This window comes from Lactuca virosa, chromosome 7, assembly GCF_052849685.1.
Source record: "Lactuca virosa cultivar CGN04683 chromosome 7, Lactuca_virosa_CGN04683_v6, whole genome shotgun sequence".
In the NCBI taxonomy this organism is placed as follows: Eukaryota; Viridiplantae; Streptophyta; class Magnoliopsida; order Asterales; family Asteraceae; genus Lactuca; species Lactuca virosa.
This window is the reverse complement of record NC_136432.1, coordinates 212,624,491-212,696,579: the sequence shown is the minus strand read 5'-3', so window position 1 is coordinate 212,696,579 and position 72,089 is coordinate 212,624,491. Positions and strand designations below refer to the sequence as shown.

The 72,089-nt window shown below is 40.0% G+C and overlaps 1 protein-coding gene across 1 annotated transcript; it reads left to right on the top strand.

Moving 5' to 3' along the window:
• The first annotated feature begins 45,687 nt into the window (after positions 1-45,687).
• Positions 45,688-46,305, top strand: LOC145127526 (uncharacterized). The gene has a single exon (XM_079062709.1). It carries the CDS (start codon positions 45,688-45,690, stop codon positions 46,303-46,305), a length of 618 nt encoding a protein of 205 aa, XP_078918835.1.
• Positions 46,306-72,089: the final 25,784 nt, after the last annotated feature.

Sequence of the window (72,089 nt, the reverse complement as noted above, 5' to 3'; positions counted from 1 at the left end):
CGATGCCCAACCTCACCCTAACAAACTGGAGTCCTACACCTCCGACCGTACAACATCTCAAACGGGGGTTGGTGAGTACTAACATGATAACTATTTTTGTATGAGAATTCAGCTAGCGGAAGTTAAGTATCCCAAATCTCTAAAAAAATCCAATACACATGCCCAAAGCATATCATCAAGCGTCTGGATCGTCCGCTCACTCTGACCATCAGTCTGGGGGTGGTAAGCATTGATGAAATGCAATTGAGTACCCAACTCCTCATGAAACTTCCTCCAAAATCTGGAGGTGAAACGAACATCGCAGTCTGAGACCACAGATACCAGCACCCCGTGCCTGAACACCATCTCCCGCACATAAATATTTTCTAATTTCTCGACGGATATACTCTCGGAAATCAAAATAAAATGTGCACTCTTAGTCAACCTGTCCACAATAACCCAAATGGAATCCCCACCCCACGTTGTCCTAGGTAATTTCGTGATAAAATCTATGATGATCTCTTCCCATTTCCACATGGGAATAGGTAGCGACTGAACCTTGCCGTGAGGCCTCTGATGTTCGGCTTTAACCTTCCTGCACGTCAAACATCGCTCAACAAATCACGCAACCTCCAAGATCTTTTGCCTCACTTCCCCAAATGTCGGAACCTAAACTCTGCCACACTAAGTTAATAAACCCCGGCTGTCTCGAACAAACATTGGAATCTGCCTCGGAATCTGCTCAATCTTCTACTTCTCCTTTTTCAAACCCTCCACCTATGTTCCCTTGATCATATCCATCAATGGTGATGTGACCATCGTCCTCAAACAAACATCTCGGATCGTAACACTAGTTGCCTTGTGACTCAAGGCATCGGCCACCACATTGGCCTTCCCGGGATGATACAGAATCTCGCAGTCATAATCTTTTACCACATCTAACCATCTCATCTGCCTCATATTCAGATTCTGCTGGTGCATCAGACCCCATATAAATAATGCCTCCAAATATTGAGGGGAAACACTGCCGCCCCCAATTCCAAGTCATGAGTGGGTTAATTCGCCTCATGAGGCTTCAGCTGCCTCGAGGCATAAGCAATCACATGCCCCCTCTGCATCAAAACAGCTCCCAAACCTGAAATAGAAGCGTCAAAATACACTAAAAATCAGCCAATCTCTCGGGTAGCGCTAGAATCGGGGCCTCAGATAATTTCTGCCTCAAGGTCTCGAAAGCCAATTGTTGATCTGGTCCTCACCGAAAGGTCACACTTTTCTTGGTCAAATGGGTCAAAGGTACGACAATCTTGGAGAAATCCTGGATGGACCTCCAATTTGTCCCAAGAAAATTCAGATCTCGGATGCCTTCTTCAGAACCTCCCAACGCATTACCGACCCAATCCTGGCCAGATCTACCAAAATACCCTCTTGGTCGATGATGTGCCCCAAACACTGCACCTCACGTAACCAAAACTCGCATTTGGAAAATTTGGCATAAAGCCTCTCCCTTCTCAAGGTCTCCATCACCTCCCTGAAATGCTGCTCGTGCTGCTCATTGGTCTTAGAATAGACCAAAATATCATCAATGAAAACGATGACAGATCGACACAACATCGGTCTGCAAACCTGTTTCATGAGATCCATGAATGCTGCTGGAGCATTGGTGAGCCCAAATGGCATTACCACAAACTCGTAATGACCATAACGATTTCCGAACGCTGTATTCAGTATGTCTTCATCCCTGAGCCTCATCTGATGATACCCTGACCGAAGATCAATCTTGGAAAACGAAGATGCACCTGAAGCTGATCAAATAAATCATCAATCCTCGGAAGTAGATAACGATTTTTCACCGTTAGCTTGTTCAACTCTCGTTAATCAATACACATCCTATGTGACCCATCCATCTTTTTCACAAACAGGATCGGTGCTCCCCACAGGGAACTGCTCGAACGAATGAATCCCCCGTCTAGCAGCTCCTGAAGTTACGTATACAACTCCTGCAGTTCACGCAGAGCTAGACGATAAGACGCCTTGGCTATCAGAGCCGCACCTGGCACCAAATCAATACGAAACTCCACTTGCCTCTCGGGAGGCACCCCAGGAAACTCCTCTGGAAATACGTTTGGAAAATCTCGCACAATAGGTACCCTGCTCATCTTTGACGTTTCCTCTACCCTCATATCCGAGACATAAGCCAAAAACCCAGAACAACGTTTCTAAAGGAGTCTCCTAGCCCTCGCAGCTGAACAGAGTGTTGACCCATGCGAGGCTCTCTCACCATGGATAACCAGTTCTCCCCCACTTGGGGTTCAAACTCTCACCAGCTGACGCTCACAATCTATCATGGCCCCATTGGGCCCCAACCAATCTATCCTGATGATCACCTTCAATCCTCTCAAAGGAATCGGAACTAAATCAATAAGAGACCTCTCCCCGAACATATTCAACACACTCCTCTAAAATACCCTCGCAACACTCACAGTACGATCATCAGCAATCTCCACCTCAAGTAGGAAATCCAAAGTCCCCGGAGCATCTCGAAACTTCTTGCTGAGCGCAAGAGATACAAATGATCGGGTAGCCCCCGAATCAAAAAGAATATGAGCCGACAAACCATTGACCAAAAAGGTCGCCATGCAAGATCATAACCATATAAGCATAAACAATAAAATAAATAAGACATAAATACATCACATACCGGTCACGACGTCTGGCGCTGCTCGAGCCTCCTCTATAGTCGGTTGAAATCCGCGACTCTTCACCGCAGGAGCTTCCGCCTTGAATGGGTGGCCAACAGTAATCCTCATTGTCGAGGGCGCAGGCGCCGCCACTACTTATCCTCCTCTAACCAACCTCGGACAATCGACCTTTTTATGACTGGTCTGGTTGTAGTGGAAACAAATTAAGTCCTTTTTGGGGCAATCCCTGCTCACGTGGCCCGGCTGGCCACATGCATAACATGCCGAGCCTGCTGCTCGACAGGCTCCACTGTGCGGCTTACAGCACTTGTCATATCGGCTACGGCCCTGCTGGCCCCTGCTGGGAGGATCGGAGGTCTTAGTCTTTTTAGTGTGACCCACTGCTGTGTCACACCCCCAAACCAGAACGGCGGAAACGTTCGGGGGCGGAGGACGTCATGCTCAGTATCATAACCATAGTGAAGAAAGTAAAACACAACCATCATAGATATAATTTAAAAGGTTACATTGTTTCCAAAATACATGTTTCCAAATAAATTACATATGATGTTCAAAATGTAGCAAAAGAATCTACGCCTTAGCGTCTTGACTTCAGAAATCTTGTAGTTACCTGTATTACTGATTACCTAAGAATACAAGTTGTTTTGAAAGAGTGTTAGCATAAAGCTGGTGAGTTCATAAGTATTTTATGAAAAATGAATGTTGTTTCCTTAACGTTTGTTACAAGTTTGTTTCCAGAAAATCCAATATTTTCTAAAAGGTTTGTTGTAGTTTAAGCTGAAACAAGGCTTAGTATGTGTAAGTAAATCGTCATACTTATGTGTGTGTTTTATATTTAAATAAAACTCCTTTGTATAAAGCCTTAGAATTTCCGTGAACTGTATGTTTTGTTAATATTCCATGTGAGATGTTATAACCATACTAAAGACTAGATGACCTTGTATGCGACGTTCTTCAGGCGTCAGAATGTTATGACACTTGTCACCCCAGACCTGCCGGTCTAGCTGTGTCAAGCAGCTTAGGTGCGGGTTTGTCGGACCCAGTATAGATCTATACACAACTATCACGTTCTCCCTCCAAAAGATTCTGATTATAACTAAAGGACTTTTCTGTGGTACTTAGAGTACCACGAAGGAGAATGTCTCACATATATTCATTAACAAGTTCACATAGCGTGTAGTGAAATATTCATTTTGTAAACCGATAGTGTTACCGTTTTCTTTGTTAAATGACGTGTTCAAAACTATACCTATTATAGTTTATCAAAAGTGTTGTATGATGGTATGAAACCTTGTTATGCATGTTTATTTATTTCAAATAAATGACATTGGAAATACTAAGTGTAAATCTGTGACAACCCAAAATTTCTATCTTGTACAAACCATTCATTTCAATCAAAGTCAGACTAGTTTCTGCTAACTTTTAGCACTGTTTAGAGTCTTTTGAGCATTCTGAGCCTAGTGAATCAAAGGAATCAGTGTTTGGATGTATCAGTTAAAGTTCCAAACCACCTAGCAAACTGTAAACCTCCTCAAAAGGAGTTTACGGTCTGGAAGCATAGAGTTTACGGTCATGGTGACCGTAAACTCCCCATATATGCATGAGTCATGATCATTTTGATCATTCCTTTCCTTTCCAAGCCAAAATCTCGAAAACTCTCTCAACTATCATCCAACTTTTCTCTTAGATCTTCAAGATAATAAGTATTTCTTCTCTTGATTTGTGGATATCCTTCTATATCTAGTGATTATACATAATTTCATCCATGAAATCTCTTCATTTTGATAGATCTTCAAGTGTTCTTCATTTCACCAAGAACACCAAGAACACACACTAGTGTTCTTGGATCCTAATAACCCCTTTCAAGCTTCTAATCAGTAAGTATACTATCCTTAGCTTGATATATGCTTGAATCACTAGTTAATCACCTAGAAAACATCAAGAAAAAAATGTGTTCACGGTCTAAGTGTATCTCCTTAGACCGTAAACCCCTATATAATGGTGCGTTATGACCATTAAGCCTTCCTAAAGCCTAGAATGGAACTTAGAACCCTTCGAAACGCTTGGAAATCATCCTATACTCAAAAGTATGTGAGATTACGGTTGGATCTCTAGACCGTAAGGTCATAGGACCGTAAGGTCATATGACCGTGAACCATAAGAACCGTGAACTCTATGGACCATGAACCACCTAGACCGTAAACACTTATGGTCATGCCATTTTGACCGTAAGCTCACTTGGTCATGTCATTAGCACCGTAAACTCTTTAGGGTGTTAATATACCCTAGTTATGCAATCATATGTGATTTTATCCCTTCAATCTAAGAGCTTCCTAGTCTATTAGGGTGTTATCCCTTATAATTAGTTATGTATACACTAATCAAATAGAAATACATGTCATTATATGTTATTAGGATCTGTGTGTGCTCAAGGTTTCACCTGACACTCTACATCCTGTTTCCAAACATACTTCTGTATCACTCACTACAGGTGAGTTCATACCCCTTAATCTATCTTTTAAATGATTTTAAATGCTTTTATGGGGGGAATACAAGTTGAAACATTATAGTTATTATATCAATCACATGTGATTAATAACTATCAAACAAATGGATTTGCTATTCTGTTAGCTGTTTTATCAAACAAACTACTTCAAAATGTTTATCAAACTCTTTTTACATGTTAACCTCTTTTTAAACTAATATATTGTCAAAACCATGTCTAATGCATGTATAGTTATATAATTAAGGTTGGAAGGACTTAGGACTGATAACACACTTTATTTCCTGTTCCTTGTTTTTTTGTGGACTTAGAGTACCCTGTTGTTTGTCCGAGTGTCGTTTGATCCTTAGTTATAAATTATGTATATATGTATAGACATAAAGGCTTTTATCTCAGTTCAAAACATCCAGTTATACAAACAACTTTGCTAGTAAACTATAATAGGTATAGTTTAGGAAGATACTACTCATTACTTCTAGTACAATGAATCATACAAAGAGTCAGTTCATACATGAGTCAGAACATACTATGATGAGAAACAAACATAACATACTATGATGAGAAACAAACAGAATATACTATAATGAGAAACAAACAGAACATACTATGATGAGAAACAAACAAAACATACTATGATGGGAAACAAACAGAACATACTAGACAGCGAGAACATACATTACACTAGTACATACAATACATATACAAGAATACTATAACATAATGTGAGCCACGGTTTCGGGGCATGGCATCACCTATCATGGTCCGATTTGTAGCCAGACTCTCCTTGAGGGAGAGCGTTGAATTTGTGTATAGATCTATACTAGATTGACTATCCTACACCTTGCTGCTCGCTACAGTGGGACTTGCAAGTCTACGGGTGCCAAATGTCATTTCTTCCGACGTCTTTCATCGTCGTGTTTTTAGTCAATAGTATGGTAAAATCATAGCACATTATACCTTAAATAACAATGGGTTTAAGGTAGTTGGTAAAACAGTAGTTACTTAATACAACACTACACTACTATTTTATTTCCCCATTGCATTCACATTGTGATCTTCTCACAATGAGCAGTAATGCAAAAACTATATTTTTGGTTAATGATAGTCACCCATGGGAAAATACGCACTCTTAAAAGAGACAAACATACAAAACATTTGATGCCTTGGTAGAAGGCTACGTTTAATAGAAAACATAGGGTTTTCTAGGAGATTAAAACATTTACAAACTTATACATCAAACACTTACAAACATTTTCATACAAACAATGACACTAAAATGCTTATGAACTCACCAGCTTTAATGCTGATAAACTCTTTCAAAATAACTTGTATTCTCAGGTCATTAGTAGACAGGTACCGATGCCAGTTTGGAGAAGATGGAGATCGTTCAAGACTCACCTCTTATTTTGATTTACATTTTTGGTGTCTTGTAAACTTCACATAACACACTTGTATTAAATTATATTATTAATGCAATGGATGATGTTGTTGCTTGTTTACTACTATCCTTAGTTGTGATACTGTACATGACGTGCTCCACCCCCGAACGTTTCCGCCGTTACGGTTTTGGGGTGTGACAAAATCTTACACACCTTGCTCAACATGTTACAAGGTGTGAATAATCCCTTTTTGTTTGTTTTGACAGTTTTACCCTCAACTGTCACTGTTTTTGAATATTTATAGAAAAATCATCGTAAGTGGAAAACTGCATCCGTAAACTTGGAGAGTTTGGAAAAAGTGTCTACTGTGTTCATAAATTTTCCCATAATTTTTGGTGGTCTCAAACCAGTGTGAAAATATTCATCTTCACAAACTGGTCCGATTTTGTTGCTGCAGTGATAGGCTGTTTTGTAAAAATAACCATAAATTGCAGAAAAATCGTATGGAGATGTACAAGTAGTCATTTTAAGGGTATAAACCTGACCTATTTGTATATTAAAAAGTTTTTAAAAATATTAAGTTTAAGTTGGGTAAAACAGTTCGTGAACAGGTCACAACTTTTCTGTCGTAATCTGTCAAGTTATGTTTTGAATATGTTTTGGTGTTTTAACTTGTATTCCCCCCTGAAAACTGAAGAAAACTAGAAAATGTAGGGGTATGAACTCACCTTGAGTGCTTTCTAAAGGAGTGGAAGGTTGAAGTCGAGGAGTATCAAGTCAAGAACACTTGATGACACACGGAAGCTCGGATGATCCTAAGAATGATTTTGGTGGTAAGATATGAGTCGATGATCCAAGAGTGTTATGAAATTATGGAATAACAATTGAGTTTAGATGTAATACTTACCAAAAAGTGTAGTAGCAACTCAAGAATACTAGCACAAGGTGGTGGGAAGTAGAGAGAAAAGAAGCTTCCTTGAAGTGGTATGAGAAGTGTGTAAGTGTTTGATTTGATCAAGGTGAACAAAGAAACCCTCCAGGGATTTCTTTATATAAATATTGCTGGAGCAAGTGGCAAGGTTGAAAGGATGTGTGCCTTGGTTTGTGTTATGTGGATAGGGTTGGACTAATGAGGAGATGACACATGGAGGCAAGTGGGCACACTTGACCCACTTGTGGGGTAGAATACTCCTCTTAATATAAAATAATAATTTTAATTAATAAATCCTTGAAAAACAAATAAAATATGAGTTTTGGGGGTTAATAATGGTAAAAATATGAAATTGGTGAAAAAATCCCGTCAAAAACGTCAAAAACGGGCTTAGGAAGCGAAAGTAGTCGAAAACCGGCATTAAGGACCGAACCTGCGAGGTTCGGCTCTTAGGAGAGTGAGAACCGAGAGGGAAGGAGAAGGAACCAAGAGAAGGAGAAGGGACCGAAGGTGCGAGGGTCTCGGTCCGAAATGGTGAGGGAAGCGAAATGGACCGAGCCCTCGGTCTATTTGGGTTGTAGGGTGGCTTCGGTCCTGCATGCCTTGTTCGGTCCGAGAAGGCTGTTTCGCTTCTGACACTTCGGTTCTGACATCTTCGGCTCTAATAGGAGGGTTCGGCTCCTAAGAGGTTCGGTTCCTAAGAGGTTCGGTTCCTAAGAGGGGTTTCGACCCTAATTAGCTGTTTTTCGATATAACTCTCCGTTTTAAGCGGTTTTTGGCCAAGTTAAGGGTCGGGATGACTATAAAAAGTTGAGAGAGATTTTGAGAGAGATTTGGGAGAGACTTCTCATACTTGGAGAGATTTCACATACTTGGAGAGATTTGGGAGAGATTTCACATACTTGGAGAGATTTCACACACTTGGAGAGACTTGGGAGAGATTTCACATACTTGGAGAGATTTGGGAGAGATTTCATCTTAGCCATTATTATCGTATAATCTCGTAATGCACGGTTCGTGAAACCCGTTATGTTTCGTTTATGATTGTTTTAAGTCCCCGAAAGGGTCCTTAGTCGTGTTTTGATGCATTTAACTGCCTTATTAGGCTTTTACATTGCTAAACACATAGAATATCTGAAACACTTGAATTCTTGACATGCAAATGCACATTTTTATACATAGAATAAGTTTTAACATACAAGTATTGGTTAAGTTTGACCGGTTTGACTTGTTGACTTTGACTTGAATTTGATGGTTGTCACATTATCCCCCAGTTAGAAGGAATTTCGTCCCGAAATTTGCATTTTGAGTGGGACTTCAAGGGTTGGGGAATAGATGTGGGTACTTTTGTTTCATTTGGTCCTCACGTTCCCAAGTAAATTTGGGTCCTCGCTTGGCGTTCCACCGGACCTTTACGATGGGAATGTGGCTTTGTTTCGTCGATTTAACCTCTCGGTCCATGATTTCAACAGGTTCCTCTACAAAGTGGAGGTTCTCGTTGATCTCAATTTCTTCCAAAGGAATGACGAGGGTCTCATCAGACAAACATTTCTTTAGGTTTGACACTGTTGGGTTTTGAGCATTCTAACACTCCTAAGTGTACATGCAACCCTAAATACCTTGGATCTATGTTTTCTCTATTATACATGCAAATATGAATATCCAAGGCATTATACTAACTAGCATACAAAAACTTTGATTCGTATGAAATATAACAAGTTAGAATACATACCTCTTTGATGTAGAATGACTCCATGAAGCTTGAGTGCCTAGTGCCCCAAGTGTGACACCTCAAATGGTTCACACAACACCAAATCCACTTGGAATAACTTTAGAGAACATACACACTTCATGAAAATCGGCTAGCCCTTATTATCACTCTAGTGGCCGATTTTGTCAACAATAAGATGCTTATATAGTTAGTGACAATTAGGGTAAACCCTAATTGTCATGGCTTTCCATTTCCTTGGATCCATGGGTTCAAACATACCATGGAGCATCTTATGGGTTTTAGCCCAACTTGACAATCCATGGAGCATTAGCCCACTATACAAGTATGGGTGATTTACACAATCAACCTATATATTTAATTAGTCTTCTTTTGATCACTTAATTAATTCTAGATTAATTCTTGATCAATACTAATTAAATAATCTTATTAATATATTATAACTTATAATATATTAACAAACCTTAAGTGTTATTTCTCTCATTATAGTCTATCCAAATGCATGATGCCATGCAACCCAAATGGACCATGCCGGGTCGGGTCAAGTCTTACCAATTATAGTTATGGACTTAGACATTAATCCAACAGTCTCTCACTTGGATAAGTCTAAAACTATTATTGCGTATGACTTCAAGAATCGACTGGCAATCGTAGCTCTCAAAAGCTTCCGTCGAACTCTGACCTTGCCGATGATCTCTGACCTTTGTCAATGACTTGTCCATTAGATAACTGATCATATATTCCTCCATTCTAGATATCATATGGACTGAGACATGGATTATAAATCATTCTCTCTGTCTATCTGTTGTTTCCCGATTTCCGATTTATGATGACTGACTGATTGAACAAATCAAATCAGTCCTGGCTTGGCCAAGCACTCACAAGTGTCATCGCTAAATCATCGAGGGGCCCACAGATATCGCTTTTATCCCGAAGGTAAAAGGAATGGATAAACTTCGACTCATATGGCTTGTTCTACTACTTGTTGAATCATACACAAAGACACGTTTTATAACATCGAGTTACCAATGCGTTTTCGTGCAATCAATGTATAACCAACTCATAGTAACAACTCATATATCTAGATTTGAAGAATATAAGATATTATCGTCTCATGATAACTCGTGATAAAATCCATGAAGTGATTCAAATGAGCGTGGGTTGAATCCAATACTCAGAACTTATGAGCACTCATGAGTGTTGTAGCACCACTTTGTCTAACATCTTAGACCTCTACAAGCCAACCCATGACAGTCTTGATCCATATCTACTTCCAACATATGACCGACTGTGGATGGTTTGAATAACTTAGTCATTCGGGAAGAATGACCTAGTTTATTATGGAAGTCAAAACATGCAAAGTGAAACACAAGAATAATTGAATCTAATATGGTATCAAAACCTATGAATATAAATAAGACACTTTTATTTATCACCATACTGATTACTCATTATTCCTTGTTTCGGTTTTATCAACTTTATACTTGAATTAAAAACACTAGTTGTCCCATGCTCCAAACAAGTACACTATGTTTTTCAAAACAATAGCTTTGACATACACCAAGTATGCACTCTATGTTTTTCTATGATCCTTACTTTGTGAATTAAACCAATTGAACATAATTTCAATGATTCTAATTTCACACTTCCAAACCCTTATCGAAAAATGTGAGAATTTCAAATTCCTATCATTTATCGAAATCTGTTTAGATTTTAAACTTATATGCACTGACCCTCCTGTAATGAATATGTACAAAGTCACAAAGACTTGTCAAAAGACATTATAAGGTCTTCCAATGGAGATCAACTCCATGGAAACTAAGTCTCATATTCAAAGTACATTGCTTTGAACATGCTTCTTGCATTAAATTTTCTAATCTTACACAGATAACTTCCACCTATGGAGACAAATCCATATTCTCATTTTGACTATCACTTCTGAACAAGAGATGCCTCTTTTCAGAATATGTCAATATGGTCCTTCCAAAATTAGCAGTATACTTCCAACTGTCCATGAGCAACCAATCTTTGGTAAACCTTAGATTGTCCTTGACAATTGCTTAATCCTTTTAGTCATATCCAATTCTAGACCTTCTCCCTTCTTAATGCCCCATGCATTTGGAAAATTTTAGAAAGGATGAATATTATAGCACATGCAATCGATCCTATATCCGAAGCAAATGGGACACGATTCATGATGTCTCACATAAAGACATGATTCTAGACCAGTCTTTTGCTACAATATTTTTATTTGCCATGTTTTCAAAATTTGACTATGAAGAGGGATGCCGTAATCATAATCGAATTTTGAGAACGCAATATATAGAATTTCCTTAAGTTGAACCAATCCAACATGAAATTCATATATATATATATATTCTTGACTAAAGATGATTAAGGTCTCAATCTAAGCCTTTAGAACTGAAATGAAGTATATCCTCTCCCTTAATTATAGTAAAACAACTTTTCAACCCCTGCAACTCTACGAATTGAAACTTTTGTTTTCTATAATTAACATTAATAATGTAACATACACGTTTTGAGATCGTGTTTTATATAAATAATATTATGAAATATTATGTGATATTGAGTACTGAGTTCTAACAGATAGTTTTTACTAGAAATAAGGTAAAACTATGTTTAGAATCACTCATAAATTATTGGAAGTCTTATGAAATTCCTATTAAAAGCTAAATAGTGAAATTTAGCGAAAATATAAAACTTGAAATAAGTAAAATTTAATGTTGAAAGTTGTAGATAATCTCGTTAGAAACATTCAGGCGAAAACCTCGTCGAAATCCGAGTTATAACGAAGAAGTTATGACCAATCGAAGATCCGCGATAAAACCGGCACGGTGCCGAATGACGTAAAAAGTGAGTTTTTGATAAACTAATTTTTAGCCTTAGTGATCTAAATGAAAGTCGTTGTATTCGTTAAACCGAGAAGTTCGATAAAAAGAATGCCAAAATCTGACTTCGTATGAGGAAGTTATGATTTTTACAAGTTTCAGCTTAGCAGTAGACAGCTAAAAACTCGAATTTTAGATCGAGTGATTTTTAGCCGACACAACCTAAACAAGAATTGAAGGTCTCGTCATTAGTAGTACAATGGTAAAAAGTCTGACGAAAACGAACGTCGGATTAAGAAGTTATGAATTTTTAACGGATTTACCAGTCCCGGTCTGTTAAAAATAATAATATAAAAATAAATTCAAAGTTTTCCGACGAAGTGTAAACGAAAGTTGTAGAGCATAATTTTCTCTACGCGTGCATATAAAGAACATCAAAAACGGAGTCCGTATGAGAAAGTTATGGATTTTACAAGATTGGGCACATTTTTCGAGAAATTTCGCATGAATAGTGATTGCCACGTCACCCTCGCCAGGAGTTGGCCACGTGTCCGAAGCTGCTGCGTGGCATGTCCGAGAAGCGACGCGTGTCGCACAGGTGTCCGAAGAAGCACGTGATCCTCGCATGCCACACGTGATCCTCGCATGCAACACGTGATCCGACCCTCGTGTCCTCCTCCCATTGGACCGAAGCAGCCGACCCAATCCGAAGTAGCCAGCTCTCCGGCCGACGCTTCGCCCTGATGCCGCGTGTTCTGAGCCTTGCACACATGCCCTCCTCTCCTCGCTTCGGATCTGAGGCTCGCACCTATATAAAGGGTGCGAGACCTCCCGGTTACATGTTTGAATTTTGCTCTTTTTCACCCCTTTCCAACATTTTCTTGCATTCCGACTTCCCCCGAAGCCCTGGTACTTATTCCAAAGCCCGAAGCGCACCCCGAGATTTCCGAGAAGCCCGAAAAATTTATCTTTTCGGTTTCGAAGCTCTACCTTCGCAGAGCCCGGTTTTCAAGAAAGCTCCCGGTTTTCAACGAAGAAAGTCATATTTAAAGCCGAAGTGCTGCCCAAATTACTATTTTGACCCCCGATTATTTCTCGGTGAGTTTAATATATAAGAACAATTGTTTGTTATGTGTTATATGTGCTATGTACTTTTCCATGTTATCATCTCAAGTTGTTGTATCTGCTATTTTATAGCAAGGCTGTACCTCTGACTTGAAGTGTATGACATAAGCATCACTTGGGTATTGGTATGAACCGTTGACCATGAAGTGTATGACATAGGCATCACTTTGGCTTTGGTAGTATACTAAGATAAGGCTGAAAGCCTAAATATTCTAGCAAAATGATATTCCTGAGTATTTACTGTGCCATTTGTGCTGAAACTTTATTGATTTTATATCAAGTATGGAATTTGTTATGTCTCATTGATTAATATGGGAAGCTTTTTGCATTATGCCTTTGTTGTTCCTTGTTCCTCTTTGCTTCTGGCATATTACAGTATATATATGGCATGACGTTATATTGTATCTATTATTGAACTCACTAAGCGTCACCGCTTACCCTCTCAATGTTTAACTAATTCGCAGGAGATAAGCACCCAGTATAGTGATATACTGGTAGAAGATTTTTGAATAGTTTGAAACTACTGTTTTGATAGAAGATTTTCGAATAGTTTGAAACTATTGTATTTTGCACTCCCATATGTATAAAACTATAGTATCATGGGGAGTTATGTAATATATAACACTATGAAATAGTGGGTTTGTATCCAGTAGTTTGTAACCGTTTTATCAATATAAAATATTGTTTTATGAATATGCATGTAGCATGTTTCGGAATAACAATTGTCAAATATGAAAATTTGGGTCTTTCATAAATATGAAAGTATAGAAAGGGGTTCTTTCAATCATGGTATCAGAGCAGTGGTTTAAGTGAACTAAATTCCACGGATTGGTATTTAGACTTAAACTATTGGAAGTTCAATATATGAACTTAATTATTGTAAGTATAGGGATACAAACCATAGGAAACATATATATAAAAGTATTAGGTAATAGTAAACCCTAATATTCTAAAATACAATATTACTCCCTATTTCAGAGCAATGGCTGAACAGGTTAGTAGCCATACCCCCGAGGTTGGTGAAGGTCCTCAACCTGAGGAAGGGAATACTCCAGTATCTCCTCGTGAGGAGCGACTCTTGGGTAAACTTACCGGTGTTATTCGACAGACTCTCGAAGAACACAAAAAGAGTGGTGATAAAGGAAAAGAGAAAGCCACTGGAGAATCTTCGAGTGGAGAGGTGAAGCGTCACTCGTTTAAAGATTTCAAGAGTAGCGGTGCTATAGAGTTTTCTGGTGTTCTTAATCCAATTGTTGTTCTTACTTGGATCCAGAACACATAAAAAGTGTTTCGTATTTCTCATGTAGATGCTGAAGACAAGGCTAACTATACTTCTGCAATGCTCATCGGAGAAGCCTTGGTCTGGTGGGAAGCAACCTATGAAGCTCTCAGCAAGTTTGACCAGGAGAATTTATCCTGGGAAATGTTCAAAACTCGTGTGCTAGAGAAGTACTGTCCTCTAGACATAAGGAGGAGGTTGGAGAAAGAATTCCTCGAGCTTAAACAGGGAGGAATGACTGTGAATGAGTATGAAACTCAGTTCAATCAAAAAGCACGGTTTGCCGTAAAGTGTATTCCAACTGAAGATGAGAAAATTCAGTTATTCTTAGAAGGACTACGGCACGAAATTCACGATTTCGTTGCTAATCGGGAAGTACTGTCGTTTGATAAAGCTGTTGAGTATGCTCGAAAGCGTGAGCATGACTTAGAAATACGTGGTGCCACTCTTACTGTTCCAAAACATCCACGTACTGAAAGGACTGCTCCTGCTTCCCCTATTCCACCAACTCAATCCGTTCGATCTGAACCTAGCAAGCAAGTACAATCTTAGAGTGCTTTTCGTGGCCGCGGCAGGTCACAATCTTTTTCTCTTCAGTCGCCAGCTTGTCGAAATTGTGGAAAGAATCATCCGGGCGAATGCAGACTAGAGGAAAGAACCGTGGTCTGTTTTGGATGTGGAGAAGTAGGACACAAAAGGCCCGTGTGTCCAATGAAAGGTGTTACATGCTTTGCATGTGGTGTTACTGGCCACAGGAAGCGTTTTTGCCCCACCTTTACTAATCAGATGACGGGAAGTCAAGCTTCCGTTCAACAACCGGCGAAAAGTCAAGCTTTCGTTCAACAACCGGCGAAAAGTCAAGCTCCTGTTCAACAATCAAGGGGTACTCCAACTTAAAAGGAGGAGGTTCCAAAAGCTAAGGATCGTGCATTCCAGATCACCACAGAAGAGGCACGCGAGGACACGAATGTTGTGACGGGTACATTTCTTGTTAACTCTAGACCTGCTCACATCTTATTTGATTCTGGTGCCTCAGATTCTTTTGTGTCTTATGAATTTGCGCATTCTTTTCAAATTGCTTGCTATGCGCTCGCGCAACCCTTTCACGTAGAGACTGCTGGAAGTATATCATTACTTGCCGATAAAGTCTATAGGAATTGTGTTATAGAAATTGAAGGCTACAATTTTCTTGGTAATCTAATTCCTATATCCTTGCCCAACTTTGACATTATTCTCGGCATGGATTGGTTGTCAAAGAACCACGCAGACCTTTTGTGTTATGAAAAGATAGTACGTATTCCCATTGAAGGGGAGAATCCTATCTATGTCTATGGTGAACAAGGAACCTTAAAAATAATATCTTTCCTCAATGCCCGTAAACTCATATCGAAAGGGTGTTCTATCTATCTGGCCTACACAGTCGATGTCTTGAAAGAAGATAAGAAAACGGTGAATGATGTTCCCATTGCTAAGGAATATCTAGATGTTTTTCCCGAAGAATTGCCTGGACTTCCTCCGGACAGGCAAGTAGAATTCCGAATTGACCTTGTGCCTGGTGCTGCTCCGATTGCTAAGACTCCTTATCGTCTTGTGCCAGCTGAGACGAAAGAAATGATGATCCAACTGCAGGAATTACTTGACAAAGGCTTTATCCGACCAAGTACCTCTCCATGGGGTGCTCCTTTACTGTTTGTCAAGAAGAAAGATGGATCGATGCGGATGTGCATTGATTATCGTGAGCTGAATAAGGTGACTATCAAGAACAAGTATCCACTACCTCGCATCGATGATTTGTTCGATCAACTTCAGAGTGTTAGCTATTTCTCAAACATTGATCTAAGATCTGGCTATCATCAGTTGAAAGTTCAAAAGCAGGATGTACCGAAGACTGCTTTTCGTACTCGATATGGGCATTACGAATTCCTTGTTATGCCGTTTGGTTTAACGAATGATCCTGCTGTATTCATGGATATGATGAATCGGGTATGCCGCCCAATGCTCGATAAATCTGTCATCGTATTCATAGACAATATTCTAATCTATTCCAAGTCTGAAGCTGATCATGCCATTCATATTCGTGCGGTGTTAGAACTTCTTCGAAAGGAGAAGCTTTATGCTAAATTCTCGAAATGTGAATTTTGGCTTCGCCAAGTTCAATTTCTCGGCCATGTTATTTCTGGTGACGGTGTATCCGTAGATCCTACTAAAATTGAAGCTATTCAAAATTGGGAAGTGCCTCGTAATGCATCCGAAATTCGTAGTTTCTTGGGTCTCGCGGGATATTACCAGAGATTTATTAAGGACTTTTCTCGTATAGCCATACCTCTCACGAGTCTTACACAAAAGGAAGTGAAGTTCGAATGGGGTGAAGCCCAAGAAAAAGCTTTCTCGACTCTAAAAGATCTTTTGACCCATGCTCCAATCTTATCACTTCCAGAAGGTGATGATGATTTCTCTGTATATAGCGATGCTTCAAGATTAGGACTCGGTTGTGTGTTGATGCAACGTGGTAAAGTGATAGCCCATGCCTCAAGGCAACTGAAAGATTATGAAAAGAATTATCCCACTCATGATCTCGAACTTGCTGCAGTGGTATTTGCCCTAAAATTTTGGAGACATTACCTCTTTGGTACAAAATGTCAATTGTATACCGACCACAAGAGTCACAAGTATATATTCAGTCAGCAAACTCTGAATATGAGACAACAACGAGCCATGGAGCTGATCAAAGACTATGACTGTGAAATCCTATATCATCCTGGAAAGGCTAATGTAGTTGCCGATGCACTTAGCAGAATGGTTTATCGTAATAGTATGTGTTATGCTATTACTCACACCACAGTAAAGTTCACTATCCTAGATGAACTAGAGAAATGGCAAGTAGAAGCCCTAAAGCAAAATGTGAAGAAAGAAGGGATGGTACATTACATCGATGTTTTACTTGATGATCCCCAAGGACTGAAGGTATTCAAGAATCGGCTGTGGATTCCGAAGATCGGTGGATTAAGAAAGAAGATTTTAGATGAAGCCCATAAGTCTAAACTGTCAATAAATCATGGTACAAGTAAAATATACTATGATGTAAGAGCTGATTATTGGTGGCCTGGATTAAAGAGAGACATTGGAAGATATGTACAAGAATGCTTAGTATGCTTACAAGTCAAAACAGAGCACCAAAAGCCTTACGGAACCCCAGAAAGCCTTAGTGTACCTGTATGGAAATGGGGAGAACTGTCCATGGATTTTATTACCAAATTGGCAAAGACTGCTAGACAGCATGATAGCATTTGGGTAATCGTCGACCGCCTGACTAAAATTGCTCATTTTCTTGCCATGCGTGAAACGGCTCCAATGGAGAAATACGCATAAGTATACTTGGATGAAATTGTTGCAAGACATGGTGTGCCACTAAAGATCGTTTCCGATCGTGATACTCGCTTCACTTCTCACTTTTGGGCGAGTATGCAACGTGAATTGGGATCTCGAGTTGCTCTCAGCACAACCTATCATCCCCAGACAGATGGTCAGACGGAGAGAACAATCCAAACTGTAGAAGATATGCTTCGTGCATGTGTCTTGGAGTTCGGTGGTAACTGGGATAAATACTTACCTCTTGTCGAATTCTCGTATAATAACAGTTACCACGCTTCAATCAAAATGCCGCCATATGAGGCATTATATGGTCGCAAGTGTCGTACTCCATTTTGTTGGCGTGAAATATGACAGAAAATCCTTGGAGGCCCTGAAATGATTCAAGACACCACCAACAAGATTCAAATTGTACGAGAAAGAATGAAAGCCGCATAGGATAGACAAAAGTCCTATACGGAAAAGAGGAGGCGACCAATAGAATTCCAGGTGGGGGATTTCGTAATGTTAAAGGTATCCCCATGGAAAGGTCTTATGCGATTTGGAAAGAAAGGAAAACTAAGTCCTAGTTTTGTTGGTCCTTTCAAAATCCTCCAGAGGATTGGTAAACAAACATACCGCTTGGAATTGCCTGAAGATTTGGCAGGTATTCATGATGTCTTCCATGTGAGTTATCTACGTAAATGCTTGAGCATCTAAGATGAAGCAGTTCCATTATCCGAGGTGAAACTGGATAATAAGTTAACTTATGTAGAAGAGCCTGAAGAGATCGTAAACGAAAGAACGACTAAGCTACATAATAAAGAAGTAGAGTTGGTGCTTGTCAAGTGGAAACACCATCGAGGCCCGAACTATACTTCGGAGAATAAGAATGAGATAAGAGCGAAATATCCCCATTTATTTTAATCGATGTAATTTCGGGGGCGAAATTCTCAAAAGGAGGAGGTATTTGTAACATACACGTTTTGAGATCGTGTTTTATATAAATAATATTATGAAATATTATGTGATATTGAGTACTGAGTTCTAACGGATAGTTTTTACTAGAAATAAGGTAAAACTATGTTTAGAATCACTCATAAATTATTGGAAGTCTTATGAGATTCCAATTAAAAGCTAAATAGTGAAATTTAGCGAAAATATAAAACTTGAAATAAGTAAAATTTTATTGTTGAAAGTTGTAGATAATCTCGTTAGAAACACGGAGGCGAAAAACTCGTACAAATCCGAGTTATAACGAAGAAGTTATGACCAATCGAATATCCGCGATAAAACCGGCACGGTGTCGAATGACGTAAAAAGTGAGTTTTTGATAAACTACTTTTTAGCCTTAGTGATCTAAATGAAAGTCGTAGTATTCGTTAAACCGAGAAGTTCGATAAAAAGAATGCCAAAATCTGACTTCGTATGAGGAAGTTATGATTTTTACAAGTTTCAGCTTAGCAGTAGACAGCTAAAAACTCGAATTTTAGATTGAGTGATTTTTAGCCGACACAACCTAAACGAGAATCGAAGGTCTCGTCATTAGTAGTACAACGGTAAAAAGTATGATGAAAATGGACGTCGGATGAAGACGTTATGAATTTTTAACGGATTTACCAGTCCAGGTCTGTTAAAAATGATAATATAAAAATAAAGTCAAAATTTTCCGACAAAGTCTAAACGAAAGTTGTAGAGCATAATTTTCTCTACGCGTTCATATAAAGAACGTCAAAAACGGAGTCCGTATGAGAAACTTATGGATTTTACAAGATTGGGCACATTTTTCGAGAAATTTCGCATGAATAGTGATTGCCACGTCACCCTCGCTCGGAGTTGGCCACGTGTCCGAAGCTGCTGCGTGGCATGTCCGAGAAGCGACGCGTGTCGCACAGGTGTCCGAAGAAGCACGTGATCCTCGCATGCAACACGTGATCCGACTCTCGTGTCCTCCTCCCATTGGACCGAAGCAGCCGACCAAATCCGAAGCAGCCAGCTCTCCGGCCGAAGCTTCGCCCTGCTGCTGCGTGTTCCGAGCCTCGCACACATTCCCTCCTCTCCTCACTTCGGATCCGAGGCTCGCACCTATATAAAGGGTGCGAGACCTCCCGGTTACATGTTTGAATTTTGGTCTTTTTCACCCCTTTCCAACATTTTCTTGCATTCCGACTTCCCCCGAAGCCCCGATACTTATTCCAAAGCCCGAAGCGCGCCCCGAGATTTCCGAGAAGCCCAAAAAATTTATCTTTTCGGTTTCAAATCTCTACATTCGTAGAGCCCGGTTTTCAAAAAAACTCCCGGTTTTCAACGAAGAAAGTCATATTTAAAGCCGAAGTGCTGCCCAAATTACTATTTTGACCCCCGGTTATTTCTCGGTGAGTTTAATATATAGGAACAATTGTATGTTATGTGTTATATGTGATATGTACTTTTCCATGTTATCATCTCGAGTTGTTGTATCTGCTATTTTATAGCAAGGCTGTACCTCTGACTTGAAGTGTATGACATAAGCATCACTTGGGTATTGGTATGAACCGTTAACCATGAAGTGTATGACATAGGCATCACTTTGGCTTCGGTAGTATGCTAAGATAAGGCTGAAAGCCTAAATATTCTAGCAAAATGATATTCCTGAGTATTTACTGTGCCATTTGTGCTGAAACTTTATTGATTTTATATCAAGTATGGAATTTGTTATGTCTCATTGATTAATATGGGAAGCTTTTCGCATTATGCCTTTGTCGTTCCTTGTTCCTCTTTGCTTCTGGCATATTACAGTATATATATGGCATAACGTTATATTGTATCTATTATTGAACTCACTAAGCGTCACCGCTTACCCCTCTCAATGTTTAACTAATTCGCAGGAGATAAGCACCCAGTATAGTGATATACTGGTAGAAGATTTTTGAATAGTTTGAAACTACTGTTTTGATAGAAGATTTTTGAATAGTTTGAAACTATTGTATTTTGCACTCCCATATGTATAAAACTATAGTATCCTGGGGAGTTATGTAATATATAACACTATGAAATAGTGGGTTTGTATCCAGTAGTTTGTAACCGTTTTATCAATATAAAATATTGTTTTATGAATATGCATGTAGCATGTTTCGGAATAACAATTGTCAAATATGAAAATTTGGGTCTTTCATAAATATGAAAGTATAGAAAAGGGTTCTTTCAGATAACTTGCAACCTTTATCATAATTATCATGCTCCCACTAACATGATGATTATTAGCATAACACTTATGCTCCCACTAGCTTTGACATGTACTCATAAATCAGTTGAACTTCTAGAAATCAATACTTTATTGACTTTCTTACCAAAGTTCAGATTTTTGATACGAGATGCTTTGATAAAACCTTATCAATATCACACACCTTTCCTTAGATAGCTCACATGTGTGTCTAAACAATTTCAGAACTATGAAAAGGGATGTCGTAATCATAGTCTCAATTGTTTAGACCTTTTTCCATCTGCTTCAAATCTACTTGGTGGAAGTGTTTCCTCACCATCATTTTCATGAATCGGAGAGAAACCTTATGACCCTTAGATTTTATGGTGTATGTGTTCTTATCCATGTGAATTGTCAAAACCATAGTCACAAGACAAGGATAATGACAAATCCAAACTCATGTGGACTGAACTTATGCAATCTTAACTTCTTGCCACCTGGCAGTACAGGGCCTGCCATTGCTTCCAAGTTGTTATGCAACCAACTGAGAACTCTAAGAAGTCATATGCAAAGCCAACTTTAACTGGAATGGGCACAGAATATGTCAACACGATAGGTTATAAACCTCAAGTCGTGTGCTAGTGAAGAACCTCAGGTTTTATTCTTGATTAGTTCTTGAGACTTTCAAGACCTTTAAGACTCCCACTGTCCTCTTGACATATAAGACTATCTTGCCAAATATTCAAGAGATAGTTTGGATTCTTTATCAAGACAAACACTTCACACAATTGGCCTTAGTTGGTCTTAGTTTAATCCAAAACATCACAAATTACCAATTTCAAATGTACAAGAGTAGGACACTTTTACTCTTACATTTGACAAGTGTTATAAACCTTTCTTTAAGATATGTCACTCAGCTTATAGTCTTGGAGTATGACTCTAAGACTTGTTTTGAAACGAAGTATGACTCATCTTCTTGATTTAACCATTTCAACAATTGATGACTCCTCTTCTTAGTCATAAGAATGCACTAAGATGTCCTTAGAAGACCAATTGTGATGTGGTTCTTTAATCATTAAGATGATCACAAAACATGATACTAAAGTACTCTCCCATCTTTTCAGATTTGAGAAACTTTTATCTGTCTGCCTAATTTGATTCTTCCCATTCGTTCTGCCATACATTGAGACTTTTCCAATGTTTCAGAATTATACTTAAACTTATAAGTATAACCATATTTACTAAACTTTAGTAAATCATGACGAATAGTCTTATCGATCTTTGTGGTGGACTTGATCAGTGCACAAGAATGTGTACTCGATCCCTTTAGTCCTTCACTTTACTCACATATACATGTGAACAAGGAATTAGTCTTAATTTTCCAAAGATGAAAATTCTCGTTCATCATACTATACAACTTGCATGATTCTAAGTTTCTATCCAACTGAAACTTGGGTGATGAGAATCTTTCCTTATTTGGTAAATTTAGACACTACCACAAATGAAAGAATCAAATTCATATTTCCACTCTTGCTATTAATGGAATCATATAAACAACAATTTTTTTTCACAAATGCCATTGTAAGGATATTTTAAAATAAATAAAATAAAAAATTTTCCTTTTATTTTAAACTTTGCGGAAAAACTTATCCTTACAGTGCAAAAGCATATGAAAACTTGTTGTTATCTATTCCTAAGCAATATATCATAACTCCTAAACAACAGCTCAAAATTCTGATCACCGAACCATGCGATCGAAATCCATCTTCGCGACCAGAATCAACATATACTTCCTTTAAGTTTCTTCACTTTCTTTGATTCTTAAAACATCACCATGTGACCCAGTCACATCATGTAACAAGAATCTCATAATAGAAACTTAACAGAGTTAGATAGTGGACTTTACCTGAAGTAGAGTCAAACTTCTTGACTTGATCAACCTTATGATCTTTCAGGTAAATAGACAGCTTCGCAATCAATGCCCCTTCCTTTGGCAAGATAAACATATGGACTCTTTGGTAATGGGACTATCTCAGACTTAGCCTTTCTCTTTACCATTTGGTCAACCGGGTTGACTATGGCAAATCCCTTTCCTTTGGGAAGAGAATGCTTTTTCTGGGTATCCAATGTTACCATTATCAATGTCCATTGAAGGTTTTGGGAAGTTGATCTACTAATCAGATTTGCTCTGCCAGTGCTCCAAATCATTGCTGATTAAGCACCCCAAAGCAAATAGATAAGATCATTATGGATCATGTCATAGTCTTTTACATGGTAGTCCATAAGGAACTTACTATGTGACTTAGAAAGTGATTGAGCATCCAACTTTCTTAAGACTTTGACACCCAACTCTCCTGGCTTGTCAATATGTGACTTCATCTCCAAGATGTGATCACACATAGACCTTGCTTGCCAATAGGGCTTGAGTGACCTTGAACTTGTGGGTTAGGGAGAATAATTGGAGGAGGTGGAGGAAGAGATGGAGGAAGAGAAGGATGATTTCCACGCCATCTTCATTAGGAAAACTTGTTTCAAGAGATTTGGGAAGATCATAGATGTCTGAGCTAGACATCTTTTGGGAGATATTCAAGATAGTTGATTTAAAGTCCTTAATATAACACCCAATATGAAATATTAAGGCTAGGATCCAACAACCAATTTATAACTGGAAGAGGGATTCCTTAATATGAGTTATAAAATAGTTGAAGGTAGGTAAATGACGATTCACCAATTTCCACCATGAAAAACGAAATAATTTATTAGGTTTTTAATTGGATTTGAAACTCCTAGATCTTTTGAGATTCATTGAACTTTTCAATGGCATGTTTCAATCTCGAGTGTGCCCTTCAGGTTTTATGACTGGGATGCCGAGGATCACAAAACAAGGTGTGAAGTAACCATGCAAATATACTTGGTACCCTTAATATTTACCCCTCAATCGATGTGATGGTTAACCACACGAGCTCCACCGATACTATGATAAATATTAAGTTACCCTTTTCCTACCTTGTTAAATCCAGGTTAGTGTGCCGGTTAACCACACACGCTCCACTAACGGTTTAAGCAAAGTGCAAAGTGTAATTTCATGGATTAGCACCTTATTCACATTTTCCTAAGTACCTAAGATTGGGAATTAATAAAAGGTTTAGTTACTTAGTATTTATCATTAATACTTTTAATGAAGGGAGAATCAAAGTCCTTGTCCTACCTGTTCGGCTAGCGACCCTCCACCAGTCAAGGAAGCGGTCGGTGAGAGTGGACACCCATTAAGCTGCTATTTTATAGGCAACAACCTTATACCCCCCTTATAGACCGGCTTCGTGAATGAGGCATACTAATGGTAAGACTGACTTGCTCTTATACATATATATATATATATATATATATATATCATTAACTTATAATATTATAAAATATAAGGGTTGAATTTTAACATTTAAAATTCTAAGGGCTTAACTTGGAATTAAAGTATTCTTGAGGGAAACTTTACAAATTCCAAAACTTGAGGGCAAGTTTTGAAAATATTCAAAACCATTTAATTCCATAACTTATGTGTTTAAAGTAGTTTTTAATTAAAACTCTTCAAGTTCCATAACTTGAGGACAAGTTATGGAAGACTTTAAACCATTAAAGAATGTAACTCTTCTTCTTTTGTAACTTATGGAACTAATTAAGGTTACACATTTTTATTATTTAATGAAGTGACTCTTGAACCTCCATAACTTGAGGATAAGTTATGGAGTCATAAAACCATTTAATGAGGACAAGACTCTTCATTTTGTAACCTTTGCCAACTTTTATGAGTTTTAAGAAACTTTAATGTGACTTTTCATGTAACTTGAGGACAAGTTACACAAACACATTTTAGAATCCACTCTTAGATTAAAATGGATCAAAGACACATAATCAATCAACCTTTTCTATTAATCTAAGCAACTCATATGAACAAGATAATTGGAATCAAACTTTTTCATGTAATTAGCATAACACTTAAACTAATACAAAACATGAATCTATTGACAATTATCTTTGAAATTGGATTAGCATGAACATTACCACATCAAAAACAAGTTTATAGGTTCAAAAATAGCTTATGGTAATGTTCCTAGTCCATTTCTAGCCAAAAAACTCGAAGATATGCTTACAGGGGGTCCAACTCGTCGAGTGCATGAACCAAATCGACGAGGTAGATCGTTTTGAACACTTTTAAGGCATGGACTCGTCGAGTCCCTTTATGGACTCGGCGAGTCTGCTGTTCAGACAGCAAAAAACTTCGATTTTTAAGCAGATTTTGCAAGTATAACAAGAAAACAAGCCTAGGCTCTGATACCACTGTTGGGTTTTGAGCATTCTAACACTCCTAAGTGTACATACAACCCTAAATACCTTGGATCTATGTTTTCTCTATTATACATGCAAATATGAATATCCAAGGCATTATACTAACTAGCATACAAAAACTTTGATTCGTATGAAATATAACAAGTTAGAATACATACCTCTTTGATGTAGAATGACTTCATGAAGCTTGAGTGCCTAGTGCCCCAAGTGTGACACCTAAAATGGTTCACACAACACCAAATACACTTGGAATAACTTGAGCGAACATACACACTTCATGAAAATCGGCTAGCCCTTATTATCACTCTAGTGGCCGATTTTATCAACAATAAGATGCTTATATAGTTAGTGACAATTAGGGTAAACCCTAATTGTCATGGCTTTCCATTTCCTTGGATCCATGGATTCAAACATACCATGGAGCATCCATGGAGCATCTTATGGGTTTTAGCCCAACTTGACAATCCATGGAGCATTAGCCCACTATACAAGTATGGGTGATTTACACAATCAACCCATATATTTAATTAGTCTTCTTTTGATCACTTAATTAATTCTAGATTAATTCTTGATCAATACTAATTAAATAATCTTATTAATATATTATAACTTATAATATATTAACAATACTTAAGTGTTATTTCTCTCATTATAGTCTATCTAAATGCATGATGCCATGCAACCCAAATGGACCATGCCGGGTCGGGTCAAGTCTTACCAATTATAGTTATGGACTTAGACATTAATGCAATAGACACATGAAAGGTAGGATGAACGTGATTGAGTTCCTGCGGTAATCATAGCTTGTATGCCACCGGCTCAATCCTAGCGAGGATTTCGAATGGCCCGATATACCTTGGATTTAATTTCCCACGTTTCCCAAAACGTATTAATCCCTTCCAAGGTGATACTTTCAGAAGTACTCGATCCCCAACTTGGAACTCCAAAGGTTTTCGTCTCTTATCCGCATTGCTCTTTTGTCGGTCTTGGGAAGCCTTCATTAGCTCTCGAATTTGGACGATCTTCTCGGTTGTTTCCCTTATGATCTCCGGGCCAGTGAGTGCGCTGTTAGGGACTTGCCCTTTTGCTAGTTGCGTATCGCCCACCTCAGCCCAGCACAGGGGTAATCTGCACTTACGGCCATGGAGGGTTTCGAACGGAGCAACTTTGATGCTAGTTTGATAACTATTATTGTAGGAAAACTCAATAAGAGGCAAATGAGTATCCCAAGCTTTACCAAAGTCTATCACACAAGATCTTAGCATTTCCTCTAACGTTTGAATGGTTCTTTCACTCTACCCGTCTGTTTGTGGGTGGTAGGCTGTACTCATGTCCAGCCTAGTTCCCATAGCTTTCTGCAGTGACTGCCAGAATCATGATGTCAATCTACTATCTCTGTCGGAGATAATGGATATCGGTACTCCGTGAAGGCGCAGTATTTCTCTAATGTAGATCCTTGTCAGCTTCTCCATTTTGTCTGTCTCTTTTATTGGTAGGAAGTGTGCGGATTTGGTTAATCTGTCGACGATTACCCAAATGGTGTCAAGTCCACCCGTGGTCTTAGGTAACTTGGTAATGAAATCCATCGTAATCCGCTCCCACTTCCACTCGGGTACCTCTGGTTGTTGAAGTAGTCCCGAGGGCTTTTGATATTCTACATTAACCTTGGCGCAAGTCAGGCACTTGCCCACAAAGGTAGCTATTTTGGCTTTCATGTTCGGCCACCAATACATCTTCTTGAGGTCTAAGTACATCTTGTCTGAGCCGGGATGCACGGAGTAGCGAGTTTTATGGGCTTCGTTCATGACAACATCCCTGAATCCACCAAATTTTGGTGTCCAGATCTGGTTCATGAAACAACGAACTCCGTCATCCCTGACTTCAAAATTTTTGTCCATTCCTCTCAATGCTTCACCTGTCACGTTTTCTGGCTTCAAGGCTTCTTCCTGAGCTTCCTTGATTTGTGCGGACATGTGTGAGTGGATGGTCATGGTTAATGCCTTTACTCGGCGGCCCGAGTACTCCTTTCTGCTTAAAGCGTCTGCAACCACGTTGGCTTTCCCGGGGTGATAACGAATCTCACATTCGTAATCGTTTAGTAATTCCACCCATCGTCTTTGTCTCATGTTGAGTTCTTTCTGATTGAGGATATGCTGGAGGCTTTTGTGATCGGTGAAGATGGTGCACTTGGTGCCGTAAAGGTAATGTCTCCAGATTTTTAGGGCGAAAACTACTCCTCCCAATTCGAGGTCGTGTGTCGTGTAGTTTATCTCGTGCGTCTTTAGTTGTCTTGAGGCGTAGGAAATGACTTTTCCTCGTTGCATTAACACACACCCTAGACCTTGGTTTGATGCATCGCAATAAACCACAAAGTCTTCGGTTCCATCCGCTAAGGACAAGATCGGAGCGCTGCACAGAGTTCGTTTTAGTGTTTGGAATGCAGCCTCTTGCTTATCTCCCCAGACGAAAGTCACTCCTTTTTGAGTCAAGGTGGTGAGTGGTTTTGCAATTTTGGAGTAGTTCTGAATGAATCTTCTATAGTAACCGGTGAGTCCTAAAAATTGTCGGATCTCCGTGGGTGTTCTTGGTGCTGCCCAGCTTTTAATCTCCTTGATCCTTGAAGGGTCCACATGGATTCCTTCCTTGCTGACTACATGTCCGAGGAAATTCACCTCTCGAATCCAGAACTCACACTTTGAAAACTTTGCGTACAATTTCACCGCCCTCAGCGTCTCCAGGACTCGACGTTAATGTTGGCTGTGTTCTTCCTTACTTCGGGAGTAGACTAGTATATCATCGATGAAAACAATCACGAACTTGTCTAAGTAAGGTCGACACACCCGATTCATCAGATCCATAAACGTTGCGGGTGCATTTGTTAAACCGAAAGGCATCACTACAAATTCGTAGTGACCATAGTGTGTTCTGAAAGCTGTCTTGGGAATATCCTCCTCTTGAACTCGTAGTTGATGGTACCCAGATCTAAGGTCAATCTTTGAGAAGAAACTTGCTCCTTGTAGCTGGTCGAAGAGGTCATCGATTCGAGGGAAAGGGTATCGGTTTTTAATGGTGAGTTTGTTTAGTTCGCGGTAGTCAATGCACATACGGAATGATCCGTCCTTTTTCTTGACGAATAAGACCGGTGCTCCCCATGGTGAGAAGCTTGGTCTAATGAAACCTTTGCTTAGTAGTTCGTTCAATTGACTGGTCAATTCCTGCATTTCGGCTGGGGCTAGACGATAAGGCGATTTGGCTACGGGGGTAGCTCCAGCAATTAAGTCGATTCGGAATTCGACTTGTCTAGCAGGGGGCACTCCTGGGAGGTCTTCCGGGAATACATCAGGGAAATCACGGACCTCCGGAATGTCCTTGATGTCTTTCATTTCTCGTTCCTTGTCTCTGACGTGGGCTAGGAAGGCGTGGTACTCCTTATGGAGATATTTTTGAGCCTTAACGCAAGAGATGATCTGAAGGTTTGAGCTAGGTTTGTCGCCATAAACAACGAGAGTTTCGCCACTCGGCAGATTAAGGCGAACGGCCTTTTCGTGACATAGGATTTCAGCATGGTGAGGGCATAACCAATTCATGCCAATGATAACATCAAAACTTTTTATGGTGACCGGTATAAGGTCGATTTGGAAAGAGTGATTGTTTAAGGTGAGGGTACACCCAGTGTAAATATCGTTAGTGTTCTCTGTTTTTCCGTTTGCCATTTCTACGGTGAATGTGTCTTTTAGTGTTTGTGGTGTTTAATTAAGCAAGCGTTTAAATTGGTGGCTCACGAAGCTTTTCTCTGCGCCACTATCGAAAAGAATGCATGCGTATGAATTGTTGAGGAGAAACGTACCGATAACCACAGTTGGATCTGCGACGACTTCCTCATGACCTATCGCCAGAACTCTGCCCACTTCGCCGGGGTTGGGGTTTCTTGCCTTCGGGCAGTTACGTTTGAGGTGTCCTGTTTCTCCACATCCATAATAGGTTCGGCTTGCTCCAGCATTGGCAACTTGTACGTTCGGTTGGGCTGGAGTTCTACAGAATCGGGCGGTGTGCCCCTTTTTGTTACAGTTGGTGCAATGCATTTCACGGCATGCACCGTTGTGGTGGTAGCTGCATTTTTTGCACTTGGGCAGGTTCCCGGCGTATTGCCTTATCGGAGTGGGGTTGGCAGTGGTTGCGGCAGCGTGCACAGCAACCACTTGTTGTTTCTTGGCAGGGTCTTGAGTAGGTCGGCTCTTCTTCTTATCCCAGAATTTTCTTTTGTTGTTTCCCCCTTTTGCTTGCTTGGAGGTGGTCGTTACAGCGCCATGGTTGGCATTATGGTCAATGAGTTGTTGTGCTAGTTCCTTGGCACTGTCGAAGGTAATTGGCTTTGAGGCCAATACATGTCCTTGAACTTGGGGAGAGAGTCCCTATATGTACCTTTCCACCTTCTTGCTTTCCTTCGGAACAATTCCTGGGCACAACATGGCCAGATCATTGAACCTTGAGGTGCAAGACAGGATGTCAGAGCCCGTCATTTTGAGACCCCAAAATTATTCTTCCAGCTTTTGTATCTCGCCCCTAGGGCAGTACTCCTTCATCAACATGGTTTTTAGATCTTCCCATGTGATTGTATTAGCCACCGGGAGTGTTAGCGTTTTGACGTGGCCCTTCCACCAGGTGAGGGCTCTTTCGGAGAATGTGCATGCAGCAAATTTAACCTTGCTTGCTTCAGGGCATGCACATATTTCGAAGATGGTCTCGGTTTTCTCGAACCATTACAGCAAGGCTATAACACCTTCGCTTCCGTTGAAGGATTTGGGCTTGCCGTTTGTAAAGTCTTTGCAGGTACACTCTCTCGAGCGTCCATGGCCGTCCCCGTTGTTAGAATTCGAGACACCACTACCCGCACCGCCATAATTAGTGGGGTTGATCTGAGCTATCGCGGCTGCCACTGCGGCCGCCACCGCAGCCTAGAACATGGCTGGGTCAAACTGAGGAGGTGGTGGTGGGGGTGGTGCAGTCCCAGCTGCGCCGCCGCGTCTAGGATTTCTACGAGGTGGCATTTTCTGCTATTATCAAGAATGAAAAGACAATAAGTCTTTGATACAAGTCAAGTGTTAAACTAAACATTATTAGTTCCTTATATGCATCATGATTCTGAATTGTAAGAATGTTGTAAGAATTCATTCATACCAGAAGTCTATAAATAATGAAATATAGACTTTATGAATTTCGATAGTATTGATTCTCATGAAATGTCTTTGATAGTATCCATACCGGGTCCACCCAACAATCGCTCGATGTACAATATTTATATGTAATCAAGATTTAATAAACTTTCGAATCTAATGGGTCTGCCATGGGCCCACAACCAAACAAGGAACTGGATCCAAGGCGGAACCACCATTTCTAGGTCGACATGGTCTCAATTACATATAACTTTGATTTATACCTCGGGCGATCATAGGTTGGCTACCAGTAAATTTTTATCTGAAAATAGTTCATGTTATGAATTTGATGTAGTGTTCCCAATAAAACAAATAGCGTGTCAATATCATTGATATAACTTAGTATACAATACTTGGGAAAATTTGACCCAACTTGGGGTCTATGCTACATCAATGTACGGAAAATTTTGACCGCCTAACTGATCCCGGAAGTGTAAACACTTAAATCGCGAGATCGGACATAAAATACTAGAAAATAATAGTAATATTTATCCGCAAAACTAGATTAAACTGGAGCGAGCAGTGCAATACTACTTGCGGCGGTTGAAGTTCTGAGGATTACGAAGTGAAGACACGAAGTTCCTCATTTCGGCTCTGGATTCTGCCGCTTGGCGCTCTGCTTCTGCCAGACGTCCTTCTAGTGTGGCTCGGTGTTCTCGGAGTTCTTGCACGTCAGCTCGGGTGGCAGCCATTTCCTGTCGAAGAAGCTTGGTGCGGTCTCGGGTCCGATCGTAGTCGTCGTCCAACCGGCGAATGCGAACGGAGTTGACTTGGCTGGTTGCTCCAACTTCCATGAGGTGGCGAGTGTTTACCCTTGTTTGTTCCTCGTGGTGTGTGACACGACGAACCATGACAGGAAGGGCTCGGTCGGCTGACCCTCCGCTGCTGAGGTCGTAGAAACTTCGTTCCATGCCATAGGGAGGACGTTGACCTTGTTCTCGGCTCCATCGATTTATAGTCTCGGCCCATTGGGGTGTCGGGTCCCGGAAGTGTTGTGGAGGGATAGGAACAGGGTGTGGATTGTAAACTTCGGGTTTCGAATCGGTTCCATCTGAGTCTTCTTCTTCTTCTTCTTCACCATCTACTGATTCTTCCTCTTCCATGGGTTCCTCATCTTCCATGGGTTCCTCTTCTTCCATGGGTTCCTCTTCGGGATCCTCCTCTGGGTCTTCCACGATCCAGCCGGAATTCCCTTGGTTGGGGAAATAGGGATCACCCGACAAATGAAATCCTGCCATCATACCTGTGCGAGAATAGGGATAAGGAGGGATGTTGTGAGAAACTTTGAGAAAAAGAAGTTAATTATTGTAGTTGTGATTATTACAACTTTTTGTGTTAAAATACTCCTATAGTATTTTTATATTTGATTCTTGAAATCTTTGGTAAGTTGCAGACTTGTTGCTCACCATGATCCTTCTTCGGCATACATTGGTCCTACCTTGGCTAAATATAGTTGATCAGGCTATATTCATCCAAGATCTGACTACATACCCCAAAGCTGGACCATGGTGTCCAACTTGTCTTAATACTTTTTTGTTATTGCCTTTATGATACTGAATTAATGAGTGCGATTGTATGTGTACTTTTCATAAAAATACAAATCTTTATTTTTAAAAGTACTTTTGAAAAGCTACGTCAGAGAATTTGTCCCGTTGTGTTTATAGTTTGTATATCTTACGCGGTTCGATATACTTAGTTCACTATAAACAAAGCTCTGATACCAATCTGTCGCACCCCCAAACCAGAACGGCGGAAACGTTCGGGGGCGGAGGACGTCATGCTCAGTATCATAACCATAGTGAAGAAAGTAAAACACAACCATCATAGATATAATTTAAAAGGTTACATCGTTTCCAAAATACATGTTTCCAAATAAATTACATATGATGTTCAAAATGTAGCAAAAGAATCTACGCCTTAGCGTCTTGACTTCAGAAATCTTGTAGTTACCTGTATTACTGATTACCTGAGAATACAAGTTGTTTTGAAAGAGTATCAGCATAAAGCTGGTGAGTTCATAAGTATTTTATGAAAAATGAATGTTGTTTCCTTAACGTTTGTTACAAGTTTGTTTCTAGAAAATTCAATATTTTCTAAAAGGTTTTTGTAGTCTAAGCTGAAACAAGGCTTAGTATGTGTAAGTAAATCGTCATACTTATGTGTGTGTTTTATATTTAAATAAAACTCCTTTGTATAAAGCCTTAGAATTTACGTGAACTGCATGTTTTGTTAATATTCCATGTGAGATGTTATAACCATACTAAAGACTAGATGACCTTGTATGCGACGTTCTTCAGGCGTCGGAATGTTATGACACTTGTCACCCCAGACATGCCGATCTAGCTGTTGCAAGCAGCTTAGGTGCGGGTTTGTCGGACCTAGTATAGATCTATACACAACTATCACGTTCTCCCTCCAGGAGATTCTCATTATAACTAAAGGACTTTTTTGTGGTACTTAGAGTACCCCGAAGGAGAATGTCTCACAAATATTCATTAACAAGTTCACATAGCATGTAGTAAAATATTCGTTTTGTAAACCGATAGTGTTACCGTTTTCTTTGTTAAATGAAGTGTTCAAAACTATACCTATTATAGTTTATCAAAAGTGTTGTATGATGGTATGAAACCTTGTTATGCATGTCTATGTATTTCAAATAAATGACATTGGAAATACTAAGTGTAAATCTTACACACCTTGCTCAACATGTTACAAGGTGTGAATAATCCCTTTTTGTTTGTTTTGATAGTTTTACCCTAAACTCTCACTGTTTTTGAATATTTATAGAAAAATCATTGTAAGTGAAAAACTGCATCCGTAAACTCAGACAGTTTGGAAAAAGTGTCTACTGTGTTCATAAATTTTTCCATAATTTTTGGTGGTCTCAAACCAGTGTGAAAATATTCATCTTCACAAACTGGTCCGATTTTGTTGATGCAGTGATAGACAGTTTTGTAAAAATCACCATAAATTATAGAAAAATCGTATGGAGATGTGCAAGTAGTCATTTTAAAGGTATAAACCTGACCTATTTGTATATTAAACAGTTTTTAAAAATATTAAGTTTAAGTTGGGTAAAACAGTTCGTGAACAGGTCACAACTTTTCTGTTGTAATCTATCAAGTTAAGTTTTGAATATGTTTTGGTGTTTTAACTTGTATTCCCCCCCTGAAAACTGAAGAAACTAGAAAATGTAGGGGTATGAACTCACCTTGAGTGCTTTCTAAAGGAGTGGAAGGTTGAAGTCGAGGAATATCAAGTCAAGAACACTTGATGACACATGGAAGCTCTGATGATCCTAAGAATGATTTTGGTGTTAAGATATGAGTCGATGATCCAAGAGTGTTATGAAATTATGGAATAACAATTGAGTTTAGATGGAATACTTACAAAAAAGTGCAGTAGCAACTCAAGAATACTAGCACAAGGTGGTGGGAAGTAGAGAGAAAAGAAGCTTCCTTGAAGTGGTATGAGAAGTGTGTAAGTGTTTGATTTGATCAAGGTGAACAAAGAAATCCTCCAGGGATTTCTTTATATAAATGTTTCTGGAGCAAGTAGCAAGGTTGAAGGGATGTGTGCCTTCGTTTGTGTGATGTGGATAGGGTTGGACTAATGAGGAGATGACACATGGAGGCAAGTGGGCACACTTGACCCACTTGTGGGGTAGAATACTCCTCTTAATATAAAATAATAATTTTAATTAATAAATCCTTGAAAAACAAATAAAATATGAGTTTTGGGGGTGAATAATGGTAAAAATATGAATTTGGTGAAAAAATCCCGTCAAAAACGTCAAAAACGGGCTTAGAAAGCGAAAGTAGTTGAAAACCGGCATGAAGGACCGAACCTACGAGGTTCGGCTCTTAGGAGAGTGAGAACCGAGAGGGAAGGAGAAGGAACCGAGAGAAGGAGAAGGGACCGAAGGTGCGAGGGTCTCGGTCCGAAATTGTGAGGAAAACGCAATAGCCGAGCCCTCGGTCTATTTCGGTTGTAGGGGGGATTCGGTCATGCATGCCTTGTTCGGTCCGAGAAGGCTGTTTCGCTTCTGACACTTCGGTTCTGACATCTTCGGCTCTAATAGGAGGGTTCGGCTCCTAAGAGGTTCGGTTCATAAGAGGGGTTTCGGCCCTAATTAGCTGTTTTTCGATATAACTCTCCGTTTTAAGCGGTTTTTGGCCAAGTTAACGGTCGGGATGACTATAAAAAGTTGAGAGAGATTTTGAGAGAGATTTGCGACAGATTTCTCATACTTGGAGAGATTTCACATACTTGGAGAGATTTTGGAGAGATTTCACATACTTGGAGAGATTTGGAGAGAGATTTCACATACTTGGAGAGATTTGGGAGAGATTTCATCTTAGCCATTATTATCGTATAATCTCGTAATGCAAGGTTCGTGAAACCCGTTATGTTTCGTTTATGATTGTTTTAAGTCCCCGAAAGGGTCCTTAGTGTTTTGATGCATTTAACTCCGTTTTTAGGGTTTTACATTGCTAAACACATAGAATATCTGAAACACTTGAATTCTTGACATGCAAATGCACATTTTTATACATAGAATAAGTTTTAACATATAAGTATTGGTTAAGTTTGACCGGTTTGACTTGTTGACTTTGACTTGAATTTGACGGTTGTCACATGCTGCCTGAACCTGCTCGGACTTTCGTTTTGTCTGGAGCTCCAACTCAATTTCCCGTTCCTGGGCCTTCTCCACCATGTCATTCAGGGTCTTGCACCCCAAAAAGCTCACAAACTCACAAATATCACCCCTCGGCATGGAATGATACCTCGTATTCTTCATCTCCTCATCGACAGCGCAATAGTGCTCTCTCCAAAAACTTGGCAGTGATTTCCGCCACAGTCTTTGTAGTCTGCTATAGATCCTGAAACTTGATCAAACCTCCTCACAAACACCTCCCAAGTTATCTCAGCCACACACGCTGATCCCAACTCGCGGGTAACCTCCTCCCACCAGCCTCGTGCTCGGTCCGTCAACATACAAGATGCGAAACCCACCTTTACCGCCTCGGGGTAAAAGCTCGGGTGCTGGGAATTCTCCGTGTCTGTCATCTAGCGTCAACTAGTGATGGGATCCATGACCCCAAAGAACTCAGGTGCACCACACTCCTTAAACTCTCAGAACAAGAGAGCTCGGGTCCCAATATGGCTTGCAGCAATCTCGGCTCGGAAAGACCTGAGCCGCTCCTCCATGATTCCTTCCTTGGAAGTACCAAAGATCACATGGGTGTCGTCAAGGATGCCACGAGTAACCTCAGCCGCGATAAGATCACACAACCTCTCATCAATGGGCTCTGCACCAGAGCCTGAACCTGATCCTGATCCTGAATTCGAACCTCGCGTGATCATCACCATCCTCAACTAAAAAAATACCACATGATAAAAATGATAAGGAATTCAAAGGGGATTCCTCCTCACCGTACTCCTTAGAGCTTCCAGGTCTGACATTGATTCGGGTACAGGTCCTGTGCTTTCAGTAGTACGGGCCAAATACTACATTCCATACCTACCTGTACCTTCCTCAAGGTCAAACCTGATACCCCTAATTCACCCAACCACAAATCATGACCCACAAAACATGAAACCAATTCAGATCCTAGACTATTCTAGGATTTCTCAATCCCTACTGAACAAGAAACTTAAGCCAATCATAGCAGGTTGCCCTATGCATGCAAGTTATACACAAACAGAATCACATAGACTGTTAAATAAGCTTCTACCCTAAACCACAACCAAACAAGGAACATGAATAAGGCAGAATTCATCATTCTAGGGATATGCAATCCTAGACATATACAACTTTGAAAGCATACACATAGCAAGTAAAAAATTCAACATCAATTTCCAAAAATAACTATAACATGGCTAGTACATTGGGAACACTTACTTGAGCTCGGGCGATTGTGCGCATTTCACTCTCCCCTTTTATTTACAAAAACTGTTTTCAAGAAAATTCTTAACTTTTGGTTTCTTTTTTGAAAAAGGGTTTACCTTTTTCCTCAGTTTAAGTTCTGACACACCCAAGAGTGTGTCTGAATCCCTCAAACCAAGGCTCTGATACCAACTTGTAACAGCCCAAATTTCACATAAAATATTTCATTAAATAATTCAAAATATCAACCACATTTGTTTTCCAAAAATCCCATTACATAACTACATTGTCTAAAAGATCAGAGTATCCAAATGCTAAGAGCAGAAATACTGGAGAGTGCACGTTGCGTCATCAAGTCGGGCCCTTACCCATAGAACCACAGTTACCTGAAACACTCAACAAAACTATAAGCACATGCTTAGTGAGTTTCCCAAAACACATGAGACACATAACCACATAATGCCATGCACACACACACACACACACACACACATATATATATATATATATATATATATATATATATATATATATATATATATATATATATATATATATATACGTTTTCCTTGGACTCCCTCCATGGTCTTTATTTAGAATGCCATGGGATACCTCCATGGTCTTGTATCCCGGAGCCATGGGCTCCCCCATGGTCTTGCCAAGTGCCATGGGCTCCCCCATGGTCTTCACATAAGTCTACACATATGTTAATTAGCAAACCATTGCATACTTAATTACTAAACATCTCATATCAAATAATGGGCCGACCTTGGTGCCTTCGACCCATGGGTGTAGTGAAAAGACTCACCTCAGTCTGTTGAACATAATAGCTGCACGCCTTTCAGTCCGAAATCTTACACTGAACAATGGTACGAATAACTCTAAATTAGGATTATAAATTAACTTAGTCAAAGAGTCCAAAAACCTAAGCCTAAGTCCTTACATGGTGGCCTAAAAGTCTTTCCTTTACTAATGGGCCTAGGATCCAAGACAATAGCTATTAATGGGCCACATGGACCAATAAGGCCCAACCAAAACAACTATAGCCCAAATCAGAATAATCAGACCACTAACTCTAAATGGGACCAGGCCCGAAACTAAATAAGGCCCAAAAAGCTTACAAGCCCACAGGAGGCCCAAACCTATCTGGGGTACGTACGCCCAACGTACCACGCCAATACGTTTAGCGTACTGAGCCCCTTGGCTGTACGGGTAGCGTACACGATATTACACCCGTCGTACAAGCAGAATATGCACCAACGACCATTAGGTGCTTAATACTTGGTATTTCAACGTTAAAATTTAGATATGAGTCCATTAAGATGTCCTAGGGAATAAATTTGGCAACTTTATGCCCTTGCATCCCATAAGGGTCCCCAATACTTCCTTCTTCCCATTATGACCTCATTTAAGACCTCAAACTCATGCATGGTATCAAAACAACCTTCAAGATGGCACCTTTATGCATCAAGCATACTCAAAGAGCTTAGATTTAACAGTCCTAGTCTCTGAAGTTGCTCAACTCACAAGAGATGGTCCAACAACCAAAAAGGGACTTCATAACAAAACCCTAGCTCAAAATAACAAAATAGATTACAAGGTGATGACTTTATACCTCCAGAAGTACCTCAAGACGAACTAGATGTAGGATCTAGAGGCTCAATGACACCCAAGACTTGATCAACACCTTCTCCTTCTTGAATTCTCTCTAAAATGGCCACCAAAACACTCTTTAAGCTCAAGGATCACACTCTCATGAAAATCTGGGGGTTAAGGGACGAAATGATGCAATGGAGGCTGATTAGGGTTTGGTCCAAATGATATAAGGTTTTTTAAATAGGGTGCAAGACAAGAAATTAGGGTTTTAGCCACCTACCATGTACGCCTCGCGTACCTGCTCGTGAATCCAGCGTACGAGCCTCAGACACCCGATACGCAACACTCTCGTACGCTAAGTGTAGCAAATGTACGCCCACTGTACGAAAGGGCCCTTTCTGCCAACATGAAAATACTTGAAGGTAGACAATGGAATACCTAGATTGAAGTGTTAGAATACGTCGACCCCTTTTCGCTCCCTACACACTCTGATTACTTGCAATCTTTTGCCGCCAGACGCTCCGCCTCCGTCAGCCGCTGCCATTGCTGCCCTTCGTATCTCCAGCGCCAGCCTCCCACACCTCCGACGCCACTGTCACATGTCTGAGGTCGCCTTCAGGTATGTATCGTTCTTTATTTTTTCCTTTTTTCTCTCTCCAAATATTATAATCGACTATTTCAGAGTGAAATCGATGTTTTATTGCAAAAATGGTAATGAATTTGTAATTGTTGCTGATGTTTGGTGATTTTTTCTCTCCCTAAATATGATGAAATCAATGTTGTCTTGCTCCACTATTCTATTTTACTCGAATTGTTTTTAGGAAGCGTGTTGTGATTTAAAATGACACTAAATTGACATAAAGATAGATGATTTCAGTTTGGAATTGAGGAATTTTGATTACACAGCCATTAAGCAGAGATGGAAGATGCAATATATCAAGGTTGTTTTAGTCTTTTTTTTATCAGAAATACGTTTTCTTGATGTATTAATGTTGAAATTTGATGTGGTAATGTATGTACACGAAAATATGATTTGATGCTAATTTTTTTTATAAAACCACAACTCATATCATATGTGCCGATGTGCTGAAAATCTGATATGCTTATAGGATTTTATTTGGATTTCAATATAATTTTTAGGATTTGAAAATATTTATGATTGATTTGGATTTGTTTTCATTTTGATGGATGTTCAATTTGGATTTTATATGATGTATATGTTTTTTTAATAATTATTTAAGAAATCGTTTCGGTTTTTTATATAAACAAGCATTTGAAGTCATTGAAAAATAATACAGTAGGGTAAAATGCTCATCTTTACAATTTAGTATAGCAATTCAGATGTGCCAACTAAACAACATGTAAAAAATTTAGACCCTCTTAGAAATCCAGACCTCTTAAAAATCCAGATCTTAAAATTTCAGATCCTACCAAACAACCCCTTAGGTCGACCCATATCCACCTATTTCCACAGGTTCTTTGTTGTTTCCGATTGTTTCAACAGTTCTATCCATCTTCACCCACCTCTATCGGTTCTTTGTCAATTTCTGCCAACAGAAGATCAACTGAACACCTGCTTCTTCACTTTCTCACCTACTTCTCCATTTTCTCTGGTGACTAGCCTCTTTTATCTCCAAGCATATCAAGTTTCACTTTCTACCTTGTCTTTTGGTCTGGTGAAATAGTTTGTGTGTAGATATAACCAAATAAGTATAAAGCAATAACTCAATGTCTAATAGTCTACTCTAGAAAGTATAAAATATAATAGATGCACTGAGCATTCCTCAGTTTTGAATATGATAGGAAATAAAGTATTTTATCTTTTGAGTATATGTGACATCCCTATTTTTACGGTCATTTTTTAAAATTTTATTTATGCTTATTTAAAACATAGTTCATTTATAAATGCATAATTTACTCCTGTAAAAGTATTTTTCCAAATAAATGTTTTTCATTGATTTATAAAAGCTTTGGGTGTCATAACTAATACAAAACATAAGCATAAATAGGCCTTACAGTATATTTAGACTAATAGTTTACATCTCCTTGAATCTCTCATCATTCATGTATCTTTGTACCTCTACATGTGAGACAAAGAAGTTGAGTGGGTCAGGTTGGTAAACTTGTTGAGAACATAGGGTTTTCAAACCATAATAATATAGTTAATATGTTTAATTATCAAACAATTAACCTAATTACCCATCCCCCGTTTTCTTATTTATTTTTCCCTTAGGATTTATCCTAAGGGTCATCTTAGTCATCATTGCTGACAGTACTGTTACATGGATTTCTACACAATACATGCCAGTAGGTTTCTTTCTATTTTCATTCATAAGGATCTGTCCTAAGGATTATTTTAATCATTATTGCTGACAGTACTGTTACACGGATTTATCCATAATACGTGTTAGTAGGAAGTAGAGTACATCAAATGGGCACGATGTCCATTGTTGTCTGCGTTCTACAGGACTGTCATCAAATAGTCTGGTGGTTGTCATCTATACTCTGTGTAACATCCTGATGATAAGGTACTTCTAGTTTTAACCCTATAGTTTAACTATGTTGCATTTTGGGTCCCTAAGTAGAAGGAAGTGTGCATTGGAAGCCCTAGTGGTATTTTCGTAATTTGGAAAGTTTGGGAGTACGCCATGCATACGTGTGTACACTTAGAGTACTAAGGCATTCCTTAGTACGCATGGCGGACATAGGTACACAGGGCAGACATAGGTACGCAGGGCATACGTTCCAGGCATGCAAACCCTAACTTTTAGGATTTGGGTCATATATAAACCCCATTATGGCTTCATTTCCCCTCACATCATCAACCTCCATCCTTCTTGAGACTTTTTGCAACCCTGGTTCATCTTGAGAAGCTATTTCAAGCCTAGGAGGGTGTGTTGTGTGCTTAGAAGAAGAAGGAAGGAAGCTAAGATTATCTTGGAAGAGTGAAGCACTTTGGATCTGGGGTTTCTACATTATTTGCAACCTTTCTAAGGTATAAAGCTTACAACTTTACCCCTCTACCATATATATATCTAGGTTTGGATGTCTTTATGAAGCTTTTTGGTCCCAAAATGTTAGATCTTGAACAAAGCATGTTCCTGAACCATTAAGCTGTCCTTTCAGACCCTTGGGAGGGTATTGAGTCATAAAAACGGGTTTCAAATGGTTGGTTTTGCTCGATGCATCTTGTAGAATGTCTTAATGGATTAAGAAGTTGAGTTAAGCACTTAATGGGAATGCAAAGTCATAATTTTGGAAACTTTATGACTCTTGAGTGTATTTTAGCCATGAATCTGAAATATGGACGTAGGAGCTTAAGCCATTAAAGTCTTAATGATTTTTGAAGCCTCTAGGAGTACGCCCCATGTACTAGGAGTACACCGAGCGTACGAGGTCAACCACCCAGAAGGTGGTCAACATGCGAGTACGCCCAACGTCCCTTCGGAGTACGCCCTGTATACTCACTCCGAGTTGACTCGGTTGAGCTGACTCGGTTGGGTTGACTCAGTTGGGTTGACTCAGTTCACTCAGTTGATTTATGGATTTTGACCAAGTTTGACCTCAGGGGTATTTTGGGATTTTAATAGAAATTTGTCATTTGGTTGCAATAGGTTTTGGTTAGAGAGCTGAGATTTGGAGTCGAGACCTCATCAGCCTTTGTCCAGTTTGTGGTGAGTTTCCTCACTGTACTTGCGGGTAGAAGGCACCAAGGTCGGCCATTTGGATTTGATATCCTGTTATGTATGTTATCATGTTGTAGTGATCTGTTAGATTGGTATCCTAGTATATAGGATGATGTTATGGTTAATAATCTGTAGATCTGCCTGACTGTCTGTAGACAATTATTATATGTTATCTGTGATATGTGCACATATTTGGTCGGTGGTTGAGGCTTTACTACTTTGTGCATAAGCCAACAGGATGGGGGCATACCAACTCGATGGTTAATTGGGCCCAAGGGTATTCCATCCTGAGGATGACAGGACCCGTTATAGATTGACATTCCAACCTAATGGTTGATGGGAATGGGGTATTCCAACCCGATGGTTGACTGGACCCATAGTATATTGGCATTCCAACCCGATGGTTGATTGGACCTAGGGGTATTCCAACCCGATGGTTGAGTGAACCCGACATGTTGTTATCGTATATGTTATATGTTTATGTGTTGGTACTTTGGGGGAACTCACTAAGCGTTGGCTTACAGTTTTGGGTTATGTTTCAGGTACTTCAGATGACTACGGGAAGGCGAAGGTGTGACCATACATATTCTCTTGTTTATGACTTATGATTTTGGAAGACTTTGATGTTTAAAATTTTTTGAAGACAATGATTGTAAACAATTTTTGAAATTGGGTTGGTCTTAAAAGTTTAAATTTCTTGTGATTTTTATGGGTGTTACAAGTTGGTATCAGAGCCTTGGTTTGAGTGAATTGGAGGAACATTCATGTGAATCTAATCTCAAACTAAGGAAATAGACTTTTCTAAAAATGATTTTTAAATTGCTTTCAAAATAATCAAGTAGGATGTGATGTGTACAATCAGCCGGAGCCGGTAAGTGGACCCCAAATTACCACACTGTTATTTGATATTGTGTTATGTTAGAACACCATTCTAGTGATAGGCTATGGATCTTCAGGAATTGCATGATAGAATTGCTTGATAATACGATGCCTGATAGCCTAGGGTTCTTCTTTATATAGAATTGACATCATTACTATAGTTTCTTAGTGTATGCATCATAGCTGTACATAACTATGATTTTATAGCCTGATAATCTTTTGTTTGGCCTTATTTAATGTTCTTGTTTGATGAAGGGATTAGGGTAGAATCAAGTATCCGACTGTCTATAGCGTCCAACGTTATGTATGATTAGCATACACGAGTGTTGCACGGTTGGACGATATTTCATGGATGAGTTGTGTGGGGTCAGCTGGCCAGTTCCGTAATGTTTCGCCTTTCCTCTGGGGAGTGAGGATTGAGTGAATGTGTATGCTAGTGTGTATTGTTAGGGTTGTTGTAATGATCCTCTCAGATAAATACGGGTAGGTGTGGAAGGTAGTGTTGGCTCGTACTACTGGAAACATAGGACCCGTACGCGTAGCAGGGAAGTCACAAGCCTTAGGGCTTTGTTCGGAGTTGGTTCCCCTGGTATGTTATATGTTTTATATGATATCTTCCTGGTTTATAATCAGTATGGTGATGAAGAGACGATTTGAGGCAGGATCCGGATCGAGATCGGGAGCTGGTAGCCAGGATAGGCCGACTTTGACTGAGGAGCAAGTTAGGGAGATCATGCAGGAGGAGGTTGTTTCCCTCTTTCAAGCATAGTTACCATAGATTTTTGGGTCTGCTAAGACCATCATGGTGGAGTACTTTGACGAGCGTTATGCTGCATCGTCTGAGGTTGTTGTTGCTGTAGCCAGCGCATTCATTATGGCTGCCGGGACTTGTGTTGGGAGAGCCTTTTAGTATCAAGAGTTCGACAATACAAGCCCCCAAAATTTGGTGGAGTTCAGGATCCGATGATAGCCATGAGGTAGCTATATGACATTGAGGGATGCTTCTTCACTTGCTCTTACCCAGCTGAACAAAGGTTCAGGTACGCTCTGAACCTTCTTCGGTACAGAGCGATGGATTGGTGGAGAGTTGTTACCAGCTCGTATTCTCCTGGGCAGAGGATTGCAATGACTTGGGAGCAGTTCTCGGAGATGTTCTGTTCTATATATGTTCTGTTCTATATATGTTCTGTAGGTGGAGCATGAGAGGTTGGCCCAAGAGTTCTTGGATTTGAGACATGGGACTAAGTCGGTGACGGAGATCACCATGATGTTCAAGGAGAGGGCCATGTTTTGTCCTAAGTTTATTACTTCTGAGCAAGATCAGGTGACCCATTACTTGAGCATGCTCAAGAAGGACATCAGGAGTTTGTATCCACTCAACGTTATCGTTCATTGTTGGAGATGCAGGAAACCGCCAGGCAGCATGAGATTGAGATGGAGCTCCAGACGAGGGAGCAGAGACCGGCCCCGACACAGTTGCAGCCTGCGCCGAAGCGGTTCAGGGCTACTGATACTAGATCTGGAAGTCAGAGGGGCCGCACTTGTGGGAAGTGCGGCAAGGTTCATGGTGGAGCTTATCTATCTTCTTTGGGATGCCACAAATGTGGCAAGCAGGGCCACATTGCAAGGGACTGCCGGCAGTAGGCTCCAGCATCCGACATCAGACTTTGTTATCATTGTGATCATATGGGCCATATGAAGACCCAGTGCCCCTTTCTTGCTGCCAGGATGAAGCAGGCTCCAACATCGGCTACTCTGAGGATCACAGATGGGATTCAGGGCAGGGCGGAGCCCCCGAGGGCTCGGGATCGCGCTTTTCAGCTCACGGAAGATGAGGCCAGGCCAGTACCAGACGTCGTGACTGGTATGTTTCTGTTCATTATTCTGTTGATTATGTTTTATGTTATGCTCATGTTATGCTCCTAATAGGTACGTTCTTAGTGAACTGTTTGCCTGCCCTTGTATTATTTGACTCGGGCACGAGTTGGTCTTTTGTATCTCGATCGTTTAATAGGGAGTTTGATATGGCTATTGGGGGAGTTAGAGTGTCTGTTGTGGGTTTCTGTCGCCAACGAACACGAGGTTTCTGCATTGGAAGTGTATCAAGGCTGTTCATTGGAGATCTTCGGAGTGCCTTATCCGATTGATCTGATCCCTATCCCCATGGGGGATTGAAAGGTCATAGTATATGGTTTGGGCTAGGCATTACATGTATAGATGAGTTGGGGCATTTGAGATTGTTAGTTGGAGTCTTTTGGTATGTTTTAGAGTTTTCGGTCTAGGAAGGTTTTCGGTCAAGGTGTGACCGAAAACCTGTTTTCGGTCGATGTCTATTGGTATAAATAGGTTGTCAGATGTCATTTGTCAGAGTGGGGTTTTAGTGTGTTTTCGGTCCATTGAGTTGTATTAGACGATTTTCAGATCTAATCGTATGCAAGCTTAATTTTAGTCATTCTTCTTCTCATCTTCTTTATTATTTCATTTGCTTGATTGATCATTGGTATAGATCCTTCCATCAAGGACCTTACAATTGGTATCAGAGCTTCAAACCGGTGTCAATTAACCTTGTTATTTAGTTCTCGGTTTCACAAGCATTTGTTCATCAAGTTCTCGGTCACTCAAAGGTTGTTTTGATAGAATTTGAAGATCATATTGGAGTTTACATCGTGTGGAATTAAGATCTGTTTGGAATTCAAACTTTTTGGTCAAGTGCTTATAGTTTTCGGCTTGATCTTCATCAACCGAAAACTCATTTTCAACCGAATTTTCGTTGATAAGTGGTGTTTTGAAGCTTTTGGTATTCTCATTGCGTGGAAACCAAATCAGAACGAAAAATCAAGCTCTTCATTGAAATCTGTGGAGTTTTCGGTCTAATCTTCAGAAACCGAAAACTGTTCTTCAGCCAAAATTCTTGTGTTCTTAAACCGAAATCTCTTGAATCATTCAGAAACCGAAAACCTCATTACCTCAACCGAAAACCCATTTTTCTTTGATTTTTGGTTTATTTTTCAAGTTAATTTCTTTTAAAAATTAAAAGAAAAAAATTTAATAAAAAAAATTTAAAAATGGAATCTCAAAACATGTCTGCTCATCATGAATTGGATGCTATCATGGGTACCACTACTCGAATTCCTCGATTGTTATCAGCAGAAGGATTTCCTGAATGGAAATATCGGATTGAAAAGTACATTAAGATGAAGGATTTTAAAATTTGGAGAAGTTTTTTGAGAGGTCGAATCCGTATCACAACCACATTGGAAGATGGCACTATAATTGATAAGCAGGTTGAAAACTACACCGATGATGATTTCGAGAGAGTCGAGGAACAGGAAAAGGCTCTTGCCACACTCACTATGGCATTATCCCCAGAAATTGCTCAAGGTTTCCGTGAGTACACTTCAGCAAAGGAATTATGGGAAGCATTGATCGAAGTTTACGAAGGAAATGAAGACATGAAACAAAGTCGCCAAGACATGTTGCGACAGAAGTTCAACATGTTTAACTATGTCTTGGGGGAGACTCTTGAGAATCAATTGCAAAGGTTTATCACACTCACAACCGAGATGAGTTATGCTGGTGTTATGGTTACAAAATCTGAGATAAACAAGAAGCTGCTAAATTCTTTACCAAAATCTTGGGATATGAATGTTTCAGTGATAAAAAATACCAAAGATTTGAACCATTTGAGTTTGGCTTAAACAATGGCGATCATTAAGGCTTGTGATCTCGATGATAAGCAAAGAGAGATTAATCATGTTAATTCAGACTCCTCTGCAAATCTTGGAATCCAAACCACCAACAACACTGCTTTCTCAAGTTTCTCTTTTCCTCAAGTTTCTCAAGTATCTCATGTTTCTCAAGTTCAACCCTATGTGACTCATCAGCCCACTTCATATGTTATCCCATCAATGCAAAACATTCAAGTTTCTCAACCTCAATCTTCTCTTCAACAAGTTGGTTCTGTTGTTGGTTCATCCTTAAATGCACCCATTCAGGCTCAAGGAAATAATCTTCAATCTTCATCATTGAAAGAAAAAGAAGAAAATCTGGCGCTCGCCACTGGTCTAGTGAACTGCTACAATGCTTTTGTGGCTGGAGAACTTTCCCCACAATTATCATTTGCTGGCCTAGATCAGATCCATCCAGAGGATGTGGAGGAGATGGACATCACATGGCAAATGGCTATGGCTGTTTTTAGGGCAAAACAATTATCCAAGAAAACTGGAAAGAATAACTGGAGTGTGAACTCTGACAAGAAAGTAGGGTTCAACAAAGGAAAGCTGAGGTGTTATAATTGCCATGAACCTTGACACTTTGCTCGAGAATATCCAAAACCAGACCGAAGAGAGAATTCTGAGCGAGCTATGGTGCCAGTGAACAACAACAAGGGGTCCTCTGCAAACAATCAGCCTGCAAACTTGGCTATGGTGGCTCAATCCTTTGATTGGGAAGACCAGATTCAGGCTCTGAATATTTCAGGACCTGAAAATGCACATCTTGCCCAGATCAAGGATGGCGTGGAAGAAGAAACAGAGAAGGATCCTGAAGAGGAAATGATGAATCTTCAATTTGCACTCATGGTGCAAACCACTCCAAAGCCTACCAAACCCGAGGTCAGTGAAAGTGGTTGCTCTCAATCTTGTATGAAAACTGTTAAATTCTTACGTGACCAAATTGAACTAATCAAGAGAGAGAATGAGGACCTTAAGTACGAAGGCTATACACTTAGGAAAAATCAAAAGCCTTTGAAAACTCAATTAGAAAACAAAACAAAGGATTTTAAGAAATTGCAAGAGGATTACAGCAACAAGTGTGAGAATTATGATCATCTCAAAAGAAAACTTGTTGCTGTAACCGCTGAACTTGACGTATTGAAAAACCGATTTGAAAATGCTGAATTTAATTTTAAAAAATTCGATAGGTCAAGTGAAGTAGTTGCAAAAATGATCGCGAAACAAATGCAGTGGAAGGACATTACTTGTGGTAACCAGATAAAAGTAGGATTAGGATTTGAGAGTGTCCCTCCTCCCTTCAATCATAATTACACTGCTATTCCTCTATCTCAAGAAGAAATTGACAGAGAACCTTTCATGGTTTATGGGAAATCAGCTTCTGAACAAGCAACACGGTCTAATGATAAAATTTTGGATACTAACATTTCTACCTCAAGTGTAGATATGTCAGTAGTTCAGGGGGAGCAAGAAGCTGAAAAGTCTGAGTCGAATAATTCTGTGTCTAAATTTGGTGTTGAATTTTGTGATGAATCTGTGTTAAACTCAAACACTAATGTTTTTGTTTCTGGTGGTGTGTTGTTTCAGACTGATAATTTTGAAAATAATGGTGTTGTTTCTGATAAAGTTGCTAAATCTGATTCGAGTGCTTCTACATCTTTTACGTTTGCTACACAATCTAGTACTTGTTCTGGAAAATGTGAAAATGCTAGAAATGATAATAAAAGGCAGGAATCTGAAAAAAGCAGTACCAAGTCCAATGATAATAAACAAATTCGTTTCAATTGTGGTACTGCTGGTCATATTGCCAGAAACTGTCTCAATCGGATGTTTGTGCATTACTTGTCACAAAGAGGAGAGAATGAGTCTAGAGGACAGTCTTTAATTAGAAAGTCCTCAAGAACTCACTCTCGAGATGATGAATGGAAAGCAAATCAAAACAAGAAAATGGCAGTTCTTCATAAGAACAAACAGGTTTTTAATAAAAATCCAAACAGTTTGCCAAAATCGATCAAAGCTAAGCCAAAGTCGATTTCGTCAAAATGCAGGTCTGGGTCTTCAACTTCTTCTAGTAGAAAATCCACCTGCTCAAAGCAAACTGAAAAGAAAATTGTTTCAAAACCTAAATATCAATGGATGCCAAAATTAAAGTCTAATCAGTCATCATCATCCTCTGTATCTGTTGTAAATGAGAACTCAAATTCAGGAAAATCAAAAGATCAATCTGTAGACGTTAAGGGTCAACCCAAGATTGTTATGACCTGGGTCCCCAAATCTAAATGATTCCGCTCATCGTGCAGGGACAATTACGGAGCAATGTCGTCAGACCCTGGTATGTCGACAGCGGCTGCTCCCGGCACATGACAGGAGACATCTCCTAATTGAGCAACATTCAATCTTTTAATGGGGGCTATGTTTCCTTTGCGGGCGGAGAAGGTGGAAAGATCACTCAGAGAGGAACCGGTTCCGATGGAGTGCTAAGTTTTGAGAACGTTAACTATGCTCCCGAGTTAAAGCACAGCCTGTTGAGTGTTTCTCAAAGAATGTCTAATCTTAAAGCCTGACATTGTCATCCCAGAGGAGTGGATTCCCGTCAAATCAAAGCGGGATGGGAATGCCTACATTATTGACATGAACAACAACATACCCGATGAAGTCACTTGTCTCTTTTCAAAGGTTTCAGAACAAAACGATATGCTGTGGCATCGTCGACTTGGCCATGCAAATGCAAAGAATCTGAACCGTCTTGCCAAAAACGAAATGGTCCGTGGTCTACCCGTCAGAGACTTCATCACTTTTGAAAAATGTGTGTCATGTGCTCAAGGAAAACATCATCGAAAGCCACATCTGCCAAAGCAGGTCAACTCCATCAGCCAGGTGCTCCAATTGTTGCACATGGATTTGTTCGGTCCGGTCAACGTCCTCAGCATCAACCGAAATTCATACTGTCTCGTTGTGATAGACGACTTGTCTCGCTTCACGTGGGTTTTCTTTCTATCCAACAAAGTTGGGATCGCTGACCTTATCAAGAAATTCATTGTAATGATCGAGAACCAAACCAACCACCAAGTGAAAGCGCTACGCACAGATAATGGAACAGAATTCAAGAATGTTGTTCTTGATCATTTTTACGCTGAGAAGGGTATTGTGCGTCAGTATAGTTCTGTTCGGACACCACAACAAAACGGTGTTGCTGAGCAGAGAAATCGAACGTTACAAGACGCAGCGAGGATGATGCTTTGTAATTCTAAACTTCCAGTTTTCTTTTGGGCAGAGGCGATCAACACTGCTTGCTACGTTCAAAATCGTGTCCTGGTCAACAAAGCCCAGATGAAAACTCCGTATGAGATTGTATATGGACACAAGCCATCTGTCAGCCATTTTAGAGTATTTGGTTGCCCTTGCACCCTTCTTCACTTAGAGTCCAACCCAAAATTCAATGCAAAAGCTAATGACTTCTATTTCGTCGGATACGCTGCTCGTACTGCATATAGGGTATACAATAAGAAGACAAAGCAAATTGTGGAATCTTTTGACGTTCGCTGGCTGGAAGAGAATGAAACGGACGCTAGGGTAGGTCCTGATTGGCTATTTGACTACACAACACTATTCAAATCTTTTAGTGTGTCGTCTGATAACCAAGTTGGGTCTATCTCTGGCTCGAAGGATATCATTGAAGACGATGATGAAGAGGTTGTTTACAGACCACCATTGGTTTCTGCTACTGATTCACCGGTGGTGTCATCTGTTCCAATCGCTTCTCCAAAGTCCTCAACACATCAATCTGCTCCAGATGCTGATGCTACTCCTCTAACTCCAGTTGAAAGAGAGTTCATGAACCAAGATGCTTCCGCTGTCACTCAAAATCTGATGGAACTTCTCTTTCCCGATGAAATCAATGATGAGTTTGTAGCAAATCCAACAAACGAAACTGTTTCATCTACCGTGGATTCTTCAGCAAATGAAGGAGCTATTAATATTCATAATCTTCCTGTTTCACTCAATGACATCAGTCAAGATATATCCTCTCGCCTACAGCACGATCATCCGATCGAGAATTTCATTGGCCAGCTGGGCGACGGCGTTAGAACCAGAAGCCAGAGTGGAGACGGCAACGCATGTCTCTATTCTTGCTTTATCTCTCAAATAGAGCCCAAGAATGTACAAATGGCTTTGAATGAGCCCAGCTGGGTTGATGCAATGCATGACGAGCTAAATCAGTTCGAAAAGCTTGGGGTTTGGACGTTGGTGGAATTACCTAAAGGGAAGAAGTCTCTCGACACAAGATGGGTATTTCGGAATAAGCAGGACGATTCGGGTGTAATTGTAAGAAATAAGGCGAGATTGGTTGTCCGTGGGTTTAGACAGGTAAAGGTTCTTGATTATACAGAAGTATATGATCTGGTGGCTCGCTTGGAGGCTATTCGTATCTTCCTAGCTTATGCCTCTTACATAAACTTCACTGTCTATCAAATGGACGTCAAGACGGCTTTCTTGTACGGCAAGGTGAAGGAAGAGATCTATGTTGATCAACCTCCTGGGTTTGTTAGCTCGAAATTTCCCAACCATGTCTACAAGTTAGACAAGGCTCTGTATGGGATGCATCAAGCTCCTAGAGCCTGGTATGCTACTCTTACAGAGCACTTGCTCAATCATGGCTACTCACGCGGCACTATCGATCAGACCCTATTCATAAAGCATGTCGGTGCAGATCAGATTCTTTTACAAATCTATGTAGACGACATTATTTTCGGGTCAACGAGTCCACAGCTGTGCAAGGAGTTCGAGGATGTTATGAAAAAGAGGTTCGAGATGAGTTCGTTGGGGAAAATAACCATGTTTTTGGGGCTTCAGGTCCAACAACGTTCAACCGGAATCCTGCTCCATCAAGCCAAATATGTGGAGGATATGCTTGAGAAGTTCGGGTTCAGAGACGCCAAACCTACTTTGACACCCATGGCAGAGAGACCCCTGCTGACCCCTGATATTGAAGGCGAATTCGTAGATCAAACATACTACAGATCGATGATCGGTTAGCTGATGTATCTGACTGCCAGTCGCCCAGACATTATGTTTGCGGTCTATCAATGCGCGTGTTATCAGGCTAATCCTAAACTTTCTCATCTTATTGCTGTCAAAAGAATTTTTCGGTATCTCAAAGGCAGCCCAAATCTGGGTCTTTGGTATCCGAAAAATTCTGAATTTGATCTGTATGCTTTTGCTGACAGTAATTATGGAGGCTGCGAGCTTGACAGGAAATCGACTTCAGGCGAATGTCAATTTCTAGGTGATCGGCTGGTGTCCTGGCAGTGCAAGAAACAGAACATTGTCTCAACCTCAACAGCAGAAGCGGAATACGTGGCTGCATCTGCTTGTTGTTCTCAAGTCATATGGATCCAACATCAGCTGTTGGATTACGATTTGAATTTTCAAGAAACCCCTATATTCTGTGATAATGAGGCTGTGATCCAAATTGCTAAAAATCCGGTCCAGCACTCAAAAACCAAGCACATCGACATCAAAGTTCATTTTATCAGAGATTGTTATGAGCGCTCGCTCATTCGGCTAGAACAGGTTCCCATTTCTAATAATGTGGCGGACTTGTTCACAAAGCCGTTTAACAAAGCTCGATTCGATGTGCTGGTAATTTTTTGAAAATGATTCGTTTTGAGGATTAATTTTTGTTTACCTTAGCTTAAATTTGCGCATTTATATTTCATTCTCTCCCATGCACAAATTTAGGGGGAGAAATAAACAAAAACCAAACAAAAATTAGAAAATCAGAAAATCCAAAAACATTAGAAAATCAGAAAACAAAAAAATTATTACTAAGATATTTTTTTAAGGTATTATTGGGAAGTGATATGAACAAGTGATAACAGACAATCTGAATATGTGTAAGGTTCCAAAGCTGAATTGTCTAGGCTCTATGTTTGATGCGCTGGTGGGCCCGAAAAGTTTAATGGACTTGACTAGGTACATATGAACTTAAGGAATCTAGAGACTTGATCAATCTTGACCTAGATAGTTCCGTTTAGCATGACAATATGACGCTTGCGTAGGTTGAGCAGGTAGATATACATGAGAATCTACCGATCACATTAAGAGAACCCGTATCTAGAACTGTGGTTTAACTTTTCCTTAATGTACGGATTTTGTCCTTAATTCCGATATTGACGGGGCGACTGGGGAATTCTGATAAATTAGGTCTGTAGAAAATTATTTTCTTTCTTTCCTACTGTTAGTCATATGTTGCCTCGTCTGTGTGATCGAAAGATCCGACCTGGACTGCAACATATGCAAATCTGTCTCTCTGCATCTTCTACCTATGTTATTCTTCCTGTCTGTTAGCCATATAATGTCTCCTTTGCGTGATTAATAATCCGACCTGGTACACAGCATATGCAACCTTCTACTTCTCAATACTTCTAAAACTCTAGTTAGTCATATCTTTCACCCTCTACGTGATTGGAAGAGATCCGACCTGGGTGTACAGCATATGCATTTTAAACCAATTCTGTGGATCTCGCTGCTCAACTTAGGTGGACAACAATATCCTTGGTCGTCGTCAGATGAATGGTCTTTAGGAAAGTTTTATCTAGGAAATTAGGATCAATCTGTCCAGTCATTGATAGCACACCTAAAATCTGTCACAAGTTTTCGTGTTTAAGTGGACCACAATACCGGCGATTGACCAGTTCTATTCATGAAAGGAGAGGTACTGACAAATGGAAAATGATTGTCTAACAACTTTGATCCCACAATCTCAAAAGGTTATTAATTTCAGTTAGAGGTGAAATTTAGGTTAAAATTCAAAATTTAGTTTTATTTTTAATTTTAATTTTATTTTTAATTTTATTTAATTTTATTTTATTTTTGATTGGTAAATTTTAGAAAATATTTCATTTTTATTCTATTTTTATTTCTATTTCTATTTTTATTTTTATTTTTATTTTTATTTTTATCGTTTATTTTTAATCCTCAAAAAATTCTATTTTTAAAAAAAATTGTTTTGGGTTTTGGGCTTTATAATTTTTAAATGGATGCAGCCCACCGGGTTATGGATCCGGTTTTGGATCAGGTATTTAAGGGAATAGATCAACCAAACTCCTCTTTCCTTTCACTTTTCTTATCCCAGACCGAAAACCTCTCGTTTCTCTATCAACCTTCGAAAAAATTTTGTGCTAATTCCTTGAAATTGATCCAAAATCTTCACAGGTATGATGTTTTCGACCATGGATACACCATTATCCCAGAGAATCGACCACGAAATCGAGGCATAATCGTTAAAAGGGAACTGTCGGCAGGCTTTCGGTCCAACAGTTCTCGGTCCTGAGCTTTCGGTCCATCGGCTAACCGGCTTTCGGTCTAGCCGTATTCGGTCCAACGGATCACAACTCCAACGAATTCAAGACCATCAGCTTTCGGTCTAAATGGCTAAGATGCTTTCGGTCTTGGAGCTTTCGGCAGAAATGGCAAGTCTCAAGGTTGCTGAAAGTCATAACGTGTCAATTCTCCTAGATGATCCCCCAATGGCACACAATGAATTCAGCTCAATGATGTTTGGATTAAGGGAATGCTGCATCTTCACTGCACTAACCTGGAATCCAGTCATCTATCTGAACCTAATCAATGAGTTCTGGAGATCTGCAAATTTGAAGAAAGGAGAAGATGGCTCAGTGATCATTGAAGCTTCTGTCAAAGGGTGTAAAGTAGTCATCACTGAACAATTTATCAGGGATGTTTTAATGATTGATGATCAGGCAACTTACCCAACTGATATCAATTTGGAACAAGTTGAAACGTATCTTGAGAAAATGGGATATGAAGGTGACTTCCCACCCACTTTGAAAAAGTTGTTACCTCCTTACTGGAGGTTTCTAGCTCACGTATTCATTAACTGCACTTCTAGAAGGAAGGGTGGCTCAGATGAGATATCTTCAAGGAATACTCAGGCAATTGTTGCTCTGGCTGCGGGGATTGACTTTAATTTTTCAAAGTTCATTTTGGAGGAAATGGTTACAAATGCCAACAAGAAGTCAAAAGATCAATTTCTATTGTACCCAAGATTCATTCAAATATTTATCAACAAGCAATACCCTGAGTTGGTCAAGACAGGAGAGATACTAGACATGAAAGCATTTGGTCCCAACACTATAAGCCTCATCAAGCAAAATCGAAAAGCGAAAATCATGTTTCAAGGAAAGTATCCACTCGTGAAATTTGGAAAGTTTATGGAACTGGCCGACTCGTCAGAATCTCATGAGTCCCCAGAACAAGAGTCTACAGATCAAGCATCGTCAGATCATGCAAGTGTAAATGATGATGTCATCACCGTTTCAGACCATGAGATTGAAGATGTTGCTCCGTCCACCATTGTTACTGAAGAGCATGATCTTTAGAATGTGACAGTTCAAAATGATTTCAGTGAAGGAGGAGAAAATGATGATTATGAGGATCTTGACCTATCCGGTTACGACAGAGATGATGTAGCGGTGAATTAGGGTGTGAATGAGAATCTTTTGTCAAACGAAGACCTTGATGACTTCTTTGACTGCATCCATAATGGTGCTAATCAAACACCGGAGATAAGGGAGAAAGCTGATGCTCAAGAGACTGTGCCTCCGTCTACCGTTCAGATGGCTGATTCATCAATTCCTATGGACACATCATCAGGGATTCCTCCCCTTGACAATGTTGTTCCGACAACCGAGCCCATTGTAAGTGATTCCCTGACAACTCTGACCTCCCAGCCTCCTTTGAAGAGACGCAGAAATGATCCAAGGATGGGAGTACTTTTTCCAGACCTGACTCAAACTACCATGACTCCTCCATCTTCAATATTTACCCCATCCTCATTTGTACCCACTCAAGAAGATCCCAGCTCAATCCATGAAGCTGGTGGTTCGTCTGCTAGCCACGGATCATCCCCTCCAAGGTCAGATCATGATGCTGCATCTGAGAGGCTAGCTATGCATATGGCCCAGCAATTAAGTCCAACTCATTCCTCTCGCGGAAAAGGAATATATTTTGAGGAATGTTTGTCTGGAGATGATGATTCCTTGGTGCCTGAGCTGAGAAAAGAGATTGGTGTGCTAAACCAAAAGCTTATTGAGAAAGACCTTGTGATCAGTCAGCATTCGTCCCGAATTGCTGATCTTGAGGCCTCCAATGCGCAAGTCATTATTCGTATTGATGATCTTGAGGCAGATAAGTCACTGAAGACTGAGAAACTTTCAAGTCTTGAGACTCACCTTGGTGCTCTGTCAGCATGCTACTTTGACATGAAACAAAAACTGACAGACGAACTTGGTGACAAATTCAAGTCCTCAGCGAAATCCTTCGAGTTGACCCTCCATCTGGAACCCAACCTGGTGACTCCTCCTCATCCAAGAAAACTATGATCTATGATAAATTTCCCACAGAACCTGTCCAAGCTCCTCATATAATAGCCATCAAGAAAGCAAAGTTGAATGAATCCTCCAAGAAACCGCAAATCATGTTCAAGAGAAGTTCAGATGACAACGCGCCTCCAGGTCAACCAAAAATCACTCGTACTAATCTTGACAAGAAGAAATTTGTTCATTGTTATGGTGACCGATCTGGAATCAGATCATGGGGATTCCACGACCGTTTGAACATGTGGGTCGTGAGACGGAAGAGCAATAATGTTGAATACTACAAGAATGTTCATGATATCGAATCTTGGACAAGAGTTGATCTCACTGAACTTGTTAACGCTCCGTTTGCGAATCCGTCAGGCAATCCTCAAGCAACTCAATTAAGGTTATTTCTGGAAAATCAGACAAAGAAGGGATTTCCTACTATGAAGTCTGCCAATTCTATCATCAAGCTATACCCAAAAGTTATCGATCCAAAGACAGACAAACCTTTCAGAACTGTGATGTGGCCTCCCACTAACCAAGTGAGGCAAGTTCCTGTGCTACAAAACTTCGGAGACAGGTCACTTGAAAACATGCTCTACTAGATTTATGATGAAACAACAGCTACCGCTATCATCAAACTTCCAAATGACAGTCTTCGTCTCTATGACAAAAATGACTTGCTTTAGTTTGGAAAGTGGGATATCCATCACTTGTCTATGTTTCAAATTAAAGTCGCTGAGGAGATTTTTGAGCATGCTGCAAAGGAGTTCACTTCGATGGTGGCAGAAATCATCCAAAAGGGAATGTGGAGTGGATCGATGGAGGGGACTGATGTGATGCTGGTTGATAAAGACTAACTCATGCTAGCCGCAAACCAAGGGGGAGATTGAAAGGTCATAGTATATGGTTTGGGCTAGACATTACATGTATAGATGAGTTAGGGCATTTGAGATTGTTAGTTGGAGTCTTTTGGTACGTTTTAGAGTTTTCGGTCTAGGAAGGTTTTCGGTCAAGGTGTGACCGAAAACCTGTTTTCGGTCAATGTCTATTGGTATAAATAGGTTGTCAGATGTCATTTGTTAGAGTAGGGTTTTAGTGTGTTTTCGGTCCATTGAGTTGTATTAGACGATTTTCAGATCTAATCGTATGCAAGCTCAATTTTAATCATTCTTCTTCTCATCTTCTTTATTATTTCATTTGCTTGATTGATCATTGGTATAGATCCTTCCATTAAGGACCTTACATGGATGTATGCGTGATAGTGGGTATGGACTGGATGAGCAGGTTTGGGTCCATGATTGATTGTGAGGGCTATCGAGTGGTATTTCGAACCCCAAGTGGGGGAGAACTGGTTATCTATGCAGAGGGCACCAGGGTTTGTTCAAGGTTTTGTTCGGCAGTCAGGGCTCGACGGTATATTCAGAACAGGTGTGCCGGTTATTTAGATTATGTGGGTGATACCCGGGTTAGGGAGAAGACTTTAGTTTTAGAGGTTCCAGTTTCCGGGAGTTTCCCGATGTTTTCCCAGAGGAGTTACCCCGTGTGCCTCCTGAGAGGCAGGTTGAGTTAAGGATTGATCTTGTGGAAGGTGCGGCCCTGATTGCCAAGGCGCCATACCGCTTGGCACTGCATGAGATGTAGGAGTTGTCATCGCAACTTCAGGAGCTGTTAGGAAAGCAGTTCATCAGACCGAGCAGTTCTCCGTGGGGAGCGCTGATACTATTTGTCAAGAAGAAGGATAGTTTGCACCAGATGTACATTGATTACCGGGAGTTGAACAAGTTAACGGTGAAGAACCATTATCCCTTTCTGTAGATTGATGACCGATTTGATTAGTTTCATGGTGCATCTTGGTTCTCCAAAATAGATCTGAGGTTTGGGTATCATCATGTGAGAGTGAGAGAGGAGGACGTGGAAAAGACCGCGTTCCAGACTCGTTATGGGCATTACGAGTTCATGGTGATGCCATTTGGGCTTACGAATGCGCCTACTGTTTTTATGGATTTGATGAATTAGGTATGCAAGCCGATGCTCGACCGATCTGTCATTGTGTTTATCGATGATATCTTGGTGTATTCCAAGACCAAAGAGCAGCATGAGGAGCACATTCGAGAGCTTTTGGGGGGTTTGAGGCAATAACGACTTTATGCCAAGTTCTCAAAGTGCAAGTTTTGGTTATAAGAGGTTCAGTTCCTTGGGGACCTCATTAACCAGGATGTGATTTTGGTCGATCCAGCTAAGATCTAGGCTGTGATGTAGTGGGAGGTTCCGAAATCTCCCTCAGAGATCAAGAGTTTCCTTGGTTTGGCTGGGTACTATCGGAGATTTATTTAGGACTTCTCCAAGATTGTGGTACCCCTCACTTTTCTAACGGGGAAGTGGGTGGATTTCCGATGGGGCCATGCGTAGCAGTCGGCATTCGAGACTCTTCGACAAAGGTTATGTGAGGCTCCGGTATTGACCCTCCCGGAGGGGGCGAGGATTTTGTGGTAATTTGTGATGTATACATCTCCGTTTTGGGGGCAGTCCACATGATGAGAGGATGAGTGATTGCTTATGCTTGGTGGCAGCTGAAGCCGCATGAGACTCGATATCCCACACATGACCTAGAGTTGCGGGCAGTGGTGTTTGCCCTAAAGATTTGGAGACATTATGTATATGGTACACGGATCACAAGAGTTAGAGATACCTGATGGACAAGCCGAACCTGAACGTGAGGCAGCACAGGTGGTTGGACGTGGTCAAAGATTATAACTGTGTGATCCTTTACCATTCGAGTATAGCAAATGTGGTAGTGGATGCTTTGAGCCGCAAGTCGGCTGGGTCTTCAGTCGGGGAGATGTGTTTGAGGATATCCATTGATTCCCCGCTTTTAGGATTGATCATAAAGACTCAGGTAGAGGGAGTTCAGGAAGAGAACTGAAAACAGGAAAGGATCAGGGATGAGATTGGTAGGGTTTGGGTTCTAGTTTCTGGTGGGGTCAGGCAGATTGTGTTAGAGGAGGCTCATAAGTCTCGCTTTTCTATACACCTGGGAGTCACCAAGATGTATCGGGAGTTGAGATTGAGTTACTGGTGGTCGTGTATGAAGAGGTAGATAGCCTTGTATATCGAGAGATGCTTGACCTGTAGGATGGTCAAGGCTGAGCATCAGAGGCAGCATGGCTACTTTGCTTAATACCATAGTACTAGTATGTTAAAGCCTTTTATTATTATTTTCATCTCCTATCATCCACCCCCTCTTTATTCTATTCCTCCCTCATTACCTATTATTACCCAATATATTATAGGTAAGAAAATACATATATAGTAAATAGTAAAAAAATCATCTTATAATATTTCATCTAACACATAACGTTTTTGCACAAAAGCACATATAGAATTTAATTATCTAAATACTTCATATCTATGTGTAAGATGAAAGTAACTTTGCACTCACTTGATAAAAGTGGATGCCTCAGAATTTTGACAGAACTTCGCCTTGGTGATTTATGTTTTCCTCTGACGTGACCTAGGTACGAATATCACTAAGTCTTAGTCTTATTTTCCCGGTGACTAATGATATTCTAATCCCAATGTCTACTTCAGGATCTATCAAGTAACGAACAACCAGGTAGGATCATATCATAGGTAGGGTCTGTTTGGTATATAGAGTATCGTGTTTGGAAATCCCACTTTAAACACGTCACTAAATCCAGCCTAGACATCATCCCCGTAAGTAGATCAATCACTATAATGACTTGGAATCACTGATAAATATTATTTATATATTCATAACAATTATGAATATAAATATAAATTACACTGAAATAAAGTTGAGTGTAATTTAACCTACAAATATTTCCTCGACAAAAGTCCAGAAATTGTACTAGCATAACTCTGACCTACTACTTACTAGATGTCGGGTTGTCAGGGACCTCATAGCTTCGCCAAAATCCTAATTCTAGAGAAAATGTTGGAAAAAAATAGAGAGAAATTCGAGAGAGAGTTGGAAATGGAATGGAGAGTGAATGGGGTTTGGAATTAGCATTTATAGGACAATTATGGGGAGGCGCACCACGCACCCAGTCTGTACATGCCGTGCACTTTGTCGGATGATGACATGGCTCAATGTAGATTTTGACACATGGCGGAAATCTAGTGGAGTGTCAGTGCACTCTGCGCCTCTTGTCGAGGCGCGCCGCGTACACACATATTTTCAATTTTTTTAAAGCATATCTTCTTCATACGAGCTCCATTTTCAATGTTCTTTATAACCGCACATAGCTATCGACGAGATTTACAACTTTCGTTTAGACTCTGTCAGATAATTTTCACTTTATTTGTAAAGCTATATTTTTAACAGGCTTAGATTGTTAAAGCCCATATAAAAATCATAACCTTCTCACACGACATCCATTCTTGGCTGTTTTTATATTAATCAACTCCTATTAACGAGATATTCGACTCTTGTTTAGATTGTTTTTACTAACAATCGACCGATCTTGATTTCGGTTTATGTGTCCGCACTGCTGTGCTGAAACTTCAAAAAATCATAACTTCCTCTCACGAAGTCAGATCTGGACGTTCTCTCTATGCACGCTCTAGGTTTTACGATGTAACATCCCAAATTTCAAGACCAAAAATTTTGTTTTTAGTTAAATAATTTATAAAACAGTTTACTAAAAACATCAACAATATCATATCAACCCATAAGTCAAATGTGATAAAACATGTCATGGAATAATAATGTCAGAGTACAATCCCATGAACATCAGGGTGAGGAAATAATGGTGTGATGCGCTGCTACTAAGCCGACTCCTTTCCCTTCGAAGAAGAAGGACCTGAAACAAAACTGTAAACCGTAAGCACAAAGCTTAGTGAGTTCCCCCATCATACCTTATACCAAACTATAAACATATTGCCAGGCATATCTGGGTGCCCGACATACCCTGTTGAGCATACCGGGGAGCTCAACCTACCCTTGCTAGGCATACCGGGGTGCCTAACCTACCCCATGTCAGGCATATCTGGGTGCCCGACCTACCCTCCGGTGTATCTCAACCGGTTACGGGGATTATTTCACCCCTACCCCTACCACATAATAACATAATATAAACATACTGTCAGGCATACCAGGGTGCCCGACCTACCCCTTTGGTCCTTTCGACTTGATACGGAGACTATTCCCCCTACTACCACTATCACATAACATCACTCCATGCTAGCACATAAAACATAACATATAGTGGCATACCATACATTTATCACAAAGACAATAATCTAACAAACAACTCCTACTAGTGGGCCGACATTGTGACCCTAGACCCACTTCTACTAGAAGGCAACTCACCTCAATGTCGTGCAGTTACTGAACTGTCCTCGATGCTGGGATCGACTCTCCTCAAACTCCTACACATAACAGTCTCCTTTAGTTACTCCTTCATATTCATATCCCCTTTAAGGGTCAATCTTGGGTAATGATCAAAGTCAAAGTCAAAGTCAACGCCCTCGTCAAGGTCATCATCCTGGTCGACCCAACTCACCGAGTTGGTCCATCAACTCGTCGAGTTCCACAATTCAGAGGCTCCTTGACTCGTCGAGTAGACTTCAAGTCTCACGTCCACATATCCAATTCCTACTCGACGAGTTTGGGGCCTCCAACTCGTCGAGTCCCTTTGTAAAAATGCATAATTCTTATTTAAAGTACGTACCAGGAACCAGGCGTTACAAATTAGGTGGGTTGCACCTGATCCCACATCGGCTTGGAGGGAGAACTAAACATTCCTTATAACGGGTGTGGATACCTTCCTTGTCACAACGCGTTTTAAAGTCGTGAGGACAACAGATCCCATAAGAACTCTGCAGTTAAGCGTGCCCGGGCGAGATCAATTCAAGGATGGGTGACCCCTGGGATGTTTTCGTGTTGGGAGCCCAAAGCGGACAATATTGTGATACGTGCCATAGTGGTATGTTACAAATGGTATCAGAGCTAGGGCACGGGTTAATGTGTTCGACAGGGACGTCGAACCCTATAATGGGGGGTAAAGGTGGGTTGCACCTGATCCCACATCGGCTTGGAAGGATAACTAAACACTCCTTATAAGGGGTGTGGATACATTCCTTGTCACAACATATTTTAAAGTCGTGAGGACAACTGATCCCATAAGAACTCTGCAGTTAAGCATGCCCGGGTGAGAGCAATTCAGGGATGGGTGACCTCCTAGGAAGTTTTCACGGCGGGAGCCCAAAGCGGACAACATTGTGATACGTGCCAGAAGGGGATGTTACATACAATTACTATGACTTTCGTTTAGATCACTTAGGATAAAAAGTAATTTATCAAAAATTCACTTTCTTCGATACGTAGAGTCGTGTCGGTTTAATCACGAAACTTCGAAGAATCGTAACTTCTTCATACGAAGACGGATTTCAACGTTCTTTATATGTATGGAATCCTTGTCAAATATACTACAACTTTGGTTATGATTATTTATTGCAAATAATCTTCTATCAAAAAGTCATTTTTAACGTTTGTTATATCTTAATCGTGTAGCCCGAATTTGCGGACGTTACAACATAATATAATTGATTTTACTTATTTTAGCTACGTGTTTTTTTCATTATTTTTCCAACATCATTTTAACTGACTAGAAATTTATTTAAGTTTCTATAGCTTGTATCGAAGAACTTATAACAGTCTTAGTAATTTATTAGTTTATTAATTAGTGTATTTTCGTAAGAACATAAAATAGTCTCAATAATTTATTTGTTTATTAATTAGTATATATGTGTTTGTTTATTGTTTTTTTATGAGGTCTTCTACAATACATAACATATCCCAGTGTTTAGTGGTTGCCAGTGGTCGTGGTGTATACTAGTGTAGAACACGGATGATAACATTCAATATGCTTTTTTCTCTCTCTAACTCTCTTTACCTCTCCTGACAATAAAAAATATTTTTTTTATTTAAAAATAAAAAAATAAGAAGGATATAGTGGTGGGTATACCAACCTTTTAGTGGTTGTGTGTGGTAATGAGGTGACACTCACCACTATTGTGGTTAGTGGTGAGTATTATGGATGGTCTGATGCTTATTTTTTTATTTTTGATGTTAAAGTTAAGAATTTAATATTATATTTGACTGAGATAGTATTATTGAAAATATGATTCAAAACTATAATTTTTTTACCGGTTTATATTTACACCTTATTCATGTCGGACACATGTAAGTTTGAATCCTGGATTCACCCCCAGGTGTACTCTTCAGTTGTTCAAGCCCAAGAATAGGCCGGGACGTAGGTCTAGGAATAGGAAATCCTTGCAGCATCGTAATATCCTAAGTGCATTAGCTACTTAGAGGACAGAAGACGGTATTGATGAGAATTAATTTCTCTAAGATCGTTTAGATTCGTAACAGATTTAGACAAACACAATAAGAGCAATGAACACACGATGAATCAAACAAGAGCTGAATGATTAATATGCTCCACCTCAGAAGAGCTCAATAAAGAACTTCTACTGTAGAGGTGTGCTAGGGTTACAGTACGCTGAAAAGAATGATTATCAAAAAGCATACAGAGAACGATGCATCCATGTGTCTTATATACTAAACCCTAATGACAAAAACACGGTTGGATAGGCCCAAACCGTGATAACAATGGACCGAAGTAACAGGCCCAATGAAGCAACTCTTAAACCCAACAATCTCCCCCTTTGCGTCAATTGAGGCGAGAGATCATTTCGGTTGAGTAAGAGTAGATTTCTTCCCAGTCTTGAATAGCTTCGGTATGATGGCGAGAAGAGTCTGACGGAAGTCAATATACCACTGAAGCATATCCGAAATTTTTTTCTTATCAGCATCACTGTTTTGCTTACACCTGCGAATGATATCAAGAATGTGCTCCAGACATGTAGTGGAGAACAGGTGTTTATCATCAAGAGCAAACAAGCACTTTTAGCATTCGACTCTGCTAAACATGACTGTGTGATACTTCGGGTCAATTCTACCCATCTGCATCTTGTTCACATCGCTTGCCTTCCCAATTGGTCTGATTGTAGGCTTCTTCCTTGAGGCAGAGGAGATCCCTTGATCCATCTTGGCAACCTCATGAATGTAAGAAACTAACATTCGCTTGATGTGATCGACGATAGGCTCGTACTGCTGTTGATCAGTTAGCAGAATGTTGTTCAAGAGGATCCAGTCATGTGGATTTAAGTTTGGCAGATCAGCAAGAGAAATCATATGAACCGAGTTGTCAGAGCCTCGGGTCACCTTGAACTTCACATTTGTAAAATTCCCCGTTGAAGTTGGTTTCAATACCTTGACTGTTGTGATTTTTTGTGCGCTCCAGGTCAAGTATTGTGGTTGAGAGAATGCGAGATAGTAGTCAATTAATTCTCGGTCAACCTTCGGGTCAGGAGAAAGAATAGCGGCGATTGGCTCAAAGCGATGAAACACGAATACCTTTCGGGTGATAGGCATGTCGAACTGAGAGTCTTTCGAATTTTCACGATCAAACGAGATGACCGGTTCAAGCCAATGAGTGCTACGAGACTCGGTTGCTTCTTTTAAAAGTTTCTCCAATGTCCACATAGGAAATAGATTTTTTCTACTTTCCAATGCGTCATGAGCTTCTTTTATTTTTCTTTCCCTCTCTTCTTCTTCTCTTGCGATGCGAAGATTTTCGTCAAGCTCTCGATCACGTTGCTTTCTTTTGATAGCATCTTCTTCAGTTTATTCCTCATCACTGTCACCAACTATCTTTTTGTTTTTGTGCTTCACACTAGAACCCGAAGCTTCATTACCCTTCGGTTCAGTGGTGACTTTCGGTTGTGCAGAGATTTTAATAGGTTTGCTTGTTGAAGGTTGTGGGGGTTGATTCTGACTTGCCTCTCCCCTTGTTTTGGAGGGACAATAGTCTCCGGAACACCTTCTATTCAGCTCAACATTTCAAGAGCAGGTCTCAGCTTTTCAGCTAAGTGTCGTCGGACGGTGAGAGTAAGAACCGAATCATGTGCCTCTAGGAGGTTGGACAAAAGAGAGTGCACATCACCAACACAACTTTTGATAACTGCTCTTTCAAATTTGAGACCATCAATTTCCTTGGTTGCCAGAGTGAGCTTCAAGGTCTGAGTTTTGAGTTGAGCAGTGCGACGATCCAGTTCATCCATGACTTTGTTTTCCATAGCTAGTTCGGTATGGAGTTGATCAAGACGAGCCTTAACTGAAGATACGAACTGTGCATTATCAGCTTGAATTCCCGTTCGAATGCTTTCAAAATGGTTATGCTCCTCCTGAAGTGTAGATGTGAGTTCCTTAATCGTAGCATTGACCATATTGCCATTCTTTTGAGCAGCTGCCTAGAGAGAATCCAAAAACACTTGAGCATCTGAAATTATTTGTGCGACATATTGGCATCCTTAGTAGCTTTATCAATTGAGACCTGATGCTCTTTGACCAAAGTGGAGAACAGAGCCTTGACTGCTGCTTCTGAGTATTCAGTAGTAGAAGAGGAAGATGCAGAAGCAATAAGCTTGTCAAGCTTCTCATTAAGATCCTTTAAATGTCGTTTCGTTACAGGAGCATCATCATCATCGTCATCATCATTCTGAACTCTGTAGGGGCTAAAATAGAAGGAATCAAAGTCAGCATCCTCCCTACCGAGAACGGTGTCAGATTCGTTTGAGTCAGGTGGAGATAGAGGTGTAGAGGTAATAGGGGTTTCGGTTCCTGAAGTATGTGCACCCGTATCAGATACGTTGACATGAACTTGAGGTTCGGTTGGAGTAGTGGTAGTGGTGGTAATTTCGATGAACAAGGGTGTTGGTATTGGAATAGAAGTTGCTGTTGTAGAAGAGATTGGAGGAGGGCATGGACCAATAGTTATAGGAATAGAGCGAGTAGGAGATAGAGGAGGTGATTTTCGGTTACCCTGATGAGCCGGTGAAGGTGGAGGCAAATCTCCTCAGAGCAAACTATCATCTTGAGAATGTTCACTTTCGCTTGACTCTTGTTCAGGTTGTTGGTCAGAGGGAACATACTCTGAATCTCTTGATGACGGAGCCCTTGGCTTGGGCGCCTTCTTCTAGATCTTTCGCTTCTTAGGAGCAGAAGGAGCTGCTTGTTCTGACTTTCGCTTTTTAGGCGCAGCATCTTTACAAGATGGTCCTTCCTTCTCGCTTTTTCGTTGCTCGCCCTTCTTTCCTCGTTTCGCTGGTTTGTCAGCGGCATCCAACGATTGTTGCATTTCAGGGGAGAGTTGCCTTGGACCCGTAGGAGGAAGCTTCTTGTATTCACGAATGAGCTTGCTTTCCCCAGAAACACAGTGGTACATTGACTCAGGAATCGAACCGATGAACAGAAATTTGGTTGCATCCGAGACAATAATCTCTGTCGTGTGAAAAGTGGCGATTGATCACTTCAAAGAGTCTGCCTTTATTGGAATGTGAAATTTCTCCATTGCCCATTGAGTAACCAAGGTTCAAAATATGCCACAAGAGATTTCAGAATAATGAGAAGATGAGGTTAGGCTTTGTACCAGTTGAGTCCATAGAATAGACCCATAATCCATGTTGATCCCATAGTAAAGACCATAGAGGAGAATCATAAATGCTTTGCTTGCTCTGTCAGACCCTGCAACCATCTCCGATAAACCCTTGAAAAGAAGAGTAAATAGACCATTCCATTGTGGAGGAAGGCATGACTTCTTGAATTTTGTCATTGTTGTAAGAACTTCAGTGTACCCTATATCGTAGAACATGGTGAAGAGCTGAATCGTGCTGATGGAGTATGGATTGATCATGGAGTCGTTGATGAGAAGCCCTAGCAATGAGCAAAACCTAACCTTTGAAATCGAAGTCTTTTGATCAAAAATCTCAAAGAAAATCCCGTCCTTAGCTTTGTCGTATGAAGCCGATGAATATATTTGAGATAAGAGAGACATCAGAACAGATTCAACCTTTGTGAGAGCAATTGCGAGTAGTGAATATTTGAGACATTCAACCACCTGAAGCATGTAAGGATCATACTGATAAGGAGAAAGTTTGATGATCAGGTTTTGATTTGGCTTGATGGTGAGAAGCGTGGATTGTGCGCTTTGTTCTTGAATGGAGGAAGAGTCAGCCATTGTTGAAGCTTGAAGTGAAGAAGATGAACAGTAGAGAGAAATCGCCGTTTAATGCTAGAGAGGATTTTGTAAGTGGTAAAGAGGTAAAAGTGAGGTTAGAAAACCCTTTATACGATTACCATGAGAGAGAAAAATCTGGAGTGATGATTGCACGATTTTCTGAAGCGACGCCTAAAAAAGCGTGATTTGACAACTGTTACCCCGCAAAGTGTGTCAATTGTGTCAGGCGGCGTAAGAAAAGGAAACGGTTCAAATTCACGCGCCTTTTTAAAGTCTTATCCATTCACCGCCTCTTGAATTTTAAAACTATTCAAATTCCCTTTGAAATATGAACTCACCCTTTCGCTTTCATTGATATTGACTAGCCTTCGCTCCCAACCATAGTCTAACATCATAACGTATTGAACTGAAACTATAGATCTGAGAAATAGCCATTAGTATCATGATTAAGACTTGTGGAAAATCATAAAGATCTTCGTGCAAGAGTGTGCCAAAGAAAAAGAAATAAAACAAAGTATTTGTGGGATATAAGTGATGTCAATTAAGACACAAAACTGTGGATCCCAGGCACGAATCTCTTCCTTCAAAGTCAAGAGAGACTTAGAAGTGTCTGTGTGGTTTCCCGTTGAAATACGATCATATGCTTATTAAGAAGCATTGAAAGGAATCTTTTCAGTATAAATTTATTAGGGTGGCTTTCGCTTCAAACAAGTAGGTTTGATCAATTCTCAGTGACTTGGTGATATTGTAGAAATCTCGAAAACAAAAATAAACTGGATCTTTTGGGCAGAAAAGTCTTGGTGTGAGAGAATTTCATAAAGATAGCTAAAAAAAAGAGATTTCTTGGTACCTCCCACTAAAGTGGTTTCGTTAATACGTGGGTGAAAGCTAGAACGTGTGATTGTTCACCATCAATTCTTTGTAGGTGTTGGATTTTGGGTTTCACTTAGATCGTGGTTGACGAAACTAAGATCATAAACACAGATGTTGTGTAACCATAAACCTCAGTGGTAAATTCTGAGAGTCTCAAGGGTTACGATGATGAACTGAAATGTGATGGAGAAAAGTATGAAGGTGGTTAAAGAACCGAAAGTACCTCTGCTAAATAGTAAGGAATGAGCATAAAACTCTTAACTCAGTATGAGAAGTGTAAGGTAGCTTATGACTTGAGTGATTTTAGCAGACTTATTGGGAAGAAACAATTTGTATATATTGAATCAGTAAGGCTTCACTTAGAGTCATCGAGGCTTTGGTCAACATGCAGCAGCATGCTTCTAGGGACACGTAGCTAGTACAGAGATAAATATTGTTATACCTGCCCCAGTTCCATCAGTGGTAGTCTTCCAAGAGTCCATTGGAGTGATGAAGTTTTTGATTTTATTATGGAAAAGAAATGAAATAAAACTAAACACAAAGTAAAATATTTTTGATCATTTTTATGATAAAGAAATAAAAACAGAAAAGAAAATATTTTTGGATTTTATGATTTTTCTGAAAAAGAAATAAAAACAGAAAATAAAATATTTTTGGATTTTATGAAAAGAAATGAAAAACATAAAATGAATCGAGAAAAAGTATACATAATATACAGCGTATACAACCGAAACTTTACCTTTGGAGTGATGAAGCGAAATGGACCGAGCGTTCGGTGCATTTCGGTTCCCGAAAAATTAGGAACCGAAATAGACCGAGCGTTTGCTCTATTTCGCTTGTCCAATTTTAATGAGGCGAAAGTGGTTACGCTACTGATTCAGCTTCCATCATTCCCAAGCCTTGGAGTATTTTATTAAAGCTTGCTTCTGGTAAGGCCTTCGTGAAGATGTCAGCTAACTGATCAACGGATCGAACAAAGTGGATTTCAACGTTACCATCTTCTACGTCATCCGTGATGAAGTGATATCTCAGTGCTATATGTTTCGTTTTAGAGTGTTGTACTGGGTTGTGACATATCCAAATAGCGCTTTCTGAGTCACAATAGAGGGGAATTTTCTTCATGTTTAGGCCATAGTCTCTAAGCTGACTTTGTATCCATATGACCCGTGAAGTGCAAGACGCAGCGGCGATGTATTCAGCTTCGGCCGTAGAAAGAGACACGCACATTTATTTCTTGGATTGCCAGCTAACGAGTTTTCCATCAAGGAATTGACACCCGTCAGTTGTGCTCTTGCGGTCTAGACCACATCCTCCAAGATCGGCATCAGAGAATGCTTGAACAAAGAAACCTGATTTCGCAGGGTACCAAAGACCGAGACACGAGGTTCGCTTCAAATATCTGAAGATATTTTTCACAGCCATCATATGAGGTTCGTGTGATTAGCTTGGAACCTGACACAATAACAGACGGAAAACATAATATCTGGTCTACTAGCTGTTAGATACATTAGAGACCCTATCATTAGACGATAGAGGGTCATATCAGCAACTGGTTTATCCATAGATGGTGTTAGCTTCGTTCCGAATGCCATTGGAACCTTTACTTTAGAATCTCCCATCATACCGAACTTCGCCAGTAGAGTCTTCGTGTAAGCCTCATGATTAATGAATATGCCTTTTGGTCCCTGTCTTATGTTCAGTCCAAGGAAAAAGTTAATCGGACCCATTGAACTCATCTCAAATTTAGTCTCCATCAACTTCCCGAATTCAACCGTTAAGCTAGGATTCGTAGAACTGAAGATGATGTCATCGACATAGATTTGGATGATCATTAAATGGTTACCCTCTTTCTTGCGAAAGAAGGTTGGGTCAACCGAACCTTGTTTGAATTTTGACATTTTAAGAAAGCGAGTTAGTGTTTCATACCAGGCTCTAGGAGCTTGCTTTAGACCATAAACCGCTTTATCCAGAATATAGCAATGATCAGGATACTTTTTGTTTACAAAACCCGGTGGTTGCTCCACATATACAGTCTCTTCTAGTTCTCCATTCAAGAATGCACACTTGACGTCCATTTGAAAAACTTCGAAATTCTTGTGAGCAGCGTATTCCAGAAAGATCCGAACTGATTCCAACCTTGCTACAGGAGCGAAGGTTTCTTCATAATCTATACCTTCTTGCTGACAATATCCCTTGACCACTAGCCTTGTCTTGTTGCGTATCACATTCCCTTCTTTGTCCATCTTGTTCCTGAATACCCATTTTAATCCAACCACAGATGCATCCTTTGGTGTAGGAATCAGTCTCCAGACTCGGTTTCGCTCAAACTCATTGATTTCGTTTTGCATAGCCTGTACCCAATCAGAGTGATCAAGTGTAGTGTTAACTATTTTCGGCTCAATCTTGGAGACAAACGAATTAAACCTGCATTATTCCACTTGAGAGAATAGAGTTCTTTGCTTCGCTTTCAGTTGAGAGCGTGTAAGAACTACCTCAGATGATTCACCAATTATTCGAGTTTTCGGATGATCTTTTATCCACTTTGTGAGAGGAGGGTAGTTAGGATCATAAGCAGGATCCAATTTGGCATTGACTTCTTCTTCAAATTCTGACTGAGCGTCGTCATCATTTGTAATGCCCGTAGATCCGGGCTAGTCAATTTAGAGATAATAGGGGTCGAAAATGACTTTTTGACAAAAGATTATTTAGAATAAATAATCTTAACCAATTTGTAGAATACGTCTCAAGGGTTCCGTACATATAAAGAACGTTGAAATCCGAGTTATAACGAAGAAGTTATGGTACGTCGAAGTTTTATGGCAAAACCGGCACGACACCGGGAGACGTAAATAGTGAATTTACGATGGAGGACTTTGTAGGCTTATAAATCTAAACAAAAGTTGTAGTATACATTAAACCGAGAACATACAAAAAAAGAACGCCCAAATCTGACTTCGTATGAGGAAGTTATGAATTTTCTAAGATTTGGCTTAGCAGTGCACAGCCCAAAACTCGAATTTTAGATCGAGTGGTTTTTATCCTACGCGACCTAAATGAGAATTGAAGATCTCATTAATAGGAACTCAACGGTAAAAAGACAGACGAAAACAGAGTCCGTATGTAGAAGTTATGAATTTTACGCGGACATTTAACAGTATGATCTCCTCGTACTGTTAAATTTAAGATCAATAGAGAATTATCCGACGGAGTCAAAATGAAAGTTGTAGATCTTATTTTTACCTACGTGTGGATATAAAGAACGTCAAAAACGGAGGTCGTATGTGAAAGTTACGGATTTTAGAAGTCGGAAGTGTGTTGTGCGAAAATGGGTGATGTGGCACAATCTTGGCCATTGCTTTCTCCCCAAGTCTTGCCACTAGATGGTGACATGTGGCACCAAGTTCAGTCATTTTTCACCCTATAAATAGAACCTCTCCCACCCTCATTTTCTTCACACCTTTCCCATACTTTCTTCTCTTTACTCTCTCTCTCTCTCTCTCTCTCTAGAACCTCTCTCTAGCCCCGAAACCCCCCGAAAAGCCTACGGAACCTCCGTAGCACGAGGCGGAAGCCCCGGAGTGCTCGACGGCTCCGAGAAGAAGAGATTTTTGGCTCGGGAACGCTGCTCCAAGCAAAACCCGGTTTTCTATAAAACCCGTTGTAAGTGAGCTACGCCTACGCTATTTTTAATATAGCTTTTATTTAAGTATAGTAACGTTATTAGGAACTTATAATGAGTACTTGGGCTATTATTATGGGTTATATAAGTATTGTTTAACGCTTATATAATAGTAATAATAGCTAGACTATTAATTAGTCTCGGCGAATAATAGACTAAACTCTAGTGGTAATAATACTAGGTTTCGTCGAAGGAAATTATTTTGTTAAGAAGCGAAGCGCTGTCTGAGTTCGGAATCACCACATTTTCAAGTGAGTGCATAGTCCCTTTCATCTTATACATAGATATGAAGTATTTAATATAAATTACGTGCTATGTGTGCATATTGTCTGTATAGTTGCCGTCTGTGCTCGGTGAAAGATTTTATATACATGTTTTAAATGATTTAAACTGTATATGTATTTTATATCTACAAAATGTGTTGGGTAAAACATGGGTAGATGAAATAGTTGCTGTGTGACAAAAACAAAATGATGAGAGGTGATATAGAGCATGAGATAAGGGTGAGAGGTAAACCATGAGAGACGCCTTTTACCCATGTGTTGGCCCTGTCATTCAGCAGAGTATGGATGACAACCATGGACTATTCTAGAAAGTCGAGTGGACACTAGCAGGCTCGCAACCTGTAGGTGTTTTGAACTGTGTGCTCACCAGCTGTACTCTAAAAACCCCTTGACATGTGTTGTGAGAGGAGTCTCAAAAACG

Coding starts and splice junctions, on each gene's coding strand:
- LOC145127526 (XM_079062709.1), top strand. CDS start 45,688: ATGTCTGCTCATCATGAATTGGATGCTATCATGGGTACCACTACTCGA.